Source organism: Tachypleus tridentatus, chromosome 1, assembly GCF_004210375.1.
Source record: "Tachypleus tridentatus isolate NWPU-2018 chromosome 1, ASM421037v1, whole genome shotgun sequence".
Lineage (NCBI taxonomy): Eukaryota > Metazoa > Arthropoda > Merostomata > Xiphosura > Limulidae > Tachypleus > Tachypleus tridentatus.
In genome coordinates, this window is record NC_134825.1 from 98930268 (window position 1) to 99002356 (window position 72089).

The window sequence follows — 72089 nt, forward strand, 5'->3', positions numbered from 1 at the left end:
GAAACAACAGCCAACCGAAATTCCAAAAACGTCATCCTAAAAGTTTGTAAAACGACACATCAAAGGAAAGTTATTATCGTTTGGTCGCTACAGTCAGCATATTATAAACTTCGGAAGCTATAATTGTGATAAACGCTTATTCATCGGAAAACTACAAATATTTGACGACAAACATTTATAGATTTCGAACATTACAAACCATTTAACTTCTGTGATTTACGTCGAATGTTAATATTTCTTAGAAAAAAATTAAATATCTTTTGATTTTCTTACAGTTCTTCTACTCTCTTAATGTCATACATGACATCCGAATTCCCAAAAAGCAAAGCATATTGATTTTCTAAATATAATTTAGGCTTGATTAATCTTTAAAAATCTGCTTACTACAATTCTAAAGTAACATACTAAGTGTTTAATTTTTTTAAATATTATACCTAATTATTACTTTGGGGTACTCATAAAGTACTGGCAATATTAGAACGTTCAACTAAAATAATATTTATTAGGAAAGTTCATTCTAAATATTCATATGTATAAGTTCAATTTATCTAAAACGATTATTTTACTGGTAAAAACGTATCAGAAAATACTCATAAGAAACGTTACTATTTTTATTCAGTAAAATCTTAGTAAATATTAATTCGTCAAAACAAGTAATTTAAACTTTCGCTAAACTGTGATATTTTCATGCCTTTTGTAGTGTTTTAAAATATATTTTGCTTCTCTATGTTATACATGTTTATCAGTTACTATTTTTAATTGTATTTCATAACTGTTATGAACTTACGACGCTAAAATTCTGGGTTGGATTCTCCGTGATGGATGAAGCGCAAACAGCCTATTTTGTAGTTTTGAACAAAAACGAATACATACACACTGCACACACTGTATCACAGTTGTGACTGACAGGTATCGTTGTTATAATGTCTAGAGGTAGTAAGTTTTTAGTAAGCCAGAACATTTCAGAAACTATTTATTGCCTAACAGTAAAGTGTGGAAAGTAAGGATGGTTTCAATCATTTTTATACTAATACACAATACTTGTTCTATTTAATGAAAGAAACCTATTTCTTTTATGTGTGCACCAGTGGTATGATCGATTAATAAATCATCACCAAGAGTCACTTAGGTACATTGGATTTATTGTTATTATCATCCTTATTCGGAATTGACGTTTCATACATAAATACATGTATTTGTCGCTAATGTTCGTCTACAGTAAAATCATTTAAAAACACACGAAAAATATTTTATTTGAGATAAAGTGAATAATGAAATATCAGCACAATAACGCTTTATTCAGGTAATTCCTCACTTGAGAGTAAATAAACCCATTCTATATATTATTTCACACTTAAATAATTTGTAGCATATCCTCTCATTTAGAAATTGTTATTTTGTAATTCTGGTTGTTACGTGTTTTGGTTTGACGTTCTGTTTGATATTTTCTGTTACTCCTTCAAATCCGTCTTTTTTGTAGTGGTAATTCAGTAAAAACATATGTTTCTGAGTGTTTTAGAATATCATGTATATTATGTTTCATTTGTTTCTCGGGGATTTGTGCATTGCCCTTTACATTTGGTTTAATACTTATTTTATTAAGTATGTATGACAATAAACGTGAAAACTTTAGGTGTATCTAAAGATAATCTCTCACTCAACCCTAGGAGTTTTTAGATAATTCAAATACAGAGGTCCATAATGATAAAGGAAATGATTAATAAACTAGTCATGTTTCTTCGGGTTTCTGCTGAGTTCCTGATTGTGGCTGAAAACAAAGCAATATTATTGAGGGTGAGGTCAAAACTATGATATAAATAATAAATATAAGAAAAAGAATCTTACAATTACCTAGAAAGGTTGCAAAGAATAGTTAAAAATACTTACATAATTGTTTCTTATTATGATTCAATTATTTGCTTTCTTCAAAGCATTTTAGAACTTTTGATATGTTTAATGAAGTTACATCAAATTAGCCATAACTTATAAATAATTTGAAAGTTTAAGCAGTGGCCAAGGAACTTCGTGAAACGTTTACATTTTTACATCTTCAGAAATTTTCATAACGCAGTTTGCTATAAATTACAGTTTTATGATCATCCCCTACGTTGTTTAGGAGACTTACATACCAATGAGTTCTTAAAAAGCCTCAGTCATAGCTGTATTTTTATCCTATAGTTTTACATGTTCTTCATCAAGATATTTGCTTTGAGGTCACCGTTGTAGCATTCGATAATTGTCGTTACAGCTAGGTGTTGCATTTTTCGTTTAACGACACCGTGTTTTATGTTAGGTTAGTTTTATCCATAAAATCTTTGACGCGTCACAAATAACCAGACAAACAATAATGGATATTTACAATAACGCTCGTATTAACGTATACAGCTTTCTGCCCTTCAACAGCGTTATAATTTTAAGGTGGCGCTATAGTTGTCCTAATAAATGTTATAAAACTGTCGGTTTTCTGCATGATAACACAAGTTGTGGAAAGTAAAATATGAAGGTACGAATTGTATTTCTACACTGTTTACTGCTCCAGGAATTTTAAAATACTATAAAAAATGGTGATATTTGTCCTTCTTAATATTACAATGATACCGTGTGTGCATGTGCACACACAGTATTGTTTTATAGCTGTTTCATAGAAATCTTCAGGTATTTGTAACATATTAACATAGTAAATATTTTATAAAAGCTACATATATTTCGAAAAGGGGCGACTTTATGCCATATTTGTAACCTAAATTTTATACTCGTCTGTATTTATCTAATATCGTCATTATAGAAACTCTGGGTAGAGTACCACTTTAATATTGTCATTATACAAAATCTGGATTGAGTACCACCTTAACAGTGAAATCAGTCTTCAAATGCTGTAACTGTTAAACTGTTTTTAAATTAATTTAGTATGTATACAGTAAAACTTCTAATACGGGAGTCAACTCAACAGATCAGCCTAAAATGTTTCTTCTCATTTTGTACGTTAAGCTGGAAATAGACGTGAAACCTAATTTTTTCGGACCGAAATTCCACTTTATCTTATTTTGCTTTTATTTTCATGTGCTAGAATAGATATTACGACAGTACAAGAAAATCTGTAACTTTCTTTTATATTAAAAAAATCTGCAATACATTCACAAGAATAATTTTAATAATTTTTTTTGTTTATGTGACAATAGAACTTTATTGTTACAAAAAGTCAAATAACGTTTACCTTCAACGTTAACTTTATTCTAGAGTTTTACTTTTTCAAACAGTTAATAGATATAAGTTTAATTTTGAGTTTATTCTAGAGCTTTATTGATATAGCTTTAACTTTATTTTAGAACGTTACTGCTAAAAATAGTTAGCATTAAACTTTAAAGTTTTAACTTTAACTTTATGTTAAACATTTTCTGCTACAATATCTAACTTTATTGTTGAGTTTACTACTACAAATAGCCATTAGATGTATGTTTAACTTTAGCTTTATTCTAAAGCTTTACTGCTAACGAGTAGTGAGTAGATATATCTTTTAACATTAAAAGGGGTTTTACATGCGTATTCAGATAGTTATCTGCTACTCACCTTTATTTTGGAAAAGATTAAACTGAAATGGTTTCAACGTATTTTATTAAAGGAAATTAGCTAAAGAATAAATACAGTTATTAATTAGGTACAAATAATTACATTAAGATTATTATGCTCCAGTACGTCGATTTATAAAGGCCTGGCATGGCCTAGCGCGTAAGGCGTGCGACTCGTAATTCGCGGGTTCGCGCCCGCGTCGCGCCAAACATGCTCGCCCTTTCAGCCGTGGGGGCGTTATAATGTGACGGTCAATCCCACTATTCGTTGGTAAAAGAGTAGCCCAAGAGTTGGCGGTGGGTAGTGATGACTAGCTGCCTTCCCTCTAGTCTTACACTGTAAAATTAGGGACGGCTAGCACAGATAGCCCTCGAGTAGCTTTGTGCGAAATTTCAAAACAAACAAAAAAAACTTCGATTTGTATTGGACAGCTTTTAGTTTTTGTTCAATTTTATTTATAGTATTTATTTGGTTCACTCTAAATAACATATATTTTACAACAATATCAAAACATTTATTACCGAAAAATTTAGTGTACTTTTTGTTGTAGTATTAGGGTTAGTTTCTTCACTATTACGCGACGATCTTAACAAAGGAGACAGCTGTGATTTTTGCTTTTAAGTTTTATTCTGTGAAATCCTATGAAAACCATTTTGATCATAAGAAAATGCTTTTTACTCTGGCGTAAGTTTTGGACTGTATGAATGTAAAATGTAGTTGTTCAAATATCCAGTATGTATTCGGATTATTAAAAGCCATATTAAAAGACCGACAAAGAAGACATATGATATAATTAATTATGGACGTATTTCATTTTTTTAAAAGAACTGATAATTATTCAGATGTTACCTTCTACAGAGGGTAGATCCCTTTCCAAACCGATTCCCCTGGAAGTTTTCGCAGATCCGCGGCTCTGGTGCTTTAGGAAATCTGTAAGAAGCAAAATTGTATTGTTTCTATTAACCGAAATTCAACTTTCTTTGTCATGAAGCAGGGTAAGCATTTGATAACGAACTCTGTAAATAAAAATAATAATAATTCGAGAAGTGTAGAAATTAGCTGCATTACGATATATATTAACAACAAAAATTAAATATTATATTGCAGTAATACCTAGGAAAAAATACAATACAGTTACTACTTTAAAGCTTGTTTTATTTATTTTAAACTGTACTGTTACATCATCGAAGAGTATACAACACTTGAAAAACACACACACACAAGAATGTCTGGAAACTTTTCAAACTTTCTTTTTACAAAAGTAGTTTTGACTCTAATGTAATAGAGAAACTGCCTATATGGCCATACAATTTTTCACACTTATGCATTGACTGTTTCTTTTGGAGCTCGAGTCAAAACGTAAAACAAGGAATACATTTTCAAATGCAGGAGACATTTTTCATTGAGGCCGTGTATGATAGAAAACTGAAGTTCTGTATAGCTTTTCTAATTTTCGTTTTCTTATGAAATATTTTGTTTCTGTTTTCATAAATCCTGTGTAAAAATACTATTTATGTAAACCAGGGGTTCGATTCCATTCGATTGGCTCAGCAGATAGCCCAATGTAACTTTGCTATAAGATAACATACACACACTGTCTATGCATAAAACAAAAAGAGACATATTCTTCATTCTACAAACCAGCTTACTATTTTGCTAATTCTACAAGTGTAAAGTCAGTGAGAACAAGAAAGAAGGGGCTGTATGAGGCAGCACGTGAAAGCTGGGAACATTCTAAAAGTGTAAAGATTGCGAACACCTTTTGAAGTACACGATTCATATATGAAAATAAACAGACGATTAAGCGTCCTTGGTAAAGTCTCGAATTTTCCGGATTATATCAATGGAATATAGTGTTTTCCCATTAAGAAAAACACGAAAACTAATTAACTTATCCAAATTTTAAACCCCCAATTTGGATATTAAAATCACAACAGTTAGTTATATTTTCCAGATTTTAAACCCCATTATGATAATTAAAAACACAACAACTAGTTACCTAATCCAGATTTTAAATCCTATTATAAACATTAAAAACACAACAACTTGTTACATTATTCAGATTTAAAACCTGACAATTAGTTATCTTATCCAGAGTTTTGATCCCCAATGCAAACAACTGAACTTTTTGTTGTTGACAAGGTTTCTTTAATATTATGATTTGTCGTTAAATAGAAAGCTATAAAATAGGGTGTCTGTGCTCTGTTCAATAGTATCGAAACCCGGGTTTATAAGTCTGCACACGTACCGCTAAGCCACTGAGTGACTCGATGATTGAAATCTATTAAAACTTCAAATTTCACCAAACAGTATTAGTCACAGTTTGATTGAAAACTTATAGTTTTATTAATTAAGGAAGTACAACAAATCTTTCAAAAACGTATTAACATTACATTCAAGTTCCATTCAGTCTACTTTCATCAGAGGTTAATATACTCATATTAACAGTAAAATGTTTAAGATATCTCTTAAATTTGTTTTAAATTTAGAGCAAATAATTCAAATTATTTAGGTGGATATAAAAATATATAAAAATTGCAACTCACCACCATTCATCTGCTTGAAGTTTCCTGCTTCATTATTGGAGATTGATGTAGGCAATGGTATCTCTGATAAGTACCAACAATGAATGCGTTACACCATTTAGTATGTTACAGATTTTTCTGCAAATTTATAAATGCATTATACAAGATGTTAAAGCTATTGAACGCTCAGCAGGCAAACGAATACGTTACACCTTTTCGTATGCTATAAATACCCCCTTGAAGTTAATATAAAAAATAAACAAACGTATTTTAGTATAGATCTCGTACGTGTCATCAATAAATATTTAGTTATTATCTTCGCTTACAACTTTGCAAATTCATAACAGATTATATACAAAACTTGTTTGTTTAAAATTTTGTGCAAAGCTACACAAGAGCTTTCTGCGCTAGCCGTCCCTAATTTAGCAGTGTTAGACTAGAGAGAAGGCATCACCATCCACCACCAATTCTTGGGCTACTCTTTTACCACCGCACATTATAACGTCTCCAAGGGCGAGCATGTTTTGGGCCAAAAATATCAATATAAAATTATTAAATGCGCTTTTATCAACATATAATGTAGTCATTGAAGAATCTCACAAAAGCTCGGATGTTTGTTTCCTACTGAAAGAAGTAAGTAAGAATGGTGTCATGAAAAGGCTTAGTTCATGGTGGATACCGAAATGTTTCTTAGCAGAAAATAGGCAGAAAAACAGGTTTCAAACGAGAACTGTAAAAAATATGTTGCAATATATTCTAGAATGGCATCTCAAGTTTTTAATGTTTTTTTTTTCTTTTCTCTAATTCTTTCAATGAACATCTAAACCACTAAATATTAGGTAATATTGGATCTTCAATTATAACACTTACCATAAAGCCGAATCGAACCCTGCGTGGATCCCAGTGAATTTTTGGCAAAACAACTGTAAGTTCCAAAATCTTTTTTTTCTAAATTTCTTATGGATAATCTCATATGAACTTTGTAAGACTTTTCCTTTAATGAAACATCAAACTTTTTGTTAGACAGAATCACTTCGCTTCCTGCTTTCTTCCAAAAGTTTATAGAAACTGGATAGGCTTCACTGTGGCAATCAAAGGAAGCTGTTTCTCCAACGTGTGCACCAACCAACTGGTTAGGAACCCATAAAACAGGAGGAACTGTAGAATGTTTTGAAAAACCACATTTTAATGCAATATATTTAATCCACGTAACTTAGGGCTGAAGAGACGATATTTAATATAAAAATAGTGTCTCTGTGTCGAAGGTAGTTCAAAAACTAGAATATCACTATATACATGATACTGCTATCATCATGTCGTACCAATGATGATAACTAACTCTCGTTAACTTTCTTTGTTTTACCTTGATATCACACTTTGTATTTTACATGCTGTGACTTATTCAAAGTTGTTCAGTAAGCCTCGGAGCTAATATTGTCGAATTAACTAGTAAATACAATACATTTCGAGCTTAAGTACAAATATGACACATGTTCAATGATATATACGTATTTCTTAATAAATTCAGTTATGGTGCAAGTCTATCATCGCATCACAACCTTAATAACGGCATAGCATAAGAAGGATGGATGTCTCCAAATGATACACAGAGGTATCTAGTAAAAGTTTAGAACTATCTTGGTAGGTACTGTGCAGCAGTCCAAGTATAATATTTTACCTGTAGCTGATTTCAAAGTGTTTCTGTCTGCTGGTCATAGTGATGTTTCGATCTTCCTAGCAAATCGCAGGTGAAACTGCTCACATCTCAGTCGAAATATAAGCACAAATAGGTGCTAAAAGCGTTATGAGGTTGGAAATTGCTTAATTAATGATATTGAGAATGTGGCTTTTTTGATATATACTGAATTTACTTCTATTGAGTAGACCTTAGTACTAGCTAGTATGGAAAGTTGAGAATGCTTATTTCACTTAAAAATTTATCAATGAACAAACAAAAAATTGTCTTGAAAAAATATATCCAAAAATATCCTTCTTGGAAGTTTTCAGATTCAACTTACTTTTAATATTCAACAATTGTAGTGTAAAGATACCTCTTGACTCCCGAGAGGCGTGTTAATATATGAATAAAACTGAAATCAGGAAAAATAACCAGATATAAAAACCTAATTAAAAAAAGGAATATAGCAAATAAAATATTCAAACAATGCTGTTCACTATCGATAACAATATCGAGTAATAAACAGCAGTGACTGTACCTTTCAGTGACTCTCTCGTGACTGACTAGCTCTTAGTGAAGCTTGTGGCAGGGTATTTATTCAGAAAGTAGGTTACGAGAGTACATTCTTATGTGATCATGAATTGACATAATGTTCTGTTTCGTTAATAGTATCTGTACGTTACTGCCAGGGAAATTGGTGTCAGTTTCATCTTATACCCATATATATATAATATATATATATACTTATGATACAAATGATTATGTAGAAGACAAGTTAGTGTTTTAATCTAACTAAAAGTTCATATATAAACTAAATGGTAAAAGAAAATAATATCATGTACAGTAAAGCCCCGTGATTGCTCAGTGTTCGATCTTTGATGAGGGTATTACAGGTAGCCTATTGTCTAACTCTGTTTAAAAACAAAGAAAATATCCTGTCATATTTATTCAACAGGTGGCTCAACGGAAACTTAAAGTATTTATGATGCTACAATTAAGTATTTATTCCTTCTGTGGGCACAATGTAGATAACATATTCAGTAGGTTGTGTTTAAATGAATAAACATATTTATTGTACAGTGACCAAGATACTGGGCAAATTGTATAAATGCAAGATTTCATTGGCATAGTTGAGAGAAATATAGAGATAGTAATAATAAGTAACAAAATATCATATAAAGTAATTAGTGAAAAAACCACGGTAAACATAAGTAACTGTCAGAGGTCTGATATCAGAGAAACTAGTTTCGATACATTCGTGCGTCCTCTTCAGCCTCATGAGAAGACGACGTTTAGGTTTTAACAAGTAGAGTGTATAATAGTATTTCAACCACACTATGTTCGTCATTTCCATGTATTAAGAACAGTGACAGAAAATCATCATCACTGTCACAATTTTTTACAAAATTGACTATTGAAACATCTGACAGTTTTTGTGTTTAAAATTTTGAATAAACTGTAGAACTAATTTTAAGCAGAATTAAAAAGATAGCTTTATGTGATATAAATGTCTATAACACTTACATTGAACGTAAAGCAGAACTCTTCTACTAACGGAAGGTGGTACTCCGTTTGAAGCTATACAGAGGTAAGCTCCCATGTGAACGCGTGTTACCCTTGTAATATTTAAATTTTCTCCTTCATATGACGAACCTAATTAGAAATATAAATAAAAATTATAATCTCTAGGAAGACCTAATTATATATTTACTATAACAACCAGGTTTGAATTCGATCGGTTAAGAAAGACTTTTGTTTATACTATGTAAAGTTACATTAATTGAAAACACAATTTCTTGTGATACTGAAAGAAAGAAAAAAAGATAACTTGTCTTAGTCCTAGCTTTCTCTCTAACTTTACTTTTTCCCTGAAATATCATGCCTATGTCGTATAGGGTGGCAGCTGACTTCTGTGATAAAGTTCTACTATCAATCTCTCTTAATATGGTTTTTAGTGCTTATAAAGTATTTCTTTATACCATATTCAGAGTAGAGAATTTAACACAAAACAGTAACTATTTATATTATGACAACGAGGAAAGGTTTTAAATATACTTTAGCACGTAATGTTCCTTGCCCTTTATATTTATACATTAAAAATACCTTACAGATAACCTTTTCAGGATCTCTGTGAATTAACCAAGTTTTCAAAAATTCTGAAACCTGAAACAGGCACAATAAAATATTTCCGATATAAACTTACTTATCAGTTTCTTGCCAATACCCAGAATTAATGGTATTGGTTCATCATTCTCACGTCGCCATGAGATACTAGGTTCTGGGTAGCCTTTGGCTCTGCATTTTAACGTGACATTTGTCCCTTCCTTGGTGATGATGTCTGAAGTGCTTTCATCAACAATAATGTCTGGAGGAACTATTTATAAATTAAAATTTATACTTAATGTTTGCTTTGTTAGAGTAATATTATATTTACCAATTTTCTTGAAAATATTTTCAAAGGGAAACTAGCCATGACTTATTTCAATTTCCTTATCTGAATGTTTAGCTAAAGAAATAACTTGTTTTACAGTAGGCTGTTCATTGAAAAACCACATCAACTAGTGATAACTTTTCTAACATGAACAGTTAGGTAGAGAAACGACTTGTTCTTCAGCATGCTGTTTAAGGAAAATCGAGACCAGTTAGAGAAACAATTGTTTTCCACCAGGTCTAACACGGTCAGGTGGTTAGAGCGCTCGACTCGTTATCCGAAGGGTGCGAGTTTGAATCCCCGTCACCCCAAACATGTTTTTCAACAGTAATCTTTACATGAATTTTAGAAAATAACTATTAGGTGAACAGTTAGTGTATTATAGTAATGACAAAAGTTTATATGTGCTTTCTTGAATATCACAAGAATACGAATATTGTATTTATTTTCGCTATTTACTAATTCGATTCAATAAACTGTGACAAAATTTAGAGCATCGCATCACTGAGTTGACGGAAGTTTTATTTCTACCCATCTTTTAAACAATTAAAACAGGAAAAAGGAAACCAACTGAACTCCGAAAAAACCGAAAGTCATCATTCTTTAACGAATGTCGTGACATCTTGAATGACCTGAACGTTGTGAATGTCCTATAACAAAACATGCAAATAGAAGGAACATATGCATTCACCTTTGAAAAACAAATAAGAACAGTTATTTACATGAATAACAACAGGTTAATTTGTTTCATTATAACTTTTGCAAATCAAGCCATGTCAGTAATTACTTAGTTAGACATATCTACAAATGATCACATCATCCTTAATTATGATAAACTTACAGAAATAAATGGCTGCATTGGTAATGTGTATAAGGCAAAGTTTTCAGTTAGAAACGAGCGTTTTGACAAAACAGATTAAGGTACTGTGACAGCCGGCTCTCAACGATCAATTAATCTAAGCACAAGAGCGCAATGCTCAGAAGTTCTTTATTATTCCAATCTATTCCACATTTTATAATCGACTGATAGGTCATTTTTATATCAGGAGAAATATATTACAAGTAACTTAAAAGCTTTAGCCCATTTTCTTGAGTAAAATTTTTATCTTGAGACTTAGGATATGTATGGTAAAAACGATTCAAGACATTATTATTTAATGCTCTTGGACAAGTTCTTAACTTACATGTACAAAGAGAAAGTCTCTTATCTAAAATATATAAAATTATAATAAAGAGAGTTCCTAAGTATTTTGCTTGCAATACTATTTCAGGTGAAGTCTGACTGCCTCCCCTCACCTCGATCATCCTTAAGAACTGTCGAACTTTCTCACTATTGCATAAAGTACTCTTCTATGTAATAGGTTTTTCAAAATGATTCCAAAGAATGGAAGAAAATTAAATATTCTTACTTGCAAAAAAAAAAATTGACAGTATAGACCGGATATTTGAAACTGTAAGAACACAAATAGTATCATACAATCATCTTAGTAAAGGTTTAAAGTTTGAAGCAAAGGTTATATGATTATGAAAAAAATCATGAAGCATGCTAGTTTTTCTAACGTGTGCTTGTTTCCGTCATATTGTAATTTAGTTCTGTTAATTAGTATGAATAGATCATTTTAAAACTTGTGTTTCAGAACAGACACAATTGTTTGAATTTAAAAAAATAAGATAAATTTGGTTTAAATTCTCCAAGTTATATATATATATATATATATTTCTTTCCAGAACATGAACTACACAGTACACAGTTGCCACTGAAACCCTAGTTAAATCAAAAGGAAGGTTGAACTTACAAGACCCGCTATTTGTCAGGTAACTAAACTTCATAGAGCAGACTTGCCTTTCTAGAAACCAAAAAGCCCAATATAATAAAAAAGTTCTAAATAAAGTTTGTTTTTAAGTTATTCTACGTAAACGTGTAAATGTTCATTCACAAATACTAGAAAGATGAGCAGGCGTTGCCTTGGGACTAGCGTCTTCATTATCATAAAATCATGTTTCGTACTTTGGAGTCATGGTGACTCATAAGAGTTATAGACCAGATAATAAAACACACTTTGCCATCTACTATTTGAGATCACTTCATCAAAATCACTCATTTGGAAGTTGTTAATAACTGACTAGTAAAAATGATATAGATCAATAACTAATATATGGTTGTAGGAAATTCACTGAATCCCTAACCTGATATTTGTATATAGTTTACTACACTTCTCTGATATCTCTCATTGTCATTTTAATCTGTCATTGTCATATTTGTCATAAACATTTTAATATCGTATCTCTGTCACTCATAGTTGAGAGTAATTTTGTTTTCACATTTGGAGAATTTCGCACAAAGTTACTCAAGAGCTACCTGTGTTAACTGTTACTAATTTATATGTGATATACTGGAAGTAAGACAGCTAGTCAACAATACCCGCAGCAAACTCTTGGACGTCTTTTAACCAACGAAAAATGGGATTGGCCGTACACATTATAACACCCAACGGCTGAAAGAGCGAGCGTGTTCGGTGACAAGGATTTGAACCCGCAACTCACAGATTGCAGATCGAGCGTCCTAACTACCATGCAACACCTGGTCTGTTAACAATAATCCTACCTTATCTATTCAGGTCACTTAAGTCTTTACAGAATATTTTTATTAAGGTATATTTGAACATTTAAAATAATGATCAATAGCTGAAATCTAAGCTAAACACCTGCACATACCCTAATAAAATAGCACTTTTAAAACTGTTGCATTACCGCATTTCGCTTATCATATAGGACATGGATAATTTTGGTTCGTGAAAACTAATAAATCTATTGGAATTTAATATATAACACCTTAATTTGTTTAGCTAACCAAATGCATTAATGTGTCGTTTTGTTCATTAAACTAACATAGAATCTCTGACTTATCACCTAAAATATCCGTATAATTTCACTTGTGTTTTGCATTGTTATTACATCTTGATATATTCTAGGAAATACTCAAGAGTATTCTCCTGGTGAATCAGCAAGGGCATCATAAGTATGTCCTTAGATTATCAGAATAAGTAAAACACACTTTGTTTATCTATTACTACACTAACCTAGGACGTCTAGGTATCCCACTTGACTTATCATGGGCACCGTGTTGAGCTGACACATATAGCCACCACGATCTGACTGTTTCACATCTCTGATGTGCAAAATAAAGTTTCTGTTGTCACTGTGACTGAGGTTGATTCTGTAGTTTCTTGTAATCACGTGCTGATGAATTGTAAGTATTGCCTTCGTCTCCACTCGAATCCAAGCTGCCTGTAATTTTATTATTTGGTTAAATTAACGTACATAGAAAATAAAGCCCTGAAATACTTAGAAAAAACTAATGCAAATAGCTAAGGCACGTATACACAAATATAAATTAAAAACATAATTCACATTAATGTTGATTATTATAATATATCTTTTTTATTAAAGGTTGAAAAGATTGAACTATATACCAAACTGAAAGAGACCTTTAATTGAAAATATAGTTATACTTACTCTGTAAGCTCCCAGTTCATTTACTAAACACGGGAAATTTGCATCTCTTCCTAATGCAATTGTAACATTTGGTATAGGTCCTACAAAAATAGGCATTTTGACTATTTTCTTCTTCATACTGACGACTGGAAAAGATAAAAACGCCTTTTTACAGCTGTTTTCGGTGAAAATTTAGAAACTTATTGATAAAATAAGTAAGAGATTTAACTGAAATATTTCAAACTGCACATTGAAACTAATGTATCACTGATGTTGGCCTATCAATTAGCGTACCGGCTTATTACTATCAGAATCTTAGATTCCTCTGTCACAAACATGCGCTTCACGCATTAAGGCCCCATGTGCTTTATAAGAGTGACAGTGTATGTATGCTATCTTTTAACAAAGCTACATCGGGCTATCTGCTGTGTTCGCCGAATGGAATCTAATTCCTAATTTTAATGTTGTAAATCCGCTGACCTAGCGGAGAACAAGAATGGCAAGCATATCCCACTTTTCAATTAGAATAACCCAATTCTTTTGTACGGGTTCTCTAGTCTATTAGTTCAACATCGAAGAAGACTAACGCAGAAAAAACCTTCTGTGGCTTTGTAGGTATCTCAGTGAGGACCTCATCATCTGCGGCTTTCTTCCGTTAATAAGCAGGGTCTGTATTTAACATTCAGCTTTAGTAGATATGTTAAAGTACTATGAATGAATAATACTTTTACGCTTATCAAACGTTTTTCCACCTTCATACTTTTGTGTTCTGAACCATGTAGTGAATGAACTGGCATATTTTGTGATTCGTTTTGTTTTGAATTTCACTCAAGCTATATGAAGGCTATCTGAAAAAGCCGCTTTTAATTTAGTATTGAAATAATAGAGGGAAGGCAGCTAGTTTTCACCACTCACCGCCAACTCTTGGGCTACACTTTTACCAACGAATAGTAAGATTGACCATCACTTTATACCCCCCCCCAACAGATGAGAGGGCGAGCATGTTTGGTGGGATGTAGAATCGATCCTACACCCCTCAGTTTGCGAGTCAAGCGCTCTAACCACTTGACTATATGAAAAGTAAAAACGCATATAGTTACACAGACCATTTGATGGTTCTAATGTTTCAGCTATTAGGTCATGTTTATCTATAAATGAAACAGAAACAACTTTATTTAACTTAGTACTTGTGTTATGAAGTTTGGGATAAGAATCAGTAGAGCCAAAGTTACGTCAGTTCCAAAGGGATTAACTTATTTTGGCACTGAGTGGTTAGAGAATTATTGTAAGGATCAGTCACCTTTCTTGTTTAGCTGCTATGGAGTTTGCGAATCTCTCTATAATCTACAAATGTGTTAGGTTGAACAAAAAACGACATGTAATCACGGTTTTGAAAAAAATTGTTTTGTTTGCTTGTTTTTTTTATTTTGCGCAAAGCTACTCGAGAGCTATCTGCGCTAGCCGTCCCTAATTTAACAGTGTAAGACTAGAGGGAAGGCAGCTACTCATCACCATCCACCGCCAACTCTTGGACTACTCTTTTACCAACGAATAGTGGGATTGCCCGTCGCATTATAACGCCCCTATGCCGGGCCCAAGAAGAAAAAAAGATTGGGAAATTAAAAGCAAATAAACAAGCCGATATGAAAGGGAAGAAATATTCTGTCAGTAAGATTGTTAGTTAAAACTATTTTTTAAATAACATTTTAAACTTCTTGATGGAATGAACAACAAGTTGTGAAAAAGTAAGCTGACAATCCTCGTGACACTTAAGTTCTTAATAGCTGAAGGATTTTGCACTTTTTGTGACCAGATGGTTTTACTTATTCCACGACAAGACTTGAAACAAATTGAAAATGAAATAAACGTTTGATCATATATAAAAATATTGCTTCGGTTCAATTTGTCAGTTTTAAATTAATTATTTCTAACTGTTGTGAAATATATTTCAAGTGAAGCCTTAAAATTAAGTTAGTTTTTGGATGTGACGATAAAATGTAGTTAAACGCGAAACATTTAAGCAACTTTTGAAGAATACTAAAAACAACATTATTTTCAGTAACCAAGCGAAACTTCTTATTCATTTATTCTGTAGATAAATGTTATACTCAAGACCTGTTAAAATAAAAACACCTCGACTGAGATTGTAGAAAACTTGTCACAAAATCGTTAGACGTATCTTAAAAGTATAGTTAGTTTTGTGCTTTGTACGTAAACATTGCGGAGCAGATGGATATTTTCAATACAATCTTTATATTGTTAACTATGATTGAAAACACGTGGCAAAGATTATTCAAAAAAGAACTTCTTAATTATTGAATTTATATTTTGAGAGCATTTTTATTTTTTTTCAACGTTTTTCTAATCACAGTGTTTTGATCAAATAACAGTCTATAAATTATCTATCTGAATTCTCTATAGCATAATCTTATTAATTCATTGATGCTTCCAACCTCTGAGCAGTAAAATTTTGTGAAGCGAATCCTAATAACCAGGAATGTCCTCAAGATGGAGCAAACGTCTTGAAATCAATCAAAAACACATAATCTAACAATAACTATACAGAAATCAATAGCAATAGGGTACACTAAAGTCACATTTGAGTGACGTGAACTTTAAGTTTCTATAGATATGTACATTCAGAGAGAGAGAGAGAAGAAGTCAATATGTATTCAATATGTATTCTCAGCTAAAATAACTTGATGGATTTAAGAGGGTTTATTACATGCTAAAGTGGACGGTAGTAACTAAACTAATAGGCGGTACCTATTCTGTATGCGTATGTTTCTATTGAATTACATTAACAGAAAATATTTTGAAAATAATGATAACGATCGATAGAATACTTGTATACAAAAAGGTATATCATTAAATCATACGATTACTTAGGTATTTGTTAACTTATTGAATTTTATATACTGATTTTTGAAAACTTTAGTTTATCTTTGAATGGTAGATGAAAATAAATACTATACCAAGACGTTTCACCTCTTCAGCGAATCTTCCTGTTGGTGAAAGACATTCCACAAACAGAGAAAGCTTCACTGAAGAAGTGAAACCTCGTGGTATTAAGTCTGCTTTCAGTTTTTAATGTTTTTTACTCGGGTTCTTTCCTCAAATGTATTAACTATATTGATTTCTACATTTCTATATTTTTTAACAAATTGTACTGTAATTATTGACATACCTTTCTATTGTCTTTATTTTTAGGTATGAGAGTATTAACATGTGATATACCATACTTGCCACTTCTATTGCCTTTTTGATAGCCATAACACCAGAATATAAAAGCTATAGTGAACGTGAAAAAAAAAAAAAAAACTTTTAAAATGTGCAAGTTTTCAGGTCATAGCTAACTTGACGAACAGAAACCGCTCTTGAAAGGAAACTCATAATAGATCTTCTGTGTGTTTTCTTATAGCAAAGTCACATTAGGTCATCTCCTGAGCCCACCGAGGGGAATCAAATCCCTGACTGTACTAGCGGGGAGCAATGGATCATGTAGCTCTAATTATTAGTGTGGGAAGTTTATCTCTCCAGCTGCTTTGAGCACATATGTCTCCCTCTCTGGCATTGCCATGAGAGTTTGGAATTTCGTTATGCCATGAAGAAATGATATTCCTCTTTAATATTCTTCAAATTGTTTAGGAATTTTAATTTCAGATAAATAATAAAATAGTAAAACATATCTAGTTTGTTGTATTTTTTATATTTTTTTTAAAAAATAAACATAACAGTGAAATAATTAAAAATAGGCAGCAATAGCTTTTGTTATCCATTTAGCTAATACGTAAGATTAATCAGTTATATATAAAAAAGTGACAGTGAAATAGTTACTACTGAGCACAACCGTTTCTGTGATCTAATATATTAATCTATAATACAGAGACGAGAAAATGAAATAGTTTTTACTCTAAAACAACTGTTTTTGTGATCTAAGTGGCCATAGTTTCTGTAATTCTAGTGTCATTCAATAAACAGTATTATACGTATTGCATTTTCTTGCTTAAACTTGACACTCCCTGTAAATAACTAATAGTTATTTAGAGTAATTTATTTTGTTTTAGTTTTTAGTACACTGCTAATAGAGAACAGTCTACTAAAATGCGATACGTTGTGACAAAATATATTTCTACAAACAGTCAGTAATTAAAAGGAAATTAAATATAGTTTTGAGCATGAAAAATAAATGTTTAATATATACACAGACTCACAGATATAACACAGCAATTATGTTAAAATTAACATCTAAAGGAAATACACCAAGTATCTACCTGACTTTGTTCACATTAAAAAACAAAAAGCTTTAAAGAAAGGAAAGGATCACATTATAGTACAATGTGAGAAAGGTAAAGTATCCTCCCCAACCACCGTAAGAGTAGAATTTACTAAAGTTAAATAGATACATAAAGTAATGAAGATACATATCAGGTTATTACCCTGTTTACAAGATTCACGCGTGAACTGCGCTAGATGCAATTGAAAGCAGTACTATCTGGAATACATGAGTTACATACTTTTCTTACGAGAACTGTACGAACGTAAACTTAATATTTTAAATCTAAAACCTTTCCCCTTTTTCGTACTTTTACGTGTATACTTTCAAAAGCATTACATATGTTGATATAAGGGAGTAAAAGAAGGTATTTGCTTTTTACGAGGTATTTTATGTAAAATAAACATATTAGTAACTTAAAGTTTTAATACATAATTATATAACGAGTGAACATGCTACCTAATTAAAATCTAGCTTTGTAACCAAATAGATACACGATTAACATTAGACCTGTTAAGATATTACGAATATTACATAATTACATAACAATATGCACCTGTAGTATTTAGATTTTAGGAATAAAAATGAAAATCCGGCACAAATCCTTAAGCGCTAAGAAATACCTGTGCGAATTCTTATCATTTAATATTTAAGACGACGTACGAATTGGAAGTGTTTAGTTTTCAATAGTCAGTTACATTTATCCCTTGGAAGAAAACGTAATACAGACAGAAGAGCAAAAGGTTAAACAGAAAAAAAGAGATCAGAAAGTTATAGGAACATTACTCTTTGTAAGTTGTCAACTGTTTATTGTAAGTGACACAAATCACTTTTTGTGAATGGCTTATGACTGTCAAAACAAATAGGGCAATAAAGAAATACAAGAATAAAATAAATATTGTGAGTCTCATATTATATATAGTGCAGATGGCATTTGATGAACAACGAGTGAAAAGTCGTGGCCCCTAATTTTTATCCTCAAGAAACACAAAAAGACAGCGTGGAAGATATTTTAACGTAACCGACAATTTCACTATTCGGTATTAAAAGAGTAACTCAAGAGTTAGTGGTCGGTGTTGAATGCTACCTGCCTCCCTTCTAAGCTCTCAGTGTTAAATTAGGCATGGATAGCATAGATAGCCCTCATGAAAGTTTGAGCAAATTTCAAAACATACAGAATATAAAGTAAGAAGTGTTCAGTAAATTCTGTAGTTTTGATTTATTCACACCAAAGACAAAGAAGATCTTACATGGAAATTAAATTATTAAAGAAGATGAGATAGCGTCAAAGTGGTTATTATATACTATATACTATCAGTCACTACATATTCTCATATTCTTTCACTGTGTGGAGAAAAGATGGCAGCGCAATGTATGGGAGTGTTGGATATAATTAGAAACAAAAAGTTTCAGAATGGTACTAAATGTTTGAGAAATTTTGTATGTCCTTTCTTAGAAATTATTTTCATATCATTATGTTTAAACTTTTGTAACGTCTGTGAATGAAGTACACTATAAATATTTTTTTAATCCCAAACATCTAATCGTTCAAATTACTTGTTCGTTCATTTGCTAGTTGAGGCTCCATCAAAAGAACAAAATATTGCTAGAAAAAAAGTGTGGTAACGAGTAATATACTTTTACTCTTCTATTCTCACTTTTCATAATACAAACATTTTTATTACTGAATATAAAATAATACGTTTGGTAAATATACTGATATATTTAGTACTCTAAAGCAGGAGTTCCCAAACTTTTTAGACCTGCGGAGCTTCACATCAGAAAGAAAAAACATTTCGGAGCCTTAATGTGTGTGTGTGTGTGTTTTATTATAGCAAGGCCACATCGAGCTATCTGCTGATTCCACCGAGGAGAATCGTACTGCTGATTTTACCGGTGTAAATCAGTAAACTTACTGCTGTACCAGTGCCGGAGCCTTAATAAAAAGAATACATTAAAAATAGAAACAATCGGTCACTAGCACTAGATAAAGTTTACTTCAAGCTTTTAGAATATAAATTTATTAAAAATATCAATATTTAAAAAAAAAAAATTACTTCTAGTTACTTGTTCAAAAATTTCTGCTTGCAAAATTTATGTCAGTGAAAGTACAGTGTACTTATTTATTTATTAGTGGCTCGGATGGGCTTGCTCTTGTTCACAAAGTAGTTCAATATTTAGAGTTATGGTTGTTACCTGTAAGCGCAAATCATCTTCAATATTTAGCCTGTATCTAAATTTGGTCTTTGTAGCTGTACACAGTGAGAATGTTTGCTCACACAGATATGTTGTTGGAAAACACATCAACATTTTCAAAGCTCTGTTACTTATTTCAAAGTATTCCATGGCCATTTGAATACAAAATTGTGTAATTTCTTCCTCCTGAAATTTTGTTTTCAGGGTGTAATCAGTTAAAATTTCTATAAGCTGTTTTTTTCTCTTTCAAACGCAAATCGCTGGTGTTTGCAAAGTCAATAAAGAAATTTTGAACCCACAGTAATTTTTCTAAATGAGAAGAGAAGTACACAAATCGGATATGTGATGCAAGACTGAAACTTTTGCATCTTCACTTAAGGAAATTCCATGCATAAGTATAAAAACCACTGAGATTTACGAAGCCATCAAGTTATTGCTTACTTTGGAGCGCTTCTCTTTTACTCTGAGCTTTGAAGTACGTTATCCTTGTACCCTGCATTGTAGCATTCACTTCATTTAAATAGGAATATACGTCCGAAAGGTAAGCCACTTTCTGTATCCAGCATTTGTCCCTTAATGTGTATCCAAGTTCAAAGTGACATTTAGATAAAAAGAAACCTATCTGCTCATGCAGTTTGTAAAACCGAGCAAGCACTTTTCCCCGAGAAAGCAATCGGACTTCAGTATGAAGCAGCAAATCTTTATGCAAAATTCCCATATCCTTACAAAGTAAACTGAAGATCCTCGTAGTGAGTGATCTTGATTTTATAAAATTAACTATTTTTATGGCATCACCCAATACCTTATTTAAGTTTTCTGGTATTCGTTTTATTGCAAGTGCAAGACGATGAAGACAGCAGTGGATACTCTCGATGCCCAGGTGTTTCTTTTTTATGAGTACCACTGCGCCTGAAAATTGTCCAGTCATAGCTGCAGCTCCATCAGTGCAAATACTTGAGCAAAGTTACCATTGGATCTCATGTTCTTCCATAAATAAATCGATCAGTTTAAATAATTTGGTTTGCAAATTAGTATGTCTTCTTCAAAACTAGCTTCGTAAGTATAGTGAACAAGCACAAGCAACATCGTATAACTTGCGATATCTGTTGATTCTTCCATCTGAAGCGAAAAAGGTGAATTTGCTTTTACTCGCCTTATTAACTCCGTTAAGCAATTTGATCACATATCCTTGATTCTTCGAGAAACCGAGTTGTCAGAAAGGGGCACAGAGTTAATGTTTTCAAGAAATTTATCATTAAAGTTAAGTTTTAGGCACTCGACTCGTAATCCAAGGGTCGCAGTTTTGAATTCCGTCACACGTAATATGCTCGCCCTTTCAGTAGTGGGGGCGTTATAATGTGACTATCAATCCCACTATTCGTTGGTAAAAGAGTGGCCCAAAAGTTGGCATGGGGTGGTGTTAACTAGCTGCCTTCTCTCTAGTCTCACACTGCTAAATTATAAACGGCTAGCGTAGATAGCCCATGTTTAACTTTGCGCGAAATTCAAAATAAGCCGAAACAAACCATTAATCATGCACTCTATCAAATCTTTTGTGCATGGTTTTATCAATTCTTTGGCAACTGTATGACCTTCACCTGCTTTTGCAATACGGTAACTAACAATAAGAGCACCTTTGTTGTCTTGGTAGACAAACAAAGGAAACGTATATTTCCTTGCATTTAATTGCAAAAACTTTCTTTTGAAATATTCGGAAATTGGATTTCTTAAATCGGAGTATTTGGTTTCTAGACGCCGTATTAACTTTGCTGGATACAAACGACTGTAACTCAGCACTGTTCCACATTCAACAAACAACCCACAAGGTAAACCATATTCAATAAAATTTTCATCATACTTTTCTTTTGTTTCGGTGTCTCTTGCATTATCCAGCGTTGAAGTGCTTGCACACAGCGATAACTCCGATGGATTTATATTAGGCCTAGGCCTAGGAAGGTTTTTACTTATATCAGATTTATTACTGATATTCAGCCACTATAAGGGTGACAACTAATTAATTTGTCTAAAAATGCATATTTATATCTTTGGCACTTCTAACATATTTTCACGGATACAAAATAGCTTCTTAATGCAAACTCGTTCAAGTACTTCAGTTCTATTATCATACACTGACTTAAGATCAGTGTTGCCATTACGAAGTCGGAAATTAAGATTTGTGGAAAAAAAGGCTAGACCGTTAGAATAATATATTTTTCTAAAGAAAAAGGACTTTTTTGTTTTTCTCTTTTTTTTAACAGAAATGTTTTAAGCCAACTAGCAAAATATTAAGCCAGATCTGACATGCGTCTAAATCGCGAACGAAATGAAACAAAACGAAACATCACGTCATGCTGATTTTGCTTTTTGTCTAGGTGTGTGCGTATAATGTTTTCTACGGTTTGTGGAGAAAACATATTGATGTTAATGAAGTATTGTCTTATTTTGTCTAATTTCTCGTTAATTTTATCTGGTGAGCATAGTTTTATAGCTGTGTTTATTTGTTTCTTAGTATGTTCAGTTTTTGTTTTGTTTCATGTGCGGAGTTCCAAGGAATTTTTCGGTAGATTACTGTTTTAAATTCTGTATCGGTTCTTGTAATTTTGAGGTTAAGAAATGATATTTGACTGCTTTCTTCATGTTCACATGTGAAGTTAATGTTGGGATATATAGAGTTAATATGATTGAAAAAATTGAGTATGTGTTCTTGTAGATATGAATCCCGCAATCGTGTCTACATATCTGTACCAGTATAGTGGTGGATGTAATGCTGTGTTTCAACTTGTATCATAAAAATATTGGCTAGAACTGGTAATACTGGGTTGTCAATGCTTAGGCCATTTGTTTGTATACAGTTGTGATTGTTGAACATGAAGTTTGTCATTATCGTGGTGAATTCTATGAGGGTTGCTAATTGGTTGCTGTGAATGTCTATAGTTGGGTTAAGGTCTCGGATATAGAGTTCTAAGGCTACCTTGCAGGCTTCAGTGGTTGGAACTTCTGTAAAGAGGGATATAACATCGAAACTGGTCATTAAGGCTTTATGATTACGTTGATAATGCAATTAGACTTGAAATTAAAAGGAGTCTTAGATGAATGAGATTGTAATTAAACGATTCATATGTGGACATTATTGGTCGTAATGGACAATCTGGTTTATGAGGTTTGGGGATGCCGTATATTTGGGGTGTGCGTGAGTCGGTCATGCGTAGGTAGGAATAAAGTGTTTTTGAAATTTTGTTGGCTTTTTTCATTTTTAGTAGTTTTATTTTTAGTTGCGTTTCGTGTGTTTTTGTTGGATTTGTGTGTATTGGTTTAAATTTGTTTGTATCTGATAGGATGTTCTTCATTTTTTGAATTATGCATTCGTGTTCATTATGACTATAGTGTTTTCTTTATCTGCTTTTAGAATTTTTATGTTTTTATCTTGTTTTAGATTTTTTATCTTTTTGTAATATTGTTTTTTAGCTTTCTGTTTTGTGAAATTATGTTGATGTTTCTGTGAAAAAATTCTGTGAAAAAATCGTTTAAGAAGTTGTTTCTGTAAAATATAAATTTTTAATTTTCTCTGGGAAGTTTGGCTGTTGGATGTCAGTAAAATTGTTGATGTTGTCTTCTTTCTGTTGGTTGTTTTCGGTTGTTTCTTGTCTTTGTTTTCTGCAGAAAGTATCACAAGTCTCCTGGCTAGGTCTTCTAAACATTTTTTAATTTCTAAAGTTGGAATGTACCTAGGTGCTATTGCGAAGTTGAGTCCTTTGTTAAGTAGATGTATCTCATCTGTGTTTAATTGTCGGTCGGATCCGTTAATTATGAGGTTAGTCAATAGTTTGTCATGTTGGTTTCTTTTCTGTTGTTTATATCTCAGTTTCTCTAGTTTTTGTTGTAGCAGATCTTTTTGTCCCTGTTATTCCTAGTGTTGATTTGTTTTATGTTTCGTTGTACAAGTCCGTAAATCTCTGGTTTAATGCAGCATGCTAGTTGATGGTCTTGGTTCATTTTTTTGTTTTTGTCAGTCATGTAGTTCTTGGTATTTTGTGTTCAACATGGCTTTAAGTAGTTTTTTTCTGTAAATTTTGGATAATGTTTGTGCATTGATTAAATTTTTTGATAGTTTTACCTTTACAAAGTTAAAGGCTAGTTGTTCCTTTCTACATTGTTGAATGAAATAGATGTCATTTCTTCTATTGTTAATTCTTTGGTTTAAGTTTCTTAATTTCTTTACGATCGTATGAGAGTGTATCGTTAATAGTGGTGTAATGTATGTTAGTTCAGACATAATGGTTACATACAAATTCATAAAAAACAAAAAAAAACTTACACTTTTCATACAATTGTCTTGATGAAATAATAATTCTAGAAACCCCTCTCCTCTACGTAGTGATTTATCTACTCATATCACTCGTTTTTACATATATAAATCCATTACACCTTTTGGGAATTAACATATTTTGTATCATCATTGCCTTCAGTGGGACCTATGACTCAGTTAATTAACCTTTACTCCCCAACGTCTGGAAATATTTTCCTTACAATGTGAATGATCATCTTGATATTCAAAATGTTTTAGCTTGGTATCGTGTGAACAGTCATCTCAAGTGTAGACAGTAGTTGAGACGTTACTGTGTGAACAGCCTTCTCAAATCCAAACCAGAAACTCAGATGTGTTCAACATATATACTCAAGACGTGCATCAGTTGGTTGTAATCCAATCTACATTAACTTAAATGTCATGGTTTATAAACAATGGAAGAAGTTATTCTAGCGAAAAACTATTCAGTCCATCATGTTGTTGTACATTAAACTAATAAAAAACAACTAGCATCCAAATCCAAATAATGTGTACAAAACCTATCATTCTCAAGTTTGTTTAAAAACTTAAATATTGCTTTGTTTAAACAGCTGGTATTTTGCGTACAGCATTCTGGTTTTCACTTTCTCAAGATTAGAAAAAAAACGTTTCTTTAACTTTTACTGAACTAGAAAACTGCGACTATAAGATTGAAACAAAAGGTACATTCTCGGAACACTGTAAGACACGCACTTACATTCATATAAAAGTGTGAACTCCCACCCTGGTGATTGAAAATATAGGCACAGTAAAACAATACCATCTCCTTTCAACACACTGTGTCATTTAAAAATTCAACATAATTTTTATAGGCTTATTATTTATTAAGATTTATTCGGTATCTTTGTTTTGGCCATTTTAGGTGGTCTTCCAGAAAAAAGTACATAGCCCTCAGCGGGGCCTCTGCTCCCAATGAGAAACTCTGATTTAAATGACTGACTGTTTACCTGTTCTTCTTGTATTAAACACAGAAATCATTTCTATTTGCACGAATAGTTAATTACCATTTTTGAAAGCTGGAATTTTTTCTTGGTACTTATGAATGTAATAAGAAGTTTTATTTTTTGTAAAGGACAGTAATACTGATGACAAGTACTAGCAAAATTACAAGAACAAGCATTCACCACAGAGGATTGTCTAAACCAAGGTAGGAAAACTCTTTCATGACACAAATAATGCACAAACCTTATTTCTTTTGCGCTCTGTCTACTTTTGTTAAGTAAGTTAAAGTGTTTATCACAGCCACCAGACATATTACAGTTTGAGAATCATTTTACTACAACAGACTAATGAATGCTGTTTATCTGTAGGTATATAAGTATATATATGTGTCTATTCAAATATAATCGCTCTAAATTAATGAACTACAGCATTAAATGAGATACTGTCAAAATCAAGTTTTGGTCTACACTAGTCACATAGTAAGTCAATTATAAAGTATATTCTTCGATTTGGCTTTAGCACCTATTTCAAATTGTCATTTCATAGGACTGGCTCTCTCGCTCGTTTGTTTGTTTTGAATTTTTGCGCAAAGGGCTATATGCGCTAGCTGTCCTTAATTTAGCAGGGTGAGACAGCTAGTCATCTCTACCCACCGCTAACTCTTGGGTTTTACCAACCAATAATTGAATTACCCAAACAGGCGGAAAGAGCGAGCATGTTTGACGAGGATTCGAACATGAAACCCTAAGATTAACCATGTGGCCATGCCGGGTGTCAACTATCTTGTACACTTCCTCAGCTATCGTGTATAGTGACATTAGTGACTAGCCACGTATGCAAGGTTATTTAATGTTTTTAGACTATGAATATAGTAGTCGTATGTCTGAAGTTTCAGTCGTATGTCTGAGCTCTCTAAGATTGAGCGTTGTGTTTATATTTCAAAGTAAAATAGCAAATTGTTTTAATATCTTTATGTACGTACAAACATTTAGAACTTATGCTTTAGTTTTTTGTATTTATAAAACATTAAAATGCCCTTTATGTTATTAATTCTACAAAATAAATAAAATTAGGAAATTTTAATCTTTTTCCTATTTTCAAAAATGACAACCTGACTTTATAGAATGATTTGTCTTGCATGAAAAATTAAGAATATGTTTGAGCTACATATATCAAGAAAAAATGTTTTACTCCATTTGATTGACGGACAAATGACAACACAAGTGCTACCTCATCAAAGCAAGGCCTAATTAGCCAAAATAAGTTCAAAATGATTTAACAGCAATCAATTACTTGTGTATGTGGTAACCTGTATTTTTTTAAACCGCTTGTTATCTATAAGCTGTATGGATTATTTTAAGTAAATGCTATACGTGGTAAGAATGAACATAATTCTGTTTTTAGACGAATTCATGTTGTTATGGTCCCCTTCAAATGCAGAGAACTAATTTCTTACCACAAAGGATGTTAATCGAAAAATGCACGGTTCATGTCCCCTTCCCACAGAAATGTAATCTATACGTTTTGGCCAAGAGTGAATTGTTAGAATAACCTATAAGTTGGCGGTGCGTTATGTTGATTAACTGTTTTCCCTGTAGTCAATCAGTTCAAAATTAGACTGTTTTACACAAACAGATCTCTGGTACTTGCTCTAAAGCGCTAAAACAAACAACTCTTATTATAAATTTTGTTTTCTAAAAGAAGAGAAAATAACACAATCACCATTACAGACGGTACATACTTGCAACATTGTTTATAGCTAGGAAGAATATAAAATTATTGATTATTTTTTACAGCATCAGGCCTACTTATATCTTCAATATCCTACTCAAGGACCATTCAATGGACGTATCACATTGTTAGCTCAGAAGAAATGAGCACAGATTTGAAAATTATTATATTCCCAAAATGGGTATAATCATCGCCGTCGCTGTTAGACGTGATGCTTTTAGGGGTAAACCGTTTTCATCCTGTTTGTAGTAGGTTTTCTCTCTTTTGTAGCCATGTTTAGAAGTAGATAACGTTACATTTACTAAAATACTTACATTAGTCTAAGTGCACAAAAATCTTAGTAATATTGCCCTACCATAGCACATTCCTAACTAAATTAAAACACAGCCAAAAGTAGAAACATACCATTCAAGTGATTTCGTTATTGACAACGTATTAAATCATTACCAATGTAACATCGAAGCCCATAATTATAATCATGCTGACGCTGTAGTTTGAAACATTTATCAGTGCAACTAAATCTATAAGATTAGACTGTACAACAACCCAATGTGCTTTCAGACTGGGAAATGACGTAATGTTCCATTTATAGACACACCCTTAACAGTTTTAATTGTAAGTTCAAATTATTCCAGATCTGAAATACTTCTACTTTAAAAGCGATTTCCTTTTGAAGCAAACGTGGAATGAAAATAATATTTTATTAAAGCTGTACCTTTCCTAATATTGTTCATCCTGCGCAACGAAGACATAGGAGCTGAACGATTTGACAGACTCTGCGCACGAATGATGTACAGCTGTAACGGTAAAAAGTTGTATAGGCTACATTCAAAAGGCGCAAACGCTGACGTAAGCAGGTTGACATCTGTGTCTAAATACTATATCTGTTATACACATAACAGTGTTAAGATAAAAGTACCACATTGAAACATGTTTGATTTCGTGCGTTAGGTGATATAAATTTTAAATGTTGTGACGATTGGAAGATATTTCTGCTTCAGCTCCACCAGAACATTAGTATGTGAACCGTGCCCTCTACCAATTCCTGAAAACCCAATTGTCCCATGTGTACGATTACAGACGAAGTTCAGATATTCCACATAATTTGTTTATGGTTACCGAGTGGATAGAATACGCGAATCCCCGCCACACCAAACATGCTCGCCCTTTCAGCCGTGGGAACATTATAATGTGACGGTCAATCCAACTATTCGTTGGTAAAAGAGTAGCCCAAGAGTTGGCGATGGGTGGTGATGACTAGCTGCCTTCCTTTTAGTCTTACACTGCTACATTATGGACGACTAACACAGGTAGCCCTCGTGTAGCTTTGCGCGAAATTAAAAAATCAAACAAAAATAATTTGTTTATTGTAATTGAAAAATTAGCTTCAAACCTCATCCCTTTCTCATGTGATAAATTACATGCTTGAAACAAGAGTTTAATGATGAGCTGGAGGCAAAACGATGCGAGGTTAAAGTTTAATGAACGATGAAGTCTTCCGCTTTTTTATTTTTCATGTTGAACTCAAATATTTACCGTCATTTAACATACAACGTTCGCTTCGTTTTACTTGTCATATACAGTTTCATGTTTATTCTCTTGAATGTTACACCCGTTGCATCTAATTCATAAATTACATCAGTGACAGCGACCTTTATCGACCTGGTCCTATGTTGATTTGCCCATGTTTTGGAGGACTATATTAATAGCATAGCAAGTGACTTTCGGGTTTCTAATTAGCATTTTATTAATTAAAACTTTATTGTTCTCGAGAAAGTCGTCGTGGGTATTTTGAGTATACGTTTTGGTTTCGAAATAAGAATTTTAATGCTTTAGCTTTTTTCCAAATGTTTTACTCTGAACCTTTTTTTCTTTTTAATATATTTTAACAAATATATTTGTTTTTCACGTATTTGTTGTTGATTTTGATTTATAAAATAAACTGGATTGCGGCTCTCCACTGGACTGAAACTACAGCATTGTTGTAATCCACGTTAATTTACACATATTTCTTTGTAAAAATGACAGTGTTGGAGACTAGTGCATTAAAATATTTTTTCAAAATTTTGCATTGCAACATTCTATGATAGTATATTTTCCCTAAAAAGGACAAATTTGTGGCAGTAAATAATTTAAAGACACTAAAACATTTATAAATATCTTTCTAAAATATATGGTAAAATAATTATTTTATATGCAATACCAGTTGACTTAAGGATATTTCATTGTATAATATCAGTAAAAAGCACTCAAAATATAGAATAAATAGTCATCTTTGGGTAAATTCCAGTAAATTGGTAGGTATGAAGCAGTTGCCATCCCGACTACCGTGCTTGCATTCTTTGGAAGGACTGTTATTAGTCATCCTCCATCGACTTCCTCTTTTGAATTTTTTGTCTCGTAACATTTAAAGTTTAGTCATTCGTTATTATGGCCAACTGGTTAAAGCGATCGACTCGTAATCTGAGGGTCGAAGGCTTGAATTTCTCTCATATTAAACATGCTCGGCCTTTCAGCCGTAGGGGCGTTATAATGTGACAGTTAATCTCACTATTCATTGGTAAAAGAGTAGCCCAAAAGTTGGCGGTTAGTGTTGATGACTAGCTGCCTTTCCTCTATTTTTATACTGCTAAATTAGGGACAGCTAGCGCAGAAATCCTTCGTATAGCTTTGCGCGAAATTCCAAAAACAAGCAAATAAACATTCTTTATTAGGCCATTTTTCCCGTAACTGATCGATTTTATTATCAACCCTTTCATCATGATCACATGCACCGATACAGAAAATTATAAAAGAATAATTTTACAAGTCAACGTTGGTAAGAATAATCTGCAGAATTAGTAAGTCTTCAGTAAAACATCTCATTTATTAATTATACCAAGCTATATTTATAAAGTTATTGAAAACCCTACGATGTTTAACATAGAAATTTCAAAACCATAAGTTAGAAATTTTATTTATTTCTGACCATTTATTCACAAAATACATTTAAAAAAAAACAACCATACGACAGCTCGGATTTTGTGTTTTTGCTTAAAAGTTTGTCTTAAAATTATTCACACTTTATAAGAACGTTGTTCCAATTTACTTGCTACCATTGATGTGCTTTCAAATCAACGTTACAACTCAGGTTAATGACTATGATTATCTTTCTTTACTTGACATCGCAATTTCCATTGAAGCACTGTTATATATGTGGGCACAGCACAGATACCTCAATGTGCAGCTCAATATTTAATAACAAATAGACAAATATGATTTAGATATAAATACTAAAAAAAACAATAATGAACAGGAGCCATAATCTAGGAAGCATTACATTTATGAGCAAACATTCTGATAAGCGCATTCTGAAGCTCGTATTATATAGATTACACTTACAGACACTCATTTAAAGATGATGTATGAAACATTATGTTCTAACCAACTCCACTTAGTGTCTTAATTTTTGTTTTAACATTCAAATGAAAGTCAATTAGTTTGTAAGATAGGCGGAATATACTCAAGCAATTTACTTACATTATTAATGTGCAATAAATGAAAGTTTAAACTGTTGTGAAAAGTCACTCTAGTTTCACTACTTTCGTGAAATAAATAATATGTACATATATCTAAAGTATAAGTATAGTGTTACTCCTTAAATCGCTGTATTAGTAGAAATACATTCATAGTGTACAGTTGCTAGAGTGTTAAAGTTATTTGGTAGATAAACATTTGTTTCAGCTTTTTCATATTGCTCTAATTATCAGGTTAACAAAGACAATACTTCAAAATTAGCGAGAAGAAACTCTAAAATAAAGTATCAGATTGAATCTGCTACGCGCTAATTTAGAATTCCTCGTTGGAGATACTAAAACTTTCTTTTTTCACAATCAACATGAGCTACTCTACTCATCCAAATCTGATCTCTATTTCAACGCGTTCTCTAAAGTGCAGAACAAACACAGATTTATTTTAAAAATCAGTAGAGAAGACTGTTGCAAAAGTAGGACTTCTAAACGACCTAAGAAAAGCTTTTTAATTGTAAGAAAGTTTGGCTTAATTACAAGACTCAAAATTAAAAGAGGGTAAGTCAAATGCTTTTAGACATTTAAAATTCTAAGCCCTAACTGCTACCAGCTGTCCAATAAAGTGAATATGGAAGCCAAAGAAACAAAATACTAATAAGTCCAATAATAAAAACAGTAGTATATTTATTATAAAAAAAATTGTAGCTTTAGAACATTTATACTAAGAGAACTTTTAATGAGTTTTAAACATTACATAAGCTACGTAAATAGCGAAACTCTTAACTAATCATGTTTGGATCCTTATAGCATCCAACGGGCTATATATATATACATTTATAAGTCATGCAGGTCTAAACATGCATGACTACAGTACAGCGCTTTAGTACTAATTATCTATTATGCAAACGTTTGCAGGCTTGGAGTACTAAAGTACTAACTGTGAATGCATGAATGTTTAATTATTTGTAACGCTACAGTAGTATTTGTATAATATGTTAACATGTAAATATTTAGAGGTTTGGAATATTACAATACTAATTATGTAATATGTAAATATTTAGAGGTTTAGAATGTTAAAATACGATTTTTTTAGCATATAAAACTTTATAGGTTTCGAGTACTATAACAGACATTGAAAAGACGATTTTACAAACACAGTGAAATACAATATCCACTCTTTGATATTAATGATGATTCTGAATTCACGCATTGTGTACTATATATTTATATATAAAGGTGGAAATTCACTGGATCTATTGTATTCAATATATATTGGTGGTACTAAAACTTTCCTTTTTCACAATTAACACGAGCTACTCTACTGATGCAAATCTGATCTCTATTCCAACGAGTTCTCTGAAGCACAGAACAAACACAGATTTATTTTAAAAATTAGTTATCTGTACTTTGTTCTGCGAGAAAGTCGAACGCTGAACTCTTTTGTTATGAGCTGGTGAACTCATATTTAATTACTTCAAGTCGTGATGACTTGATGATATCCTTATGAGTATTTTGTACGTCTTAACATGAATTTTCTTAATATTTACTTTTAAACAAGACACAGGTTCCTCAAAATGTGCATCAGCATCCCAATAAATATTTAAAAACTCTTTTAAAAAGGAACTTTTGTATGAAACAAATATTAACGCACTACTAAATATTGTACCTATATCTCTTTACTATAATTTACAAAATTAAACTCACCTTTACTTGATCCAATATTATCTATAGTAGTACTAATAAGGATCAGTATCAATAGGTACAAATGGTGAAGAAAACTCATTGTCGTAGAATAAACAAATGTCTTTCGCAATCTCTAACAAGTTACCTAGCAATCTAATTCTTTCAATTAAAAGCAATTTTAATGATTGGCAAGCTTCTTTGTGCTGATCTGCATTATGGAGCGAACAACTCGAGCGCCAACTTTATAAAGTTTCTAAGCCTGCTAGGAAACGCTTGATTCGCTAGTATGGTCACAATGTGCACTAAGAGACTTGCGCAAGCCAAATAGTTGTATTTAAAAGCTCGTGATCTATAAAAAAAATTGATATCAGAATTAAATTTAGTTTAATGATAGGTTAAAAAATAAACTTTGTATAGTAGTGGAAAGTGGTTATGGTAATCTAGATTAAAAAGAACACAGGTGTTGTCACATTTCAATAGCAAAACTAAAACTGTTCAACAAAACATGTTAATTGATTTAAAATAACATAATTAATGTAAAAATATGAATGAAAACGTTAGTGAAGATTTACTCACTAATTTTACTAACACTTGAAAAATAAGTACACAATTCTAAGTATATAAAACAAGTGACATAAGCACCAAAATTACTCATGTAATCAATTCTTTGTGAAAAGAGTTTTAGTTCAATAAAATATTGATACTTGAAAATGTGAACTCCAGGCAGATTTTCGTAAGTAACACTCAAAATGTAGCTCTATGGTTACTAGCCTAACTAACTATCGAGAATATTAGTGTGAATACAGCATTCTAAATTAAGCTCGAAAACATTAGTAGGAAGTAAGTTATGAAATGATTAACAACATTACTACAACTACAATATTGTGATTAACGTATACACAAAATTAAGAAACTTAGCACAAAATCACTGAGAAACAAACTAAATATTCATTATCGTCTGCAATGAATTAATAAAATTTACTGAATATTACTGGTTTGTTTGATGTTAAGCAAAAAGCTACACAATGAAACTTCTGTGCTCTGGTCACCACGGGTACAGATATCTGGTTTTTAATGTTGTATATAGGTAGACATTCCGCTTTGCCACTGATAATATAAATGTTAAGAGCATTATAACAAATTAACTGAACCGATTAATTATTGATATCAAATAGTAAAATATAATTACTGCTCTAACCATTTGGTTTATAACGCTAAAAATTGGATTTTGACAGTCCATTATGTAGTTTTGTTCTTTAAAACAAACAAAATCTTGGTCTAGGAACTTATTCGCCAGTGTGAAATAACAAAGAATACTACAAGTAAATACTAGCACCTATTTTCTAAAAGTTCATTGTTTTTAATTTCTGAAACCTACGTAAATCGCAGGTGTACCAGTGATACTTGGAAATGTCAGTACAATTTTGCATGGATAAACAGTATTTTAAAAAAATAGCAATAATCCTTTAGTTATGTAATGTTTGTGAAAGTTAGAGCAAATTCACTAGTGTAGCTTCTAGCTGAAAACAGCTATATAAATACGTTGTTGTCCCTAATAAATTAAAGATTGAACTGTTATTTTATGTAATCATGCATAATAAAATTATCACGACTCTTGTAGTGTAAGTAATTTTCACGTACAATAGTAAAAATTCTGGTTAGTGAATAAACAACTCCTCATGGACAGTTAGTTAGGCGATCGACTCGTAATCCAAGAATCGCGGGTTCGAACCCCCGTCTTACTAAACATGCTTGCCCTTTCAGCCGTAGGGGCGCTATTAGTGACAATCTATCTCACTATTTGGCGGTGGGTGGTAATGACTAACTCCCTTCTCTCTAGTCTTAAACTGCTAAATTAGAGACAGCTATTTCTAATGCGCGAAATTCTAAAAACGAATGAACAAAAAAACAAAAAAAATTCTCTATTTTGGAGCAAAAGATATATATATAGATAAAGATGAGAGTCAAATTCCAATATCCATTCCGGTAAAAGAAACCCAAGTACTAGCACTTAACTTTGTCTTGTTACGTCCGTCAATTTACTTCTATCAAGAATTGATTCATACCAATATTACCAGCAGTTATCAACACATACGCTTAGAAATAAAGACAGGTTTTGTTTCTTACCAGCAGCATATTACTTTTCTCTTTCGCTTCTCTCATTTATCCATTCTCTCTCTCATTTTCCAATCTCCTTTTTTCTTTATTTTTATTTGATATCTGTCATTTATATTCTTTCTCAAACTACACCAACATTATCCCTTTTTTTCTAGCTTTGCACTTGTTTCCATATATCATATTGTTAAGTTTCATAATCAAAACGGGTCTTGTAATCTCAATACTGGTTGAACCAAAAAAGGCGGCTGCTGAGCCCTCTCACTCCAATTAGCTGTTAACCAGCTGTCTTTTCCTTAATCTATCAATTCAAAATCAAGGACGGTTAACGTATATAGCCTCTGAGTAGCTATACACGAATATCCGAAAAAATAAAACTGTTTAAAATATTATATCAGGTTGATTTTGTTGCATAGGGCAAGTTATTAGACCCATTATTGTTATTGGGTAAATAAATAAGCATTTATAAATAAAAACATACAAATAGATTAAACGTATAGGTGAATTTTGTTTTGTTTTATGCTTAGTTCGAAAAAAATACACTAGAGAAATATAAAGATTTTTGAAAAATTAAACCCACAAAGGCTTTAAACCTAGACACATTTTTAAATTTAAATCATAAAAAACATGATTTTCGCTTCAGAGAGTGACATTTCTTTACAAATTAGATTGTTTTCAGACAAGTGAAAAAACGCCAAATGTCTTAGAAGAAATTTTAGAACTGGATACTACTATTTTATCCATTATCAATTGGTACTTGATGTAGAAAAATGATGTTCATATTTATCTGGATGTACAAAATACAGGAACAATTGAATAAAACTTTAGAGAAGTGTTCAATAATATATATGGAATTACACAAATTTGTGAAGGAAAGGAATAAAAACCTTAGAAATATTTTGTTTCAAACCCTTCTTTTCCCAGTTGTCTTTTAATATTTTTTTATTCACTGTTATACAGCTGAAACGTTTGTTCAACCGGTTGTTTTTAAATGTGTTGTTATTCGCTGTAATACAGCTGAAACTCTTTTATTTTTCACTCTTATACGACGTTAGAGTAACACCGTTTTATTACTCTATTTTTATTTCATAGAACAGACGTTAATTAAAATAATTTTTCTCATATTTTAAAATATTGGCAAATACACTTGAATGTCTTTTCGAATGTAGTACAATTCATCTTGACGATACTTTATTGTACCCTAACGAAATAAATTATCAGCTGCAGTAACAAACTGTAAAACGAAACGAAGCATTTACTAAACGTTTCGTAATCATCATTCATCCACCATCAGTAGTTCAGAGGTACAAAACAAACAATATTCTTAATTATACCAAAAACATATAGGTAAGAGTAAACAGTTTGAATGGTAACGGCTATTCAACTTCGTCTATCATAAAAACACATTCACTGGCCTTTTCACTCAATTTAGCAGTTTTATACCCCTCTCTTTTAAACGCAATCTTATTCTCTGCCTGCTAAATAGAGTCCAAAAATTTACTTCATCTTATCAAACCTTTCAAAAGAAACTACTTCCATACAAAACTTTCTTTTTAGAAATACCTACACTATGCATTTCTTGAAGAAAATAACTTCCATTTTATTCACTAATTTGTTTGTCAAACTACCTTAGATACCCACTGTACCCTAACTTTCCTTATACTAGTGCAGAAACTGTAAGATATTAGTGAAACTAAATGTCACCTTAAAGTAAGAGCACGTGAACCAATGGACATATTTATATAACCTGTAATAAAGGTTACAAACCATCATCACTCCACTATTTACCAAGACAATTTTCCCCTCTCTCAACTTTAAAATTTTTTCAACAGCCAAACGTGATACTGAACTTCTTATAAATGAATCACTGTACTTAAAAAAATGTTCTTCCGTTTCTATATAATACACACTATTTACTGGATTTAAGTAATTTATTTGCACCACATTTTTTATTTTGTCGTCTAGTATTTGTATATTCGAATTCTTTACTTCTTATATTTTTGTTGGAATTTCAAATATTGTTTATTTGTACCTCCAGATGATTGTTTATGAAAATGTGAGGATTTCGAAACGCTTAATAAATACTTCCTATTATAACGTCCGTGATTTATTTTGCCATTAAATTAGCTTTTCCAAAAAATGAGTCGATTGCTAAAATAAATTGTATATTTTAATATACTGTAGTAACAAAAACAAGTGCAATTGTAAATTACCAATAAAAAATAAGAGGAAACAACAACTAGAGTTGTGCACCTTATTTTTAATGATCATTTACATGATTTTCGTGTTGTTTTTTTTCAGTTTTAAAGAACATCTTGTCAACCAATTCCAAAATTTTTACTAAAATTCGTTTTTGATTTTTACTCATTACGAAAAGTTCGAAACCTCAAACGTAAATTCAGTTTTCAGTACCTCTAAAATGTATTTAACCGTGTGTGAGGATATAGTCTTCAGAACCCTTAAAACTTCTTTAGCCCTCTATGTGAATTTAGTATCGAACGGTATTCTGCATGTTAACAATAATTTTAAGGTAGATAGGCTTACTTTACCTGAGGGATCCATAACTTCTTTGACTAATGATATTTAGAGCCCCAGCACAACTCTTAGGTTTTTACCCGTGTATAATCCAAAGTGGATCTGTCAAATATTTTGTGAAGAGATAAAAATCCAAGCAGTATAGATACACAGGAACACTTGTATATTACTATATAGATTGTGTTTGTTAATACACTTCAGTAGCATATTAAATTGCGTTGTGATATTTTATTTTATTTTGAACACTATCAAACTGCGTATTATCAAATATAGCCGTTGCATTAAATTCAGTAGCAATTACTGATGTAATGAAATAAAACTTACCATTGTGGCTGTAGGTGGTTCACAATAAATGTGGTTATATGGTTATTTCTGAAAGAAGCATTTCGGAGGCATATAACAGCTGCTTCAAGGCACAGATAAGCTTTGATCATGTTTTTAAAATATAATCAGGAAGTGTAGACAAGATTATAAATTTACGCTTTACCTAAAAGAAAAGAAAGATAATATCCAACAATATAATTTAAAATGGAAATATAAAATAACTAACTCCTATTCTGAGACGTGATAATTATTAATGTAAATAACTCATGTACCATAGGAATCCACAGGTAAATATATTAATTATAAGTCACACCAGCAGTGTAAAATCAGGCATCTTAAAGTGTTAGTTTCTGAAGTGAACAAGTTTGGTAATAAAGACTATTAAATAATAGAAAAGAAAACAAACATTATAACCATCCCTATTGATAACAATCTTTAAAAAAATAATAAAAAAGGTCGACACCAAGGATAAGAATAAATAAAATAAGAAACATTCAACTATCAGTCCCTATACCAAAGTATCTATAAAAATAAGAAATGTTAAAAATAGCACAAAGTAGAAATATGTATATATATTCAGAAACATTATAATAGACATATAAGATGTGCGATACCGACTTTCTACAATAATCTATTATGCCAGTGAGAAAAACCAAAGAATAAAATAGAATAACATCAAAAATAAGACAGTGCAATAATCTAAATCAGCTAGAAATCCATCATAAATGTATTGAAATACTCAGCTCATTCTATAAGGTTTACATAACTGTTTTAAGTGTAGATAGTACAATAACTTTTCTCGAATCCCGGTTACACAATCCTCTGACGACTCCTTAAAAGCGGCAGCAAATTAATTATCGAGAAACTGATCACTATTTGTTTATAATAACTTGACTGAGATGATCGTGTAGGTTATTCATTATAATAACGACTTATACCCACTCACTATAGCTGGTTGTTAACTACTGATCTTTTTTAAATCCGAGTGTAAAATGTAAAAACATCATACCTATAGTGAATACAAAAAACAGCTTCTAAGGAAGCACTACCTCATAAAGATCATTGTCATATCTTTAATTGTAAGAATAGGTAAAGTAAAAACGGAAGAGGAAAAATATATTAACACATTTTAATAGCTCATACAAAATACAAAATTTGTGAAGAATACGCAAAACATCTTGATTCATGACAATTATAACAAACAACAAGAGAATTTTATTTATTCCAAGTGTCTGTAAAACTGTTGGTCTTGAATTTAAATTACATATGCAATTCTTTTTGTAGCTTAAGTACAAACAAAATATTAATATAGTAGAACATTGATGAGTAAAGAAAAAATGCCAGTTTTTGTCAAAAATAAAAACTAACGAAATATGCCTCTCTCAAAATTTTAGGTGTTGTTCATTTTGAAACCAGAAGACATAAAACAAAAGTTTTAAGTGTTAAAACAGATCGAAAACAGAAGATATAAAACACAAAATTTTATATTTATGGTTGTTTGAAACAGAAAACATAAACGTTTAGATGTTATAAGATATTAGAAACCAGAAGACATAAAAGGATCTACTGTTTAAACATCTTTTTTTATGAAAGTGAATTGGTAAAAGTTATTGTTGCTACAAAGTGTACGATTTGTTTTAAAATGCTAACGTGTTCACATGTATTATAGCTATTTTCTAATTAGTAATTATTGCGATGTTTAACTGTTAATCTTTTTACACATGCGCATTTGAGCCTGACTAATGGCGCTTTTTCTGTCTTCAGGCTAACTTATAACATAGAAAATAATACGTTGCGATAGAACGTAAGCATAATTTAACAATTAAAAACAAACCTCTATTACCAGTGTTAGTATTATTTAGATTTGAAATCTGAGAGATAAAGTAAGTAAAAGTAAATTAGTAAATATTCGGAAAATTACTGTCCCTACAAATTTCGTTTTTATTATTATTATTTGACTACTTCTTTACCAAAGCAGATAATATGTAATTGACGTTCTTTAGTGATAAAGCCCTGACTAAAATATACCAAATACAGACTAGGATGTAAATGCTTGACACTTAAATAATTTTGTCTTCGAGCTACAGGGGGATTTTGGAGGTAATTCAAATACATAAACATATAAACATTTGTCATTTAAAATTCTTATGATCTTATTAAAAAGGTTAAACTAATAAAGTTTAATTTTTAGACAATCTTAAAATCATATTATACTAGGCCTGGCATGGTTAGGTAGTTAAGACACTCGACACTTAATCTAACGATAGCGGGTTCGAATCCCTCTCTTACCAAACATGCTCGCCATTTCAGTCGTGGGGCCGTTATAATGTCATGGTAAATACCACTATTCGTTGAGAAAAGAGTTGCTTAAGATTTGAGGGTGGGTGATGATGACTACTTGCTTTTCCCCTAGTCTCACACTGCTGAATTAGAGACGGCTAACGAAGATAAGTCGCGTGTATTTTTGCAAGAAATCCAAAATAAACAAACAATACTGTGATTTTATGATCACAACTTAAAGTTGCTTAAGATAGCATTATATATATATATATGTATTTTATTTTTCAAAAATCATGTGTACTGGTTTTGAAGCTGAAAAACTAATTACAAGAAATTACCTTTACGCCGCTTTTTTGTCTTTATTGCTCACGCAAAAATAAAACAAATCCCTGAAGGTAAATTTCTAGAGATATTTTCCTCGAAATTCAAAATTTAACAAAAGCATTCTCTCAGAGACTACTCTTTTACCAATAATTATTGAGATTCACCGTCATATTATAACGCCCTCAAAGCAGAAAGGGTCAGAATGTTTGGTGGAAAGGGACTTCGAATCTGCGGCCTTCAGACTGCAACTCGCGTGTTTGTTAGAACTTTGCGTCTGAGAGTAGGTTCTAATGAGAGCATTCCTGTTTCCTAATTATCTTGTTGATTGTCTTTTGTTATCAATCTAGATATACAAGTAGTTATCCCAGCACTTGAGCGCCCAAGAGATATTGCCTTTATGTGGGGTTGTCAAGTAAGTGAAAATCAAAGGATGTCACCTGAGGTTACATCAATTTTGCGTAATTTAGAAATGATGCCAACAGCTAAGAGTTATGTAATTCTAAGAAAAATATAAAGGACGCTGTTGCCTACAGTTATGAAATTATTATGCATCAGAAAAATGCTGGTACCTGAGGGTTACTTAATTATAATGTGATATGCAAATTACGTCGGCACCAGAGAGCGTGCTGCTAGAGTTGATGTCATACTTTCGAAATGTCACTAAGGTTCAGTTCGATACCAGACGGTCTGTTACTATCGGGGAGCGATGTTACTGAGGTTCTATAGACGACTTTATTACTAAGAATGTTGTTTCTGTAGGTGGATGTATTACCAATGTTCTATAGGCGAACAGTATTATTATACTTCAAGAGGATTGAATACAGGTTTCCACTTGTCTCAACTTGTCACTGTATGTGTGTCCGTTACGTCACCCTACTGGTATGTTTCGTGACGTCATGCTCCACTTGGCCTTAATATCTGTGCTGCAGGGAATTTCGTGCGCTTAGCAGTCGACTTGTGACTGTAGTAATCGTGCATCATTTGTGATTTTTTTCCTAACATTTCAATCCCTTCATACTAACTATGTCAAGCAAAAACATAAAGTGGTCGGACAAATACGTACAATATGGATTCACGTGTATAACGGAACATGATGGGAGTCAGCGTTCTCAATGCATGATTTGCAATGCCAAGTTGATCAATTCTAGTCTACCACCGGCAAAACTAAGAGAACACTCCCTAAAGCTGCATGGAGATGGGAAATATAAGAACAACACGCTTGCTGAATTCAAGGTAAAGAGAGCCAGGTTCGATAAAAAGGCTACTTTGCCTGTTCTATACTTTGTTCCCATCGACAAACCGATCCTCACAGCATCGTACGAAGTTGCGTACTTGATTACAAAGCAGAGCAAACCACACACCATTGGTGAAGCACTCGTAAAACCAGCTGCATAGAAGATGGTGAATATCATGCTGGGAAAAGCTGCTGAAAATAAGTTATCCCAAATTCCTCATTCAAATGACACCATCAGCAGCAGAATAGATGACATCTTGGCTCAAGTAGTTGCAGATCTGATTTCAAGCCCAGCAACATTCAGCCTTTAACTCGACGAGACCACCGACGTTTCCAATCTAAGCCAGCTTTTTGTATTCATTCGCTATGTGAAGAACGACGAGGTAAAAGAAGATTTTTTTTTATTTTGTAAACCTTTTACAACAACAACAAAGGCAGTCGACGTGAAGAAACTTGTGGATGACTTCTTCAGAGACAATGATCTTTCATGGGATATGGTTTCTGCAGTTTGTTCAGATGGAGCTCCAGTCATGCTGGGACTAAACTCTGGTTTTGGTGCACTGGTAAAAGCCGATGCACCACACATCATTGTAATGCACTGTGTTCTGCACAGGCATGCGTTGGCAACAAAAACCTTGCCTTCAAAACTGGCAGAAGTATTAAAAATTGTAGTGGAATGAGTGAACTTTGTGCGAAATAGTGCCCTGAAGCACTGCATCTTCAAAAGCTGTGTAATGAAATGGGCTCTGAATTCGATGTACTTCTGTACCATTCTAACGTTCGGTGGTTATCCTGGGGAAAGGTGCTGAATCGTGTTTTTGCCATGCATGTGGAATTAGCCCTGTTTTTGCGAGAACACCAACATTGTCATGCAGATTGCTTTGAAAAATCTGAGTTCATTCTCATTTTGACGTACATGGCCGATATCTTTAATGCTCTTAATCATCTCAATCAACAGATGCAGGGCGGTGGAGTCAACATCATCGAATCGGAAGAAAACCTGAAGGATCTTCAAAAAAAGCTAACGTTATGGAAACGACGAACAGAGAATGATAACTTCGTAAACTTTCCCCTGCTGGACGACTGTGTAAGTAAGATCGAAGATGTGTCTGAAATCGGAGACATTTCTGTACCCGGGGAACTGAAGCAAGCAATTGCCACGCACTCAGATGAGCTCGCAAAGTCTCTCGACGGATACTTCCCCACCAAAGAGTCATATCCAGCATGGGGAGACAGCCGTACACACGTTTAGTGTTGCGACAGCAGATGTCAATGATGGATACCTCGACGAACTCATTGAACTTCAGCAGAGACAGGTTCAACAGCAACTTTTCAGAACAACAACGCTCTCAACGTTTTGGTATCACCAAATCGTAGCGTACCCTCTTATTGCTAAGAAAACCCTTAACATACTCATACCGTTTGCTACAACGTATCTTTGCGAGCAATTCTTTTCGAGGATGGTAGACATATAAACGAAGAAAAGGAACAGACTTTGTTGCGAAAATGATATGAGAGTGGCACTTGCCAAGGTGAAGCCGCGCATTTCTGAACTTGTCTCTGAAAGGAAACAGCAAAAAGCACATTGACTTGCAGTAAATATTCATTGAGTTATGTTTTTGTTTTTGTGTGAAATTCATGTTTTGTTGGTTTTGTTCTTTGAACACAGTGATATTGTGTGCAACTGATGCATGGTTCATTTCGTGCACTAATAAAATATCTACTTATGATTTGAATTTGAAAAAAATCATATTTTATTTTTCCAATTATGAGGGGTTCAGTACTCCAACAAGGTTAAGAACCACTGGTCTGAACAAAAACGCCCTGAAGAAAATAGACTTGTAGAGATCTTGATCAGCTATATTTGTAAACAATGGTAGTTTCAAACAGGAAGTAGTAACTTGAAACAAAAAATAACTTCTTAATCTACCCTCAAACCTTGAGAATGTCAGGAATATACACGTACCTTTCTGTATTGTGATGTGAAGTGGACGAAAAGATAAATTTGATTGTTTACCAACTGTCAAGTTCAGTGACAAAATTCGTTCTTTATCGTTAGTAAAATATATTCTGTAATGATAAATGGGATGTATTAATGAAAAGTGAAAGAATCATCTTTTATTCTGGACCATATGTTTTATCGTAAGAAGCAACAAAAGTGAAATATTTTCTGAAGAACGTTTACATATTTTGTTTCTAAAAGGTTTTAAAAGTGAAACTTATGCTTAATATTTTTTATGAAATGTATTCGACTTTTTTATGGTAACATTACCATAACGCGAAATTTAGCGTTAAAAGTTTTCAAGTTTACTGCTGAATCTCCTTTAAAAATAGCTAAAGCTCTACTTAATGCAAATTATGCTATAGGTCACAAATTTACTGCTGTTTCTATTTTTTTTTGCAACTGTGGTTTTTTTTTCCCATAAGCTGAACTTAAATTCAAGGTCTTACGAGTAAGTTTATTTTAAGAGAGCAATACGCAACTCTTGTGAGTTTTATACAATTAGGAATAGGTGCACGAAGAAAATTACTCTAAAAATATTTAAACTGTCATCGTAAAGTATCATGGTAGTGAATGAGGTATGTTCAAGCCGTTAGTAAACTTATTTTTATCAAATTCAGTTATTGAAATTTTTCATAATGTCCTTACATTACTAGGATTCATAAAGTACAAGCTGAAATATCCCTAAACGGACCGTAATTGTTTATTCTTAACTAAAACAATGCAAGTTTAACAGCAATAATATATTTCAAAATAAGAAATTCCTTTTTGAAACAAATCATCCTCATAAGGAACACTTGCTGTTTGCTTTTCACCTACAAACAAATAGAAAATTTAAAGTTATTCCACCTTTCAACATCATACATCTCACTAAACACGAGAAAACATGGTTATTTGAGAAGCAATTCGGCAACTTTCATACTTTGACCTTGAATCCTGTTTAGAATATTCAAAATCCTCAAAACATCAACCTGCCAATTTTGTTTGAGATTGACTCAACCGACAAGCTTCACGAAACGGAAATTTTGACCTACATAAGAAATTTCCAATATTTCACAATTTGTACAAACAAATTGTGGTTGAGATTGGCCTAATAGGCTCTGAGTTAGAATGAAAACAAACACATTTCCTCTGTATATATATATATATATATATATATATAGACTTGTTAAGAAAAGCCCGCTATTTGCACTGCTCTAATGTCACTTGGAAAATATGTTCATAAACCAGAATGTATAGAACTTCTTCTGTAATGCTTTTTATTATATTTACGACATTTCCAGATTGATACTGGATGCGTCTGAATGATTTGTACAGATGCCCTTTTATCAAGTAGTACCTGCTGTTTTTAATGCACATTAAGCTAACAAAGATAAATCGGAATATAGAGTAGGACATTATTACCCCTTTTCTTCTGCTTAGCAATTCCATACATTTTCATTTCTACCCTTTCCTTTTTTATCATTTCAAGGGAATTTTTATATAATACAAAATATGGCGAACTGCGTGTATTCTTCTCTTTTTTATTTAGTAATATATTCACTCTTGAATGAAAATACTAGTTCTATGTTTCAGATGCTGGAAAAGACATTATTTTGAGAAATGATGGCTGAAATGTATTTGAGTTATTTATTTTTGGCCAGTGTACTTTCAGTTATTGGTAAGTACTTAAACACAATATAAACACAATAACAGACACTGAGCTTTAGAAAACAGGCGAGATTCTTCGAGTTTTCACGGAAAATATTGTATAAGTAACATCAAATAGAATATTGTTAAAAGCCTCTGTTTGTTCTTCTCTTTTCATTTAAGTAGTTCAAATCCAGGGATTTGCTTTTACTTCCTAAAAACGTTGACAATGGAATTACTTTAGGGAAATTTAAAGTTCTACTGCATTTCTCCAAAACAACGAAAACTTATAGCGTGTGATTGAGTAATACACTTTTTATAGCTTTGAGAACACCTGAAAGAATTGATCTTTTTAAAAAGTAAAAGACAAGAAATCTAAAAGGTTTTTTCGAATTATCTAAACATCGATTTGTAAAATGCATTAAAATCATTATATAAACACAAACTTCTGTCTTTGCAGAGAGTTTTTTATGAGCTAACATTTTATCTACTATGACCAGTCTCCAAAAATATAATAAAATAATACCAACTTTTGTTAATTTTAAGATTGTGATAATTTTAGAACAGACATTGACATATAAGATTAAATGTTTTAAGCATGACAAATGTAATGAAATAATTATCACAGTTTCAGTTAGATCCTTTTTAACCAGCTATATTCGTCCATCTATTTATTATTTACTACTGTTTCCTTCTTGATTATTTAGGTGTTGTTATGTATAATTGTCATTGGCAACTTGATCATAGGTAAATTATTGGTGGTACGTTTATGATACTCACGTGTTCATAGATGGGTTTCTAAAATAAAAACGAATAATGTTATCAATCTAAATTTGTAAATATGAGCCTGCAAAGTTTTTTCGAAATAGTTCACATTCGAATTTACCATTTTGATTATTATTACAAGTGTCTATAAATGATATTTAATGATCAACTGTGAACTTAATATTGGTATATTTATTGTTATGATAGTTGAAGAGCCTATCCTTGTATTAGTATTTCTAAAATATTGAAAATATTATCAACATAACTTGTATTATCGACAAACCTTTACTGATAGTTTCATTTAAACGAAGAAGGGTATCCATCAATCATTTCTCTAATGGTAAAAAAATGAACAAAATACCTTTTCTAGTCCTGGTCCTACATATAACATTACCATTTCATCACACACTTACTTTAGTTCTTATGTTGTTGTAAGATTCATTCCTGCGAGGCCAGACTTTGATTCAGGACATTTCTATAAACTATTCAAAATTCATTTGAAAAATCTAAAATATATACCTTTTTGTTGTAAGAGCAAATTTCAAGCCAGTAAACCTAAACAAGTTTTTTTATGCCCCTTTAAACACAATTAAAGATATTAAGAATTACTTTATCAGAATGATCAATAACATTCTCTTTTAGCTCTTCTTTAGTGAAAAGACTTTTACTATTCTGTCTCTAATTTGTTTAAGCATTAGTATTCGAGAAATGGACCTGTTGCATAAGTTATAAGCCAACTTAGCCTGTGGTATAGTTGATCTAAAGTACTAAAGTAAAACTATCCAATGTTGATCGTTTAGAACCCAGAAACAGCAATTTTCGAGAGCGAAAGAGAAAAATATAAGTGGAAATCATAGAACTTTTTCTCAATGTGCAACCTTTTGTTCTCAATGTACCAAGCATTTAGTCGTGCATTTAGTCACTTTATGCTGTATTGATGGAATTTACACAAAAAATACACTGTTTTATGTTTAGAAGCAAACTTGCATTTGTCTATCCATTATTATTTTCAAGTGATGGGGTTATGCAAATTTTGGCTTGTAAATATTAACAGACAGCTACTCATCTTCGAGATATTGTACCATCATGATGAATGAAACAGAAATGACTTAAACTAGATTTGGATTTAGTGTTGCTTCATTTGGAATATATTGTCGTCAGAACATTTGAGGTTGCTTTTCAATGAAGAACAATAACAGGATTTCAGAATATTGCTGATGCGTTCGTTGGACCAAACCAATTGTAATCATTATTACAGAAACACGAGTAACATATGAACAATAAATGACCGCGACACTAGCTTTGCTGAAGCGAATGTTAAAGAACGTATGATTACGATCACTGGTGAACACATAGTCATCAATATTGTGATTGTAAGAAAATGGTTGATATTTGAATTTCGGGTATATTAATATACTTAGATGCATTGACAAATTTTCATTCTCATGTATAAACTAATGTCTTGATGAAATAAAGGTACCTATTGGTTCGGCACATTAGACGTCGCATCTAGCTATTGAAATGCAGAAGTAAGCGACAAAAGTAGACTGTTAATGGATTTAAAGCTCAAGATTAAATGTACAATTTTTGTGTCATACTGTTCGTCTTAATACATATATGCAACATTGAGTGACTGATGAAACTTTCTTAACAGGCATACATTGGCAGAGAAGCCTTACTTATGCGGGAATGTTCTTGGATTTAGCCTAAAAATAATGTTTCAAGGAAGTAGGCTTAATTGAAACAGAAAAGCAAATTGGTATGATTATTTTATATGTTGTTTTCCTGAGTAGTTAAATATTTGCTACTTATTGTGATTAACAAAAAGTCTACAGCTTTCTATTCTCTATATCATGTCATCGAAATTGCTTAATCAATTTCTCAGAGACAGCTTCACCGTTTTCCTTTGACGAAAGTCGATTTACTTTTCAAATGTACTGAATATCGTAGTCAATCCTTTTATTCATTAAAATGTACTTTAATTTAAATTTAAATTCGTCTTATCCCTCAGGCAGAATTTCTCATTGACCCTGGATACGGATAAAACTTATAATTGAATTTAAGTGATACTGTTATAGATGCAAGACGATTTTGAACACGTAACTATGCGCATCGATCATGCATTAATGAAATTTAATGATTGTCAATCCTGCATAAGGTAGAGAAAGCTACTTGCAGTTCTAACATTTGCCAGTCAGTAATAACGAGAAACCCACTTGGAATAAAAATATATCTCAAGGTATTAACACTTTCACTAATAATGCAGATAAAACTTTTCGACATTTCTAAATCATACCAGCCGTCCTGAGATATATTGGTCAGTTAGCTGTACCACTGCTATTACAGTAGGAAATTCCATATTACTTATACGCCTTAAACCTTCAACAGCATATAAAGTATCATTAAATTAAATATTGAACTTCAATGATTTAGATTAAAGTTTTGTACACTTTCATCAGAGTCATAAGCATATCAAATATATTATCTTGCATAAAAGTGGAAGCATCTCCCCTTCCTGAATGCTCATATCCTGGACATTCCTTTAAGGGAATTTACATAAACAATGACAATTAACCATTCAAACTATGATGTGTTAATTGATGGATATATATGGAAACATTAAAACTAGTTACTGATAAATTATATAGTTTAAAATTACTCATTAATTTAGGCTATTATCCATGACAACGGTTTACATCCATAGATTTAAGGTACTTATCATTAATTTATTTTAAGTTTAAAATATTCAGCTCCAAACTTTGACTTCCAGTCCGATAGAATGTTTGTGTTTACGGAATATATTGATTTTTCTTCTCTTTGTAATATAAATACACAATCACTACTAATAATCTTTTTTAAAGGTAAGATAAATCATATCAGTACTTTATTTCTAAAGACTAGAGTAGTCAAGTTGATTTTGAAACTTTTTTCCCTTTAAACAAAACAAATTACTGTTCCAAAATGATACGCAGAAACTGTTAGACAATTATTAATTACATGACATAGGAGCAAATTCAACGTTTTTTATTGCTAACTGAGGACACGTGCTGAAAAGTGAAGAAAAGGCATATAGGTGATGGTTGAAGTGAATATTTTGAATATCATGATAAATAGTTTTTTCAAAACATATTAATCATTAATTCTAATATCGCTATGCGGTTTCATCTACTCTGAGATTACGTTAGTGAAATAGTTATTTAGTCTTTTTTCCAAAGAAATTTATTCCAAGCAACATAATGACCCAAATCTTTTTTATATTATAGAAAATCACAGTTTTATCTAAAACTTTAAATAGTTATCAAGAAAAGTGCAAGGTATGCACAAACTGATTAAATTAATTTAGAATCCAATTAAGAAGACGAATTATTTTTCTCTACTTTTATCACAATACTATCAGTGATACTTATGATACCCCTTAAGTTACCACAGTTGTATCGTGGTCTTCAAATAATTATCTCCTTTCCGTCAAAATCCACTGAAATGAGTTCAATTACTTTAAAACAAGACAAATTATTGTATGTGAGACTCATTTTAAAATATCGTCCATTATGGTTAATCACTCACATGCCAGCTAACTTTATGTTTTCTTATTGAACTTTTTCTCTGCATCACTTTATTTTCTACTTAACTTTCACTCACTGAAACCTTGAATTTTCGACAAACGATGTGATACAATGATCTGACAATACTCAGTTTAGGTAATGACAAAACTATTGAGGATTTGAGTAAGGTGACGTCACCAATATTAGTAAAAGCCTAGACGACAGTCGAACTGCCAACACAACGTAAGATTCATACAGAGTTATGTAAAGAATTTTTTCAGAACTAACAACCCATATTTATCATTCATGTTTCAAAAATAAACTAAATAATAACACTTACACCAAACAGTTTTTTTATATCCAACAATCTTTTTGAAAGCAAGATAACTAACGTTTCTTCTCTTCTCTTTGTTTTGAGAAACAAGCATATTGGTTGATGTTTTTTTTATGAAATAAAAACAGCTAACTCGTTATCTTCGATTGTCTTTGAGAGAAACAGCTAATTGGTTGTTGTTTCTTTGCTTATATATCTGACTGATTATTATTTCCTTTTCTATTCTTCAAGAAAGGGGACAATTAAATGTTTCTCTTTATCTATATAGCTCGCTAATTTATTTTTCAGTTGTCTTTGACTGAAAAACCTAAATGGTTGTTTTTCACTCCTGTGTATTATATGATTGGTTGTTGTTTCTTTGTTTGGTGGAAGGAACTTTTTTTTGAAGTAACGGAGTACATGGGCTATCATCATTCTTTAAACAAATATGGTTACTGCAACTGGTTTAACTTTATTTATTATCGTATTATATAAAGCAAACTAATGACAGTGAAAACTAAATTACAAAATAAGCTTTAGTGACTGAAAATATTACTAATTTAGTATTTTGTAAATAGTCAAAATTCTAAGCTTTCAGATAAAACACTTAGTCTAAAATATATGTTTCTGATATTTGCAATTATATAGTTATATTACAATGACGCTAAGTAATCATGTATTTTGATATTTTGTACTTCCTGCAGACAAAAAATCTATAGCTGATTTTCACAAATCAAAATAACTCTTAATCGGCTATAAAAAACCATCAGGGCATGATATTATCATAAACAAAATCTAATGTTTCACAATGGATGTAGATGGTGAAAGGAAAGTGTAGATGTGGGTATTGTATCTTTTCACATGCAATGCTCCTTTAGGGTTAAACCTGATATATCTTCCACTAGCCTACATTTTATTTTATATCTTAATTTTATTTGTTTTCCAGAATGTACATTAGTGCCTTTTTTTTTCCTAAATATCTGAATACCTTATAAAGAAACTCCATGAACATGCTCTTTGAAGATATCAATGGTAAATCTTACTTCTTCCAAATCAAGTCATTAAAATTCACCTTTTTATATATTCACTATGTATGTATTCATCAAGTCAATTGGTAAAAGAAAGATTGGGGTGGCTCGGCATGGCCAGATGGGTTCCACTCGTAATCTGATGGTCGCGGGTTAGAATCTTCGTCGCAGGAAACATGCTGCCCTTTCAGCCGTGGGTGCGTTATAATGTGATGGTCAATCCAACTATTCGTTGATAAAAGAGTAGCCCAAGAGTTGGAAGTGGGTGGTGATGACTAGCTGTATTCCTTCTAGTCTTACACTGCTAAATTAGGGACGGCTGGCGCAGATAGTCCTCGAGTAGCTTTGCGCGAACTTCAAACCAAACCATCATTTCTAGTTTTAAGGATGTAAAATAATTCAAATCAGTATAATTCAAAATAGAAATAATATATAATATGAAAAATAAAAATATTCACAAAATTTCTAGAGTGCTAATCCTGAATAAATCTGTATTTACAAAAATACTGAATACAAATCTAAACAAAATATAATTTACTTGTATAAAACACTTATTTTGAATATTGTGTTCAGTTTGGAGCTCCTTTCCTTAGGAATAACATTGGATTATTGAAATGAGTTCAAAGGAAGGCCACTAGGATGATACCTTGGACGGAAAGGTCATCGTATGAGGACAGCCTAAATGAGACAAATAAGTCTTTTGCTATCCTCAAATATTATGCTATGTAAGGCAAAAAATGTTGTTGCAAGTATTGAGCTTGGTGTTTAATTTATTTGAATTATGATAAATAAATATCCATATGAATGTATTTTATTATTTGTTCACAAAAATATATCCATTTTTGTATTATTGTTACTAGTTATCCATAGATGGCACCAAATGTAATGAAGTACATTACCCTCACAATTAATATACGACAAAATAACTTTATTTTTCTCATTTTTTTCGAGATGAGCTAAGTTGTAATGTATTTCTATAATTCATATTGAACCACGAATTTCGTTGTCTCAGAAGTGACTCTTAAATTGTAAAAAAAATCAAACACGAACAACCAAGATAAATCTCAACATTTGGGTTGTATGTTAATTTGTCAAGATGATTATAACTGCAAAATATTTTTCCCTTACTATTTAGTTCTCACGTCTGCAAACGAATTGTTAAACATGAAGTAATTTATTACTCTAAAGAGTATTTCCAATTTATATATGACAGGGCAAGTACTTTATATGGATATGCACTCTCTTCATATTAATAAACATACACACCTGTTGTTTTAATAGATATCACAGAATTAAACTGATGGAGATAGTTATTGTTTGGAAGTGTTTAAAAACAAGTTTAGAGGTAATTATTCTCTGTAGATATTACGAAACTAGCCAGGAGGTAGTTGTTATCTGTAGGTGGTGCTGAGGTAAACTGTAGAGGGGCTTCCCAAAATGCTATCAATATGAAGTATAGATGGTAAATTATAATAAGGTAAATACAAAGGTACATTTCAAAAAGGTGTGCTATTTTGAACTGCGTTTTCAATGCAGTTTTCATTGGAAACTCATACTGTGATTAATAATTCATTATTACAAATTAGAAATAATCTGTTTATGAAAATATGCGTATATGTAAAAGATGAAGCTCACCTACATTCCACCCAAGGTAATACATATTAATAAAGAAAATCAAGATTAGCTTAGATTGAACATTTAATATACCATTAAGATTAAAGCTACAAATCAAAAGAAATATAAATAAAGACATAGTTTACATAGCAGAAACGGATTATTCCATGTGAAGTTAATACACTCTGAGGAAAAGTAAGGTCATTATCTGGCTATCTTTCATCATGTTGTGTTTATAGTCAATATTACTTCAAAATAATGCGCCTGTTCTGGTGATTGGCAGCAAATGTGTCTATAACAGTATCAATATCGAGTTGTTTTGCCCTCCTGGAGTTTACTGATATGGCAGCAAGGTTGCTGGTGCTGTTGTTACCACTGCTGTTGTGCAAGTATATCTTGAGAAGCTTCAGACACGAGAAACTTTTCTCACAGGCAGCTGAAGTGACAGGCAGGATCACAGCGATGCATACAAGTTTGTGGAGATCCATGAAAGCATCCTTGTATGGCCCTAGCATGGTTGCAAGCTCCAATGGTATGAATACTTCCTGTTCCTTGTCTTTCTTTGTGGCAGTTAGCAGGTTCAACTGGTGGACCTCCACTGCGAGGTCATCCTCTGCCACACCATAGTTCGCTGCAGAGCATACACCATGGTCAGCGGCTTGGTGATCATACGCTTGAGGCGTTCGAGGCGTGAATCGCGGGCTCGAACAAAGCTAACCCGCGGTCTAAATATTGAATGGTCATAGTAGCACCAAAACAAAATGTCTAAGTTGCAGTTGACCTTCACAGAAAGGCTGGTTTCTTCATAAGTTTACAATATTCATACAGGCCAAACTATGATTGTGATAGTGTTATTATTATCATAAGAGTGACAAGTACCTATTACAATAATGTAACTACTACATTACGTTAACTTAGGCACTTCTAAATAGCCCAATGAACATTTCAAAATTCATTCTAGAATTGTTTAGAAATATTATTTGGTCAGTTAACATGTAAGATTATTATCTAATCATAAGTATAACATTAATTGGATTGTAAGTCACAATTTTAAGTGTATGCCACAATCATTAGTACAATTTTAGATGGCTGATACACAATACAAAATGATCTCACAGAGGAAACAACACCGGCTAAATGCTACATAGTTTTGACCTATACACAAAACACTTATACATGCATGCTATGTTTTACTTTTCAATGAAAGATAAATAAAATTAATGGGTAAATACCTGTAAAACCTTTGTTTTATCAAGTGAAATCCCTGATGATCTGTTGTAACTTGAAATAAACGTGGTTGTCTAATCTTCGTCAAAGCTCAAGATAGAATGGCATTATACAGGGAGCAGCAATACAGTTTCAGTGCATTCAGTACGTTGCTATGGGACGCATGACACATACTTCCGTCTTAATGAAGACGTTGAGTTCTACAGATCTATGTCTCTTTGATGTTAATTGTTAAGCAACAACGACGATTGTGTTTTCCATATTTTATGAATATATGTAGGTAACAATATTGGGGGGCTGAAGGGGCTTGGCTCATTTTGTGGGGGCTCAATCCCCCTTGGCGCCGCCACTGGTTATCTCATAATGTATTATTTAGTTAATAAATAATTCTTATTACCTTTTATAAGGCATGAAACGATAATATCGCAAAAAACAACATTTAAACAGCCTAAACATTACATAAAGGAAAATCGTTTGAAATTTTAATGTTAGATTTTTTCATTTGCAAAGCTCTTTCTCCGTACGTTCACAGAAGAACGTGTTATTCTCGTGGAATTTTATATGTGCATTTGAATTATTAAATTTATTAATAGGTGCATTATTTTCAACATTCTTCGTCGTTCCATGATTATCTCTTGCAGTCTATACTTTCATCTGATAGTATATAGAAGAAGAAGTGAATTGAAAAGAGAAAAGTTGGTCTTGAAATAATTAGTATTAATTAAAACTTGCTCGATTTTTATTTTCTCCTTATGCCAGATACTTGCTCCTCCCAAGGTTATATTTGCATCTTGATATATTAAAGATATGTATTTAATAAAAATATTCAAGAAAAATGACCAGTATTTTGTATATCAACGATATATGAACCAAAAATAAATATTAATCTCAAATATATTCATCGAATGGAATGTACGAAAATACAGTAAGTTTTTATGAACGCTATTACAACATATAATTACACGTTAAGAAATAAAATATTTAAAATCACACCATTAAAACCATGCAGTGCTAGAAATTAAAGAGAAAGTTTTGTGTGGTAAAGACGAATAAACATTATACTTTAATTAGAGACATTAAAATTATTTTATATCATGAAAGAAACTTTTACATTCATAACAACAAAAATATACAATACATTATGAGAAACATATTTTGTGGCTTAGATATTATGGCTTCTACAATATAGATGGTGTTAATACATCTTTGAATATTAGAAACTTAAGTAATACCTTCAGTCATTTTGAGTTCACTACGTCTTATTCAGCCTGTGGTGTACAAACTATTCTGTTTGTTACATATACATGAAGGAAGAGCAGCATAGAACTACGGCATAGGAACCAGGGTTGTTGTTTTTTCATACAGCCTGATTGTAGGATGAAACAACAAACCTTTTGGTTTGTCAGGACACATTTTCGCCACTATAAAGTCTATTTACGCATCTTCTAATATTACAGAAAGTTAACTTGAATAGGGCAATAACATGACTCGCTTCGATGTCAGGGCCACGATATCGATACATTCACAATGCACTCCCGTTGTTCGTATGACATGTTGAATAATTTCGCATTTAAATCATCTTCTCAAACCATGTAAAGAAAATGTAATTAAATCGGGCGCATTTTGGTTTCAACAATGTTTTCATTTTATTTAATATTTAGTTTAAACTTTACTACAAGTCTTTTAAAACGTATTCATTTAATATATTCAATTACTGATGTTTGCTGTTCCAAAATTCAAAGAACCATTTCTCTAAATTGTCACTCTATCTATATCAGTTCCTATTGCATAGTTAATTAGTGTTTGTTCTCTATTATAGGTTTCTGGTTTCAAAAACAGGCCACAATTAACATATTAAAAAAATGCTTCACATTGATTAACTCATGAGAATATCGATTAATATCCGCAACTTTATATTTCAATATCTTATCCTTCCTGACAAAGTTTTAGTAAACCGTTTGGAAATGTCTTCACTAGTTACGAAGTACAACGTACGGTAAGTTGTATAAACTTGTGTTTTTAATTATAAAACAACCAGTTCTTCATATGCAAAGAGTTTAGTGTATTAAACAATGTTAGATATGAACTAAATTGAAATGTTCGTGATAACAGCAGTTTTGAGATATTTTTTTACTTCAATTGAAATATGATCCGAACATTGTTACCAGGACAACTTTTGACAGGTAGATTCTTGTCATATCATTACAAGACTATTTTTGTTATGAATAATGATTTTATTTCAGTTATTTTTAATATAAAATTAATTAATAAAAATGATAATAAATTGTAAATTGTACAATAATTTGGTGATCTTTGGAGAATTATATAACGCAATGAGGATCAGCAAAATCAACTTAGATTTTCAGAAACATTTATTGTAATTTAACATGCTTTGATTTGAATTCGAAACATCTTTAATTTCTTGAGCGTTTGCAAAGATAATATACAAGCTGAGATTTTGAGACAATTCATCGCATCTTTATTCGTTACACCCAATTCTTCACACTCTAGATTCGTCGCAATCACAACTGGTCGAACTATTTATTCGTTACAGTTCAATTCGCATTTTCACTTTTAAACTTTATTCTTAAGCCTACTTTTCGGTTGTAAATGATATTTAGTCCAGTAATTATAACAAGTGACCAACTATCCGAGTGACGAGTTAAGACTGCGACCAATTATGATTGTGACAAATATGGAGTGTGATGAATTTTGAATAGACTCATCATATAATAATTTGTATACAATAATACAGATCAAGGTCCTCATTGGATTTTAAATGTTTACCCCTTGTCACTACCTGTATTAGTATTAATGAAAGTGTATATTCATTTCATCATTAAATAGTATAATTACAATAAAACAGTCATTTTCAGTAAATACACATAATCATATTATAATGTTCTTCTGAAAAGATAACGTATAACGTTTTACGTTGGTAAAAAGTAGCCCAAGAGTTGGCGGTGGCAAGTGCATAACGTTGTGATATAAAAATATGATCAGAAGTGTTATAAAGAAAATAGCAATGAAAGTGAAGTGGTCACTTAGAATATAGCTGTTTATTAACAATAACAGTGGAACGAGTGTAGAACGACAGAAATAATAGTGTAGAGAACATATTGTGTTTAACAAACATTAATCTTATCTTTGCATTTTCCATAATTTAGAATACATACAAAGCTAATTCTCTTTTGGACAGGTTGTACACAGAACGAATGCAAGCTCCTACATAAGATGTTTTTATCATCTCCAACACGAAACTGACAATGTCATGCCCTCTTTTATTCTAAAGTTACAGTATTGACTAAAATATTTACATACTGTTTTGTATCGATGTTATTGTATGGATTATTTATTCAGTAAATATCCATGTAATAATAAAGAATGTAATGTATTATTTAACAAAAATGTATGAGTTGTTGTTCTGGTATGTATAAATCATTTTGAGCATTTGTTCTTCAAAACACGTATACTTTTATGAATAAAATAGTGTAATTTTGTTATAATCTTTTTGAAACAGTTTAATTTTTGTTCAGAAAATTTGTGTAGAGTTATGACTCATCCAGCCGTGTTTACATATATATTATTCTCTGTTTGTTTTTTGAATTTCGCACAAAGCTACTCGAGGGCTATCTGTGCTAGCCGTCCCTAATTTCGCAGTGTAAGACTAGAGGGAAGGCAGCTAGTCATCACCACCCACCGCCAACTCTTGGGCTACTCTTTTACCAACGAATAGTGGGATTGACCGTAACATTATGACGCCCTCACGGCTGAAAGGGCGAGCATGTTTGGCGCGACTGGGATGCGAACCCGCGACCCTCAGATTACGAGTCGCACGCCTTAACGCGCTTGGCCATGTCGGGCCATATATTATTCTCTACAAGTGGGTTTTCTCGTCATCACTGATTACGCTTCATCACATGTCAGAAGTTATAGATTATTAAATATCTAGACTGTCCAGAAACGGTACGAAGCAACAGACAATGACAAAATATTTGGGTACTTTCAGTGTACTCTATACAGAATCTTGAAATGTCATCAAACTACAGGAAAGTCTACTAGCAGACACAGAAAAACTTCTACGCAAGACAATGGTGTCTTTGTCAGGTTAACATATCAAGGTCGAAAGAAGTCTTCCAGCATCTTATGACAATAATGGTATGACCACACTCATTCCAGGATATCCAGAACAACAGTAAACAGATAACTAACCAGACAAGGTTAATTTGCAAGAAGAACTATCTGCAAACCAATATTAATCTGAATTCATTTTCGTCATCATGTTCCTTGGGTGAGTCAACATGACAACGTGTTATTTCTTCAAATGAGTTCTGCTTCTAATTTGTTGATATTGATGATAGAATTCGTGTTCATCATTCACCTGGAAAATATAAAACGAAATTATCTCTTTCTTGCATCATGGTGGAGAAACTGCTCTTCATATCCTTCTTGGAAGCGTTAATGACACCTCTTATAAGCATCTTGGAGAAGATATATAGTTCCAGAATGACTATGCATAGTCTACGTATTTTACAAGATTATCCTGATCAGGAACACATTACAAGACTACCATGACTAATAAACTCTCCAAATTGTAACCCCATATAGAAACTTTGAACAGATATGAATTGGAAAATTGCTAAGAATGACCAAAAATCCACTAGTATATTTGATTTGCTGCGTCTTCAGGTGAAAAGTTGGGACAAAATCACCACGAATTACATCAATAACCTCTTCGATAACCTTGTAGTGGTTATTGGAGTGGAAGAAAGACCAACCAATAAATGAACGTTTCAATTGAACTAATATAAGGTTATAGATGCTATTTATAAAAAGTTGATGTTATATTTTGTCATTATGTATGTTTTGTTGAGGTTCTGTTGTCATAGGTTAAGTGCTGAATTACACATTTTTCTACATATGTCGGATAAACGTGCTTGTTCTTCTAATAGATAATTCATGATGTTCATAAAACCTATCTCATTTATATAAGTTAAACATGCAAATAGTTAACAGTTATGGATTTCTCAGTTTGACAGCATTAAGTGTATTTGTATTCAACTTGATAATAAGGATCTTATTTCTCGAAAAATAAGCAAACATTTTGGCCAATATAGTAGTTTTCATTATTGTCATTACATATACGATTGTTGTTTCTTTAACTATAATTATGGTTTCTAGTCACGTTCTTTTAAACTCTAATTATCGTCAGTGATTGGCATCACGTCAGAATAATATGCCATTAACTACTACAATTAAATATGTGATTCTTTCAAAGCTTGAACGATGCTATAATTATTGTTAATAATTGATATCGCATTATACAAATTGAATACATACTACAATTAGATATGATTGATTTTTGCAAGCCCATATTTATTGTTATTTTGAAATATATTTATCTACAATTATTGTTATTAACTGGCAGCACACCATAAAGGCCCATCACTACTTACTATATTTAGATATGAGTTATTTAGTTAAGCCTATAATTATTATCAGTAACTGGCATTTAAAATTTTAGACTCCAGTTATCAATAATTGGTGCTACGTGATGAGAATATGATATTTTATACTATGATTACATATGATGGATCCACATAAACCTATAATTATTGTTGATTATTGAAATTTTCAAATATAATTACCTCCAAGTATTGTTTATAATTGGCCTCATACAATAAGAATTTGTCATTACATACTATAATCAGATATTGCTTGATACATGCGAGCCTATAATTATTTTCAATAATTGTGTCATTTCATGAGAACATGTCATTAAATATTGCAATTAAATATGATTAATTCATGCGAGTCTATAATTACTATCAGTAACTGATGCTTTAAACTATAATTAACTCCAATTAATTTAAATAATTCGCATCACTCGTATGTCCAAGTGGATAGGACACTCGACACGTAATCTGAGGGTCGCGATTTCGAATCTCCGTCACACCAACTATGTTCGTCCTTTCAGCCCCATGACGATCAATCCCACTATTCGTTGGTAAAATGCAGCCCAAGAGTTGGCGGTAGGCAGTGATGAGTACCTGCTTTCCATCTAGCCTTACACTGCTAAATTAGGGACGGCTAGCCCAGAGAGCCCATGTGTAGTTTTGCGTGAAATTCAAAATCAAACCAAAACATTTCCTGCAACAATGCAAATTAATAACTACTATGTAACTTATGCTTTATTAATTAAAGACAAATTAATTAATTGTACGATAATTACGTAAGTGATAGCCACATTAAATGAATTAATACATGTTTTAGGTTGTCTAGAAATAAACATCGGAATTCTCAAGATGACATTTAGAAGCTTAATATTGAGTAACTTATCGTTGGTTGGATGGTTTAATCCAACATTTGTTGCCTACAAATTATTTTAATTTTCTGTTGCTCCAACTCTACTCAGAGTAAGTTTCGCAACCCCGAAGGATCTGATTTTTCTCTACGACTTCAAACTTGGACGAAAAGGTATCAAAACTACACTACACGGAACACCAACCAGGTTGGGGAAGGAAGTCATCCTTAGATGAAAACACATTAAGGGAAGCAGTTGACAGAGACCCTCTCAGGTGAGCTTTTAAAAAGCTAGGAACAAACATATCAAACATTACCAACAAACTTAGTGCGATTGGAAAACGGAAAAAGTTGAATAAGTGGGTTCAGCATGAGCTGGTCAACAAAATGGGCATTATGGAACATGCTCTACGAAATTTTCCACTTCTTGAACGGATATTGACGATGAAAAGTGGATTCTGTAGAACAATCGGAAATGATATTACAGTATCAAAGCATTTCTTAAAAAAAAGTCACTGTGACTGTATAAGTGGACTGCAGCCGGCATCATTCATTACAACTTTATGAATCCAGGGGAAACAATCACAGCGCACAAATACTGTCAAGAATTGGCCGAAATGTATCGAAAGTTTCGAGAAAAACAACCAGCTCTGGTCAATTGAAGGGGCTCTATTCTTCTTTATGGCAATGCTCATCCCCACGTATCAACAAGGTTCTGCCTCATCAACCCCCAGACCTTTGCCCTAGAGATTTTCACTTTTTAAATCACTTTGACAAGTTTTTGAACAATAAACATTTTCAAAACTAGACAGCTGCAGAAGAAGCTTTCAGGACGTTCACTGACCATAGAAACTCTGCTTTTTACAGCAGGAACATAAACAACATCGTTACACGATGGTAAAAATGTGTTGAACCAAATGGTGCTTACCTTGATTAAAGCATGTTTTACAACATTGGTTTATACTTTTCCAACCTTTGCAGTTCAAAACTACATTTATTTTTGGACAAACTAATAGTAATGCGAAATTGATTTGAATGCTTACCTTACAAATGTGCCATGTATTTTACATGTTAAAAATTATTTTCCTTTGTACTTCGATTTTGATGCGTGTTCTACAAACAGGTTTTTGAATTCTATTATATATAAAATATTTTATTTTCATCATAAACTATAAAAATTCAAGTAATTAAAATTAATTATTGTTAGGTAAAGCCCTAAAAGAATAGATATAATTTAATAAATAATCACATGAAAATATATAGCTGTAATCACAAATGTAAGATCATTTTTTATGCAAACAAATTTTATTATTTAACATTAATCATGATACAGGATAAATCCTGTATTTTACCTGGCTTACTATGGAATCTTATAATAGGAAATAGAATATAAATCATTCTTTAAAAGTTACTGTTTCCCAAACAAATCCCCACATTTGTACTTGTTTTAAAGCTTCGCGTCACTTAAAGTGGTATTGTAAGTTTCATTCTATATGTAATTTTAATCTTAATGGATAAAGTTACTGATTGGACGAAGACGGAGAAACAAGGTCTCAAAAAATTTGCCTTGTTTATGATTGATATATTAAGATTTTATTGTTATCTGGTGCGTCAATTCTAACAGTACACAGCAATCTTGGGCTTATCATGGCCAAGCGCGTAAGGCGTGCGACTCGTAATCCGAGGGTCGCGGGTTCGCGCCCGCGTCGCGCTAAACATGCTCACCCGCCCAGCCGTGGGGTGTATAATGTGACGGTCAATTCCACTATTCGTTGGTAAAAGAGTAGCCCAAGAATTGGCGGTGGGTGGTGATGACTAGCTGCCTTCCCTCTAGTCTTACACTGCTAAATTTGGGACGGCTAGCACAGATAGCCCTCGAGTAGCTTTGTGCGAAATTCCAAAAACAAACAAACAAACACAGCAATCTTTAAAATAAACCATAACAGTAAACTAAAATACAAACTTTCGAAATATTGCATGGTATAACACACAATGTTAATATAAGTGATAGTAAATAAGATAAGTACCTAGGGTAAGCAGTTTGCCCTAGTTATAGTTTTTGTCGTTGTTTTGAGACAATAATTTTAGCTGGTGTCTTGACTATCATTTGTTTTGAAAGGTGTAATACAGTATTCTGAAGATTTTATCATAAGTATGGTTCACTGAACTGATACATCAGTACTATAACACCAACATAATTTTGGAGGTTAGTATCTAGTACGTTTTCTTTATGATTTTTATTTGATATGTTTTTATTATACTCTATCTTCTTTGTTGTTTAACGGATAATGCTAATACATAACTACTTACAAACGTATTAAAGATTCAGATGTAGATGAATTTTGTGGATATTAATATTAAATTGGTGTTATTATGTCCTTTACAGATAATAACTTTCTCCTTTTTATAGTTAGTTTAATTTAATCTCACTGGTTATAATGCTCTTTTTTTCAAATTAATATTATTATGATTACCAGTTTATGTTATTAGGTTGGTAGATGAATTTATGACGTACCTGAACATTCTAAGTGGGTCCAAACTCGGGAAATGTAACTTGAATTATAGACAAAAATATCGCTAACAACAAGGCTACCCAACTCGCAGTTACATTTTATTATTACTGGTTCTAATATTCTATTCTATTAATTTACATGATTATATGTGTCTAATAATAGTTTTAGGTATAATTGTTTTAATCAATTTATAATTCACTTTTTTAATTGTTTTCATATTTATAAATATCGCACTAGTCACGATAAATTATTACAGTCACTGTATTATTATTAATAACATTAAGGTTAAAACAGTTGTTCCTTTAACTTACTAAACACAATTCTATACTCAGATGGTTCTAAGAACATGAATTGTGTACCAATATACAGTTACGACAGAAAGTGTTCGTACCCCTGCGTCCAGAGTAGTTTTTTACTTATAACTTAAAAAATATCACGATTAGAAAAATGAAAGTATGGTATATTATGAATATTTTACTAACACATATCTATATATATTTTTATGTAAATTAAACGACAAATAAACTGTTTATAAACAAATAACCAAAAATAGAAAGAGCAGAAAGTGTTCGTACATTTTAAAACGTGTGAAAAAACTGATATTCCCGTGAAAATTTGTTTAGTTTAGCGAATAAACTACATTATACCATTCCAGAACTAGACACTTGGTTCATAATTATTGGAATCTAGCCAGCAGAAAATGTACTTCTGGCAATTTAGCGCCGTCTCCGTCATTATCTGCTTGGTCATCATGGCGAACAAGAAACAATTGTCCAGTGATTTAAAAAACCGAATTATTGTAAAATACAAGTCTCGTGTGTTTTTTTTCGGTATTGCTACACAATTTAATGTGTTGAACTCTACTGTTCAAAGCATAATTTCCAAGTTTAAGCTTACAGGACTAACTGCTAACCTCCCTCATTCCGTACGCCCACCAAAATTCCAGAGAGAACCAAGAAGAAGGTTCTTAGAGAAGATAGCAGGAACCCTCGTTTAACACGTAATGACATACAAAAACTGGTAAGGGAAACTGGGGTTGAAGTAAGCACCTCTACAGTTACGAACATGTTACGCTCTTCTGGGTTCAAAGCATACCGTCCTCGAAGAACTCCATATTTAAAGCCTGTTCATTTAGAAGCACGATTGAGTTATGCAAGAAAGCATGTAGATAAACCACTTGTCCGTCATCATCTATAACAACGAAAAGAAATGATTGCTTACAACTATCAACAAACGATTCTTGCAAATACTTTTATTACAAGAAATTCCATGAAAAAATAATTTGAAAATTAACTGTGTCTATAAGAGTTATGTGCATATATATAAATAACAAACTCTTGTAACGAAATTTTATTAGGCTGTTGTGCGAAAATGTGAAATACTACGACACCGAAGAAAATCAAATGTGTTTTACGAAAATAGTTTTGCTTTTTCACTTGTAAACATATAAAATTCTTTGTCCGACTTATGCAAATCAATTTTAAGTTTTCATTACATTTTTCGAAAGTATTTTTTAAACAACATCGTTTCGGTTTCAATGCAAGACTCATTTAATAGTTGCTCATTTCTAGTTGGATCAGAACATTAGCTAAGTTTCGTATTTCAGGCGTATACAAGCGTAAGATAATACATATAGGAGTTTATGTGGTGTTAATCTAGTCTTACGAATCATCCTGGGAGTCAAGTGAACACCAGCTACCCAGGTAAAACGACAAATGAATTCGGAATCGAATATATAATTACATGATAACCTAACGGTAGAAAGTATAGTTTTATTTCAAAAACAAGATTAATATCTGTTTATGTATGATAAATCTATATTTTCACAAAAACGCGAATATAGTTTGCTTTTATAAAAACTATGTTGTCGTATTGCATTTTGCAAAGATTTTGATAAATATGTGAAGTGTTCTAGACCCATTCCATCTCAAATGTCTTATCAGATCTGTGCAACGTTGTAAACTCATTTCGCCTAAAAAGTTTAAAACATCAAATGCTGTCACAAGTACTGACGTGGAGATAAAATGACAGGATTTCAAAATTCATTAATGAAGAAAAATTAGTATTAAATTTAGTGTCAAAAAAGTGTCACACATGAAGTCTTCTGACGGAACTTTGTGATTGAAAATTTTCTGGTTCACGCATTTAAATACGTTTTAATAATCTGTTGCAAGCTTATGATGTACTTGATATTATAATCAAATATAAGTTTTCCGATTTGGTGGGAAATCGCTCAAACGTGTCTGACACAACTTATTATTATAAAATAAATATATATTTTGAAACATTTTAACTTGAAAAGGATACCAATATATTTATTTTGTACATGAAATTAGCTCAATTTATTCACAACTCTTCTATATGTTTACTACTTAAAAATATTGTTTTCCCCAGTCATTCAAACGGAGAGTGTATACTTGCGGAAGAATAATGAAATGAAACAGTCAAATATGTATATCTTCATTTGGTTGTTTTTAAGCAAAAAGTTATACCATGCATTATTTGGGCTTGCTCACCACAAGTATCGAAACCTAGATCTTGCATCGCATGCTTGCACACTTATAATTGAACCACTAGGTGGCGGATGTAGTAGATCTAGAATTTTTGTCTCAAGAAGTTCTATGTTTGTTAACCATTCATTAAAAATGCACAACAAAGAGTGATTAGTAAAACATTAACTTAGCCATGATTATAGTTTACTAAACAATTGCAAAATTGTTTTAAAAACCTAAAAAAAGTGTGTATGAAGCTGGCTGTATAAAAAGGAGATAGTAAATGAACGCCATATCAGATGTTATACTTTTTTGCCTCTAAAGTATTAAAAAATCCATATCTCTGAAGAACAGTAAAGCAGTATCTTTTCATTGATATCTTTTCTTTCTTTTTAACGTGAACCATTTCGTGTAATCGATTCAGGAAAGGGTTTCTGTATCCAATAAACTAATAACTGCTTGAACCACTTCCTTCAGAAAATGCCTTTTGTATCAAGATAAGAAATGTCAATTTCAAAACTCTCGTATATTTTTTTCTGTACATTATCAAATAAATCTATAAAGCTTTAGTATCGCAAAAAACAACTATTTTTAAATCACAGCCAGCTTTCAGTTTTACTTAGGCAATGGTTTTTTCTCAATTTCTTCTTCTTCTGTAAACTTTAATATTTTTTGAACCTGTGAATAGGAGTTATGCAGGATTTCAAGTTACGACAAAGTGTGTAATATCTAAAAAAATGTGATTTTTATTTGATAAATGTATAGAAGTTATTAGTAATGGTAGATCTTGAAAGTTTTCGTAAATGAAAATAGGACTATTTTAGGTGTAGATTTTTTAAAGTATTTTTGTTTATACAACACAATAGCTGTTTCTACACTGTATTTTCGATATTTCCCACACTGGAGTAGAACGTGAAACACAAAGTAACAAAAATGTTGTTTATTTTAGAATTAACTAAATATTTATTTAACAATTAATACTTCTTTTATTGCCGAATATCCATTTCTCCAATGAAAGATTTCGTTATTTCGCTAAACTCGACGAAATACATCCCTTAACTTATTACAAAGATAGATTTCAGTCGGATCCATTTTTCACAATGTTACGCGGACCATTTTTAGAGTTTTTAGGTAGAACTAAAATCTCACACAAATTTTAACGACAAATTCCCAAATATAGTGACGTTTTCGCAAGTTTTTGACTCACAGTAATAAACTTAAAAGATACACATGTGATGTTATGTTGTTGACTGACTTACCCTCTCTGCCTCTTTGCTAAGATCAAACATTTTTAAAGTAGATACAAAGGCATTGACCTGGTGATCAGTAGGATATTTCTTATTACCTTGATCAGTAGTACTCTACAGTATTCAGTGCAGTTCGTTAACAGTAATGCTGAACTTTAATCGATAAAAGTGCCATCTAGCTGTTTCAAAAGCTTCTCCAATCTTCAATATCCCTTTCACTTCTTTAAATGTTATAGCAACGCAAGTATAACTTTTCTCTCAATACATTTCTTTGGCAGTATTAAAATATGAATAATATAAAAGATATGTAAGATATACAGACAGTTACACGAAAAAAGTTTTAGGTAAAAAGTTCTTAAATGAAAGGTGAGTTTTATATAAATGAAATTGTCACATTATAGGCGTTAAGTTAATAATAAAATGAAACTGAACACAGAATATTTGACAAGATGGAATAAAATACTGCAAAAGAAATAACTACAGTGGAAATATAAATCGAAAATAAAGATTATACAATGTTTCTGGAATATGACACCGTCTTTAATACAAATAAAATTGTTTCTTCTGATGAACTGCAGATCAGAAGTTCCATCGTTCGCGGACCGTTATGCAGAATAAAAGAATTGCGCTTCGCACTATGCAGCCGTTGATGCGTTATAGGAATGACTGCCAAATTCCATAATTCGATTACATTACTCCACGAATTTAATAGATGATGTTGTTAGTTACCTTCCCTTTAGACTGTCACCTCACAACATCCTATGTAACACATACAGTCCTGTGAAGAGAATCGTCTAAAAGATATTTATTTACGTATTCAGATACAGTACTGTATACTTCGTAAAGCTACGTATTCCAACAACTAAGATTATGAAAAAAAAACTCTGACTAAACTTGCAGTAACTATTCGAACAAATTTTAAGCTAAGTAAGAAAGAATATAACTACTCCAAACCTGATGAATACATTATAAGTGATCTGGTTTAGCTTACTTTACCTGTTTACGTTAGAGCTAGCACTCGTGCATTTAATTTCTTCTACTTCCAATTGGGGATTTTTATATATGTACAGTACTCTGCAAAAGTGTAAGTAAAAGGTAAAAAAATTAGATTTCAGCCTAATTTCAAAGACCAAGTGAAACCTTAAAAGTTTAGTAATTTTCATATTTATTAGAACAAAAACTCAGTGGAAGTGCTTGAGTTCAGCAAACAGTTAATATTTTGTTTGTTCGTCTTTTGCTTTTTCACTGAACACAGCTTTAAACATTGTTGCGCATAGTTAATGGAAACTGTATTAAATTCATCGAATGTGAATTAGTGCAGAAAAACCAGCTACACCGTATCCAAAAGCGAACTTGCGCACTAGAAAGGTTTTGATTAGTGTTAGGTGGAATAAAGTTCCCATTTCTCATCTCCAGTCACTAGGTGACTCAAACACGAAGCTGATAACTTGGCAACGATGTTGTTTCAATCATACTAGACAATCACTGCTAAGAGATACTTTCAGCAACTGTATCGACTGAACCCTGCACTCAAGAAAGAAAAAGAGATCTGTTTTGGTGACTCAGAAAGTAGTTGTTTTCCATCATGACAATGCACTTCCTAACACTGCTAGGATCACCTCCAGAAGAAAACTGAATAGCTTATCTGGAAGAAACTTCCCCATCCCTCTAATTCCCCTGATCTTGCTCATTCAGATTACCAGCACGTAGCTACACAATGTGCTACTTGTGCATTTCCCGTCGCGATTATATAAACAAGATATGTAGAGTTATCACTGATCCAGCTTTCCGTTAAGAAAATAAATAAGTTTTACAACATTCTCTCTTTAAAAAAATGTTACTCTAGGTTGTAGCCCATTGACACTTAGTTGTTAGTGCGCACACTGAGGGCTAATATTTTGCATCCCGTTACCACAAATCATTGGTGACATTCAATTATTATGTGAAAAAACATTAAGCAAAGAACTGGCGATAGTTATTGCTTACTAGCTGCCTTCGGCTTAGTCTATTAGTTCAAAATTAAGTGTTATAGCCCTAGCGAAACTTCTGAAAAGAATTCAAACAGATTCTCATTGTCCAAACCCAAGCAAAATTTACGATATATTAGTTTAGTTTGCTTTGATTTTCGCGCAAAGTTTCACGAGGGCTATCTGCGCTCACCGTCCCTACTTTTGCACTGTAAAACTAGAGGAAAGGCAGCTAGTCATCACTACCCACCGTCAACGCTTGGGATTGATCGTTATATTATAACGCCCTCATGACTTAAAGGACGAGCATGTTTGGTGTGATCGAGATTCAAACCCGCGACCCTGGGATTACGAGTCGAGTGCCTTGCTTCCGATATATTAGTAAAATTATATATTAAAGAAATCTTTAAAATACTATAAAGTAGACATAATATCAAGTGCAATCTTAAATATTATTATGCAACAGCTTTAAAACAAAATATTGCATATTAGCAAATAACAACATAACTCAGATATTCATAAAAAGCTTGCGCAGTATTATACAAAAAGTATTTACTTTTATTAAAGAGTCAGAGAATAATGAATGTTTATCAATAATATTTATGCTAATCGTATATTTTCACTGACAAGCAATGTTACATTGTTGACCCTCCTTGAATGTTATGAAAATACAATCCAAGAAGGTCTTCAACCATTAGCCTGATAACATACAATATTCAACATAGCCTATTTTTGCTCTAATAATCTTTTATTTTACATTTGCTGATACTCTTCTGACATTATTAGTGCTAAATTATCCATTCATAACATATCATTTGATATCTCCAACTGTTCTTTGTTGTTTCATTTTGTTGTTCTTAAATCATGGAGTGTTTGGTGGCTATGATTACTTGATCCTACCCACCATGATCTTAATCAATAAAACGAGTCTTTTTTTACGCTATAATCCTCTATCTTATTATATTTCTATGCAATATTTTCTTTAATAAGGTAGTTTATTTATTATATTTATGAGCTTATCATAACACCCAAACTGTTGTTTATCAACTTATACTTCATTTCGTCGTGTTATTCCATGTAGTTCTTATTATTATCAATCACATTTGTTACAGATTAATTGTATACCCAAACAACTAGAGAGAGAGACAAAGTTTATGATTCCAAGCTTAGACTCCAAGCTGACAAGACATGTTATTTTGCTCTGCTAAAATGATTTTTTTCATTGCCTGTACCTACAGCGCCAGTCTCGCCAGTAATTGTCGACGGCCTACCGCCACATCTCACGCCTTTACAAATTACCACATTTATCGCCCAGACTAAGCCTGACGCTACCATCGACACTTAAAGAACTCAGATACTACGCCGAGGCGGAATTCTCCTCCAGCCTCTTATCCTAGCAGACGAATCATACTTATGCAAGTTTTGGAATACAGAAATCCAAGTCAGTTCTTCACCCACCAACCTGTTCTCTGTCTTTCTCAATGGAATTGATACATCTGTTCATCCTACAGAAATCAAACAAGTCTTAGAAAGCCAAAGCAAGATCGAGATGTACGTCGTACACAGAAATTTCTCCAAAACCTCTGATCAACCTACCAAATTCATCAAGATAGTTACTACTTCGAAGCACAGTACCGTCTACGTTGAAGCAACGGATGCTATTACCATATATTCCATTTCAGTGCCGAGCGCCCTGAACCAAGAAAGCTTAAATCACCTAGTCAATCACGAAACACATCAATAACGACTGCTCAAGAAACAATCAACCAGCAAAAGTACCCAAACTGACACTTACAGTCAGTAAAATACCACAGAGCAGTCAAACTATAACTCTGGATATCAATAAATTTGACGCCTCAACTTCCACAGAATATTTCCGTACGAGAAGTGAAGAAACACAAACCAATATTCCCAGATTGAAGTAGACAACAAGCGAGCCTCTAGTAAACCTCCGAAAGAAACCCAGCCTATTTTACCAGTTCCATAACAGGAGATTGATAATGATCATACCAAGCAGGAGTACCAACGACAGTCCTCTTGAATGTAACCTCACCGCTGCTTTACATGAGTCTAACCTCTTCTAACACAAATATCTGTTGTTTGATATGTATTCCAACTATTTGACGTTAATATTTGTTAATCCTTGTATCTTTTTCCCTACGGATTGCTTCTGTGAACGGTCGGAGCATTTTTATTCGGCTTCCTGGCCATGAAATTGGGTTTTCTCTGGGTACTCCTGTTTCCCCCCACAGCAAAATTTCAGTTTCTTTGGATTTATCCCAGCCCTGGAAAGAGGCCAGATTTTAAATATCTAAATTTATTTTTGTAAACTATAGTAATGTGTGTTACGTGCTGGCTTTGAGAGAATGTAAACTATAGTAATGTGTGTTACGTGCTGGCTTTGAGAGAATGTAAACTATAGTAATGTGTGTTACGTGCTGGCTTTGAGAGATTGTAAACTATAGTAATATGTGTCGACGTGCTGGCTTTGAGAGAATGTAAACTATAGTAATGTGTGTTACGTGCTGGCTTTGAGAGAATGTAAACTATAGTAATGTGTGTTACGTGCTGGCTTTGAGAGAATGTAAACTATAGTAATGTGTGTTACGTGCTGGCTTTGAGAGATTGTAAACTAGAGTAATGTGTGTCGACGTGCTGGCTTTGAGAGAATGTAAACTATAGTAATGTGTGTTACGTGCTGGCTTTGAGAGAATGTAAACTATAGTAATGTGTGTCGACGTGCTGGCTTTGAGAGAATGTAAACTATAGTAATGTGTGTCGACGTGCTAGCTTTGAGAGATTGTAAACTATAGTAATGTGTGTTAACTGTGTCGACGTGCTGGCTTTGAGAGAATGTAAACTATAGTAATGTGTGTTACGTGCTGGCTTTTAGAGAATGTAAACTATAGTAATGTGTGTTACGTGCTGGCTTTGAGAGAATGTAAACTATAGTAATGTGTGTCGACGTGCTGGCTTTGAGAGAATGTAAACTATAGTAATGTGTGTTACGTGCTGGCTTTGAGAGATTGTAAACTATAGTAATGTGTGTTACGTGCTGGTTTTGCCAAGATATTTTTGAGAGAATGCAGCTTCTCTTCAGACTCTTTACAAGCTCTCCGGCTGGTCCTTTTTCGCAGCTTTGACCGACGCTCCTCAAAGAGATCATAAACCTGGTCAACGATAACCAAGGTAATTTACAAACACCACTGTACTTCAGTAAATAAGTGTCACTCCAGTTCAGTTAATAAGTTTCAACTTATGTGCTAAATTAGCTCCTGCCGCTTGTCGGATGAAGAGAAACATGACCGCCGTAGGTTATTTTTCGCTCGGGGAACGAAATAATAATTTAACCAAAATACCTGAAAAGAAATAACCATACACACTGACTTGATGACGAAAGATGGAAGATTTTAGAAACATCATCCTCTACACTTGTGTATCCACAAAAGGCAGTTGTCGTCCATTCTACAAAGTTTCATCAGAATTTAAAATATTTGGAGTTGTTTTGTTTTTTATCACTTCTTCAACAAGAATAAAAGTACTACTTTACTTCGGCATGTTTAAAAGCTACATTGAAGATTTACAACACCCGTCAAGAAACCAAAGAGTTAGGAATGTTTTCAGAATGGTTCGTAACGTGTACCATAGGACAAAGGCACACAAATGTATGGTGTATGTTTAGTGTATGGAACGTATGCTTATAATATATACAGCTATGTCAATTTTACTTCATTAACCAGCTCGTAATGCCAACATTCTTTTTTACTTCTTTTCTTAAAATTTACTTCTTATTTTTGGATGTAGGTGTCCAAGTTTGTCCAAGCACCTTTTTATTTTTAGGTGAGATTGTGTCTAACTCTGTAAAAGGACACTTTCTCTGTGTGGGTGTGAACGTCTAATTGTAAAGCGTATCTTATTTTACAGTTGTATTTGTTCATTACGTTTATTGGGCTTCTAAACTTCCATTGCTTCGGTTTTCATATGTTAAAACTTAGTTAATGGAAATGTATATTAGTTATATAGCAACATCACTCACTATCTGAGCGCTACAATATAACAACTGAAAAATAATACAATTTATTCATGAATATATTTTACTGCAAATGGCAAAAAAACAGTTAAAATGATTTAACTTACTAAGTTATTTTGATTACGATTCTTAATCTGACATTTCCTGTTTAAATGATGCCGTAAAATCCATTTTTCTATGCACACTAAAATCCTGAAAACACACACATAAACCAAATGGAATCGTTC

At 32.3% G+C, this 72089-nt stretch overlaps 1 protein-coding gene across 1 annotated transcript; it reads right to left on the reverse strand.

Annotated features, from left to right (window-relative positions):
• Positions 1–1154: 1154 nt before the first annotated feature.
• Positions 1155–32523, reverse strand: LOC143252919 (lachesin-like). Its single transcript, XM_076505827.1, has 9 exons — positions 32400–32523; positions 13718–13842; positions 13282–13489; positions 9974–10144; positions 9295–9423; positions 6963–7250; positions 6114–6176; positions 4417–4497; positions 1155–1768 (listed from the first exon to the last, which is right to left on the reverse strand). Exons 1-9 carry the CDS (start codon positions 32476–32478, stop codon positions 1683–1685), a joined length of 1230 nt encoding a protein of 409 aa, XP_076361942.1. The 5' UTR covers positions 32479–32523; the 3' UTR covers positions 1155–1682.
• Between the last annotated feature and the right edge of the window lie 39566 nt (positions 32524–72089).

Excerpts from the sequence above, each read along its gene's own strand:
- LOC143252919 (XM_076505827.1), bottom strand. The coding sequence starts at position 32,478 with ATGAGTTTTCTTCACCATTTGTACCTATTGATACTGATCCTTATTAGT. Across the intron at positions 13,843-32,399 it reads TAATATTGGATCAAGTAAAG|TCGTCAGTATGAAGAAGAAA; the intron begins GTGAGTTTAATT and ends TATCTTTTCCAG. Across the intron at positions 1,769-4,416 it reads GGATCTACCCTCTGTAGAAG|CCACAATCAGGAACTCAGCA; the intron begins GTAACATCTGAA and ends CTTTGTTTTCAG.